At 38.5% G+C, this 72,089-nt stretch overlaps 3 protein-coding genes across 9 annotated transcripts; all 3 read left to right on the top strand.

Annotated features, from left to right (window-relative positions):
* The first annotated feature begins 21,039 nt into the window (after positions 1–21,039).
* LOC107817972 (uncharacterized) lies at positions 21,040–31,378 on the top strand. The gene is made up of 8 exons (XM_075228108.1): positions 21,040–21,725; positions 28,282–28,429; positions 28,525–28,675; positions 28,763–28,888; positions 28,981–29,061; positions 29,888–30,080; positions 30,155–30,425; positions 30,739–31,378. The coding sequence occupies exons 1-8, from the start codon at positions 21,528–21,530 to the stop codon at positions 31,011–31,013; spliced, it is 1,443 nt and encodes a 480-aa protein (XP_075084209.1). The 5' UTR covers positions 21,040–21,527; the 3' UTR covers positions 31,014–31,378.
* A 12,380-nt stretch (positions 31,379–43,758) lies between these two features.
* LOC107817973 (uncharacterized) lies at positions 43,759–50,566 on the top strand. Of its 7 annotated transcripts, none has more exons than XM_016643872.2 (11): positions 43,759–44,053; positions 44,541–44,638; positions 45,024–45,209; positions 45,308–45,419; positions 45,511–45,544; positions 45,890–45,927; positions 46,051–46,085; positions 46,161–46,313; positions 47,308–49,769; positions 49,972–50,049; positions 50,164–50,566. In XM_016643872.2, the coding sequence occupies exons 2-11, from the start codon at positions 44,568–44,570 to the stop codon at positions 50,229–50,231; spliced, it is 3,237 nt and encodes a 1,078-aa protein (XP_016499358.1). In that variant the 5' UTR covers positions 43,759–44,053; positions 44,541–44,567; the 3' UTR covers positions 50,232–50,566. The 7 variants fall into 7 exon arrangements, with proteins under 7 accessions (XP_016499358.1, XP_016499355.1, XP_075084207.1 ...); XM_016643869.2 differs by having other exon boundaries at positions 45,887–45,927; XM_016643870.2 differs by lacking the exon at positions 43,759–44,053 and adding an exon at positions 44,056–44,303 and having other exon boundaries at positions 45,887–45,927.
* An 889-nt stretch (positions 50,567–51,455) lies between these two features.
* LOC107817974 (ATP synthase subunit delta', mitochondrial-like) lies at positions 51,456–57,996 on the top strand. Its single transcript, XM_016643873.2, has 2 exons — positions 51,456–51,846; positions 57,409–57,996. The coding sequence occupies exons 1-2, from the start codon at positions 51,589–51,591 to the stop codon at positions 57,751–57,753; spliced, it is 603 nt and encodes a 200-aa protein (XP_016499359.1). The 5' UTR covers positions 51,456–51,588; the 3' UTR covers positions 57,754–57,996.
* Positions 57,997–72,089: the final 14,093 nt, after the last annotated feature.

Below are 72,089 nucleotides of genomic sequence, written 5' to 3'. Positions count from 1 at the left end.
GGTAGAGAGTGCATCGCGAACGCAGGATGGGGAACGTGTTCGCGAAGAAGAGAAGAAGCAATTGGGGACCCCGTGCACATAGCTACGCGTTCGCGGAGGTGCGGTCGCGTTCGCGATGAGAGGGGTCAGTAAAGGTTCGCGTTCGCGTATGAGGGATTTTTGGTCAGAGGAAATTTGTGCTTCGCGTACGCGAGGGTGCTTCCGCGTCCGCGAAGGAGGAGTACCTGGGCAGAATAAACGATTCAAAAACGAAGGTTTTAAGCTCATAACACAATTGATTTGGGAGCTCGGTAGAAGGCGATTTTTGGAGAGATTTTCACGTAGGTGTTTTGGGTAAGTAATTTCTATCTAGTTTTGGTTAATTTCCATGATTATTCCTTTGATTCTATCATTAAATTTGTGATTTGGGGTGGAAAATTGGGGAAATGAAGAAGAGTTCTTAGGCTAGATTTTTGAGGTTTTGAATGGGATTTTGATATCTGATTTGAGTAAATTTGGTATGGTTTGACTCGTGGTTGAATGGGCTTTCGGGTTTTGTGATTTTTGTTGGATTCCAAGACATGGTCTTGGGGGCCGGCTTTGAGCCGATTTTGGATATTTGATTAAAACTTCGTATTTTTCTTATGGAATTGATTCCTTAGCCCGTGTTGATTGTATTGTATTGTATTGTATTGTAATGTTTATGGCTAGATTCGAGATGTTCGGAGGCCGATTTGCGAGGCAAAGGTGTATTGGAGTAGGGATTTTGCTCAGATTGAGGTAAGTAACAATTCTAAATCTGGTTCTGAGGGTATGAAACCCCGGATTTGTGTTATGTGATTGGTTTGGAGGTGACGCATATGCTAGGTGACATGCGTGTGGGCGTGCACCATAGGAATTGGGACTTGGTCCATTCCATGGAAACTGTGAAGTTGAATAACTTGTTGCTAGCTAGATACTCTCCATGTGTTATAGAAATTTAACTAAAAATTATGTTAGAAATCATGTTTAGGCTATGTGTTGGTACTGTGGGACCCATAGGGGCCATGTACATGTTGAATTACCTGCTATTTGCTGTTAGCACTCAGTCTCAGATTCTACTTGCATATCATATCTTAGTCTCTATTATTCCTTGTTGATACATCATATTATTGTTGTTTGGGCTGATTTTCATGACTTCTGAGAGCCCAAGAGACTGGAGAGGTTGGTGACTGAGTTAGGGCTTGAGTGCCGAGCTATGAGCGATATGTATATATGTGGATTGAGTTGCACGCCTCAACGAGCCTCAGGGCTGTATATAGGTGGATTGGGTTGCACGGCCGGCCCAACGAGCCTTAGGGTTTACATATGTTGATCGGGCTGCACACCGCAACGAGCCTTATGGATATATATATATTGATGGGATCGGGCTGCACGCTACAGCAATATAGCGCTTGGGCTAAAGGATCCCCTCCGGAGTCTGTACACACCCCCAGTGAGCGCAGGTACCTATTGAGTACGAGTGATGAGTGTTGAGTGCCGAGTGCCGAGTGTTGAGCTATTGAGAAAGATTGAGTGACTGTTGCTCTGAGAGGATGCTTTTGATTTCCTTAGTGATGCACTTAACTGCAATATATCACTGCTTTGAAATTTTTGAGAGATATTACATCCGGTTTTACTTGAACTTGACACGAATAAACGGATTTGACTTAAATTGCCGGATTTGAAAGCATGCCTACTTTCTTTGTTGAGATTACTGAAAATGAACTATAACTGTGTAGCTCATCACTATCTTCAGTTCTTTATTTAGTCTTGTTACTTACTGAGTTGGTTGTACTCATGTTACACCCTGCACTTCGTGTGCAGATCCGGGTGTTTCTGGACATGGTGGGTGTTGATATTTCGCACAACTGATCATTGGAGATTTCGAGGTAGCAGCCCGGGGTTCGCAGTCCTTGTTTCTCCTTCCTTATCTTTTGTTTTTTATTGTATTTAGATCCAGACTTTCATAGACATTACTTTTCTAGACTGGTGATGTATAGATTCTCATGAGCTCAGTGACACCCCGATTTGGGAGTTTTTCCGTATTTGTGTTTTGGGTTTTACCCTGTTTATGATAATTTGTGTCATTTAAAAACTACTTTGGCTCATTTTTTTAACTGTTGGGAAATAATTTGGAAATATCGGCTTGCCTAGCACCACGTTAGGCGCCATCATGACATGTTAGGGTTTTGGGTCGTGACACTACTCTACTGACATGCCTCACCAATACTACTCAGAGCTACAAATCGTGAAATCCGTGCACTAATACGCAACAATCCAAACGTACTCAAACATAAAAAATGACTCAAATGAGAGAACCATCCTGCAAGCTCAACACGTACCACCACAACACAATGCTAAGAACCCATCACACACCGTAGAACCAAAATACACGAATCTTACACAAAGGATCATATCCCAACATAACATCGCTGCAATGCACGACCCCATCCAAACATTGGTCCACATGAAATACCTCAAGTCACAATGCTCAAAATCAACAATCACGCGCAATTTGACGTCTAGTACCAAAAGTGCATGACCATAACCACTGAGAAGCAAATAACTAAATATCATAGTCCGGATTGAACATAATCAATGCGCAATCAATCATTCAACACCTTAATACCCATCTCGCTCAAATTCTTCCATAAGGCCTAAATAGAACCGCACCATGCGTGTACATAACCAACGAATCACAGCCCCCCATAGAATAGAAGGGTGTCTCAAAGAGCATCTCGGAACATGAATAAGCTTAACTTTAACCGAATGCACATCCCTCAACAACAGCAGTACGAAGTCAACCAATCCGACCCGGTGTAGAACACACATCCTCATTGGGCCTACCAATGGACCCAAATCAACTCTGGTCACCCACAAATAGATACATAACCCTCCGAAAGTCTACAATGACTGAACCAAAAAGCATACTATCATCTGGCTAACTTTGGCCACATCTTCACAGTCCACAACCACAGAACAATCTGTTTCTAAGAACTCCCGGTCTCCAAATTCATAGAACACACGAATCACCATATCTGATCCCAACTCCACCGCCCGAATTTTTAACACATCTCTCACACGCGACCATCCCATGAGGAATACTTCCATAATTTTCTTCCGTGACACATATCAAAATCTGAATATCAGCAGTCGATCAACCAAGCGAGTATCGCAATACCAATGAAGCATTCAAAGTCAAAACACAGTGCACCTTTTGAAATACACACTCTCCTCAGGCAATACCAAATAGTTATAGCATTCATCTAAACATCGGAAACCGTCTATGCTTTCTAAGAATTCAAGACCTTCCCTTCAAAATTGAACTGTGACTTGCACATGCAAATCTCAATCCTACACAACATATCGCATCTATCATGCCATCATACGAAAGTACGAGAATCTCATAACCATTTCTGAGTCACAAGCAGAATACCTACCCGGTTAGTCGGAAATGTTCCATTTGATCTCACCTAGGAGAAAATCACACTATACGCAACATGCTCATCTCGCCAGTAGGAAATATCCATCTAAAATCGTGGTAGAAACCATCGAGAACTCTCTGAAACCCACTTGCACATAACCAAACCATCAGAACTGAATCTCTCTAACTCAACTAAGCCACGCAGACCACCAAAACCCAAGAGCATTGCCACGAAACACCTGTAGAGTCTCACCACATCATAAGTACCCAAAGAACCAATCATACCCATTATTGTGTTGATCCAACCTACTATCCAATTGTCCTATTTCTCTGAGTTCCTTCCGAATTACCCTCAAGTTGACACTTCTCCTTGCCAGAACACCACGATCCTTACCCAAAGTTCTCCACAAGAGATCCTAGCATAAAATCACATCGCCTTAAGGCCCATAGGCCGATGTATTCCCTCTTAAGCACCCCAAAGAAATAGCACAATCGAGATGCCCACTCTGAAGAGACGTTCTGAGGTCGTTTCCTTCACCATCCTGATACTGAAATGTAAACTCCATAATGATATAGAAATACCGCGAGTCTCGACACCATCCAATGTAACTCTTGAATCCATTAGCACATTCTTGAGAGTCCTCCACTCTGCTCAAATCTTAATTGCACCACCCAAACGGCCGAACGACCTGTGCCCCCATTAGCACAATAACACCCAAAGAAGTAATTCACACATCTAAGAAATCGAGTAAATTCCTACTCCAGGCACACTACATCTCTCACGAATAACAATTCAAATCATTCCATGATTCTAATATACCCATAAAGTGTAATACAACCCGTATCCAGAAATTCCCTTACTCGAGTCATCGTCGATCTCAACATCTGCAAGTCATAACTGATTCACAAGTATACCTCAAACCGAAACCAATACAATACATAACCGTACAATCAACTCGTCGATAGCAGACTCCGCCACTTGGCTCAAATCCATGGAATAAAACATCTGATAACTTACAATAACCATACCCCATTACTGCCATAATATTGCAGTGAGATTCAACTAAATCCTTCATAAGCTCATGTAACACAAACCATCTAATACCTCAAATCATCTACAAATCCCGCATTCATCCTTGTGACGGTTAGGTCAATTATTACAACCGTACCAAACTCAAATCACACAAATATAACCCACTGGTAGAAAAGAAAGCCTCCACATAACAGCATAAAAATCACACATCCGTAGATTACCTCGCAGGTTATAACCCACCCGTATAGCCTCAAACTGACATATCTTTATACCCTTTCACAGCCACAACTACTACGCAATCACTTAATCTTCCTGAGTCTGAACTCACCAACAAGGCATGAGAACCTAATTCATTCCACAGTTAAACAACATGAAAGATCCTCCAATACACTCATAACTCGAAACTATACGTCACATCAAAACAGAAATCAAGTACCCAATAGTCCTTTTTACATCTCAAGCAAACTCTTCTCGTCACATTCAATCCATCTGTACACATCTCGCAATCACATCATACTCATCATATAGACATCTAACCACTCATCTAGCCATAAATTCCATTAATATGGACACTACCGGACTTATAAGTCTAAAAGCACGTGCTCACATAATCAAAATCTCTGTGCTCAAGCTACAGTCAAAACCTGGCCTCAAGTCCTCCAGGCTGGCCCATCATCAGCACACCGAAATCACATCTCGCACCTCATCCATAGAATCACAAGCCGTTGATGCACAGCTGATACCAAGCGATCACATGCGCATACGAATGCGTGGAAGAAATTCAAAGAGTTACCCTTCAAGCTGAATCAATGTCGCGCGATAAGGAAAGAAAGATGGGAAGTTTATCCTAAATGCCCTGTAGCCTCTCGAAGATAGGTATGGACGTCATCATACCGATCCGCGAGACTCTACTGGATAGTTGCTCATGACTTGTAGAACCTATGAACCTAGAGCTCTGATACCAACTTGTCACGGCCCAAAATCCAACTAGTCGTGATGGCACCTAACCCAACCCGCTAGGTAAGCCAATTAACAATTATCCAATTCCAATGAAATTTAATAAGACAATTAAGAAAATATCTAAATTCTATACATTTCCCAAGAACTAATAGTACAAATCATGAGCTTCTAAGATTAGAATTTACAATGCTGGTGTGAAATAAAAATACATCATCTGTTCCGAATAATACATAAATAGATTTTTCATAAGTCTAGAGCTACCATGAACAAGAGGCAGCTATAACCGGAACACAGGTACATCTTCAAATCCAGCTCCCATCGATCACAACAACGTCAACAGGCAATATCTGCACGCAAGGTGCAGAAGTGTAGTATGATTACAACCGACCCTATATACTCAATAAGTAACAAACCAAACCTTAGGTTGGAAGTAGTGATGAGCTGGAACATAGGACAGAATCTAACACCAATATCCAACAACAGTTTATAACAACAAAATAAAAGTAATAAAATAAGTAACTCAGAGACAAAATGCTCAGTTCGTTCACAGTTCCAGAAAAATAGGCCTGGTTTCCAAGTATATTAGTGAAACCCAAATCCATTTCCAAAATTGCCAAAAATATTAGTAAGTTTGAAAACTATAATTTTCCCAAAAGCTTTCAACAAGTAAATGTTTCATTTTCAAATGGCATGAGGAAAATGCATCTTTATGCTTATATGTCAATATGTGTGAGAAGTCATGAATGACGTGATACCGTACTGCATGAGAAAAATGTATCTCTATGCCTGTATACCAAGTGTGCATGTCAAATGCAATGTATCTCAGAGATGAACTCGTGTACTCACACTCTCAGAGTACTCAATCTCACTATCTCACACTTTCCACCCATCATGCTCAATCACTCGACAAGCTTAGTCACTCAATACTGTATATGGCCAATCCAACCCAGGGAAGATCCATCCCTGGGTCTGTATAAGGCAGTCAGTCACTCTGAGAGTCTGTATATGTCAACTGATAGTCAGTCACTCGGTACTGTATAAGGCAATCTAGCCCGGGGAAGATCCATCCCCAAATGTAAATAATTCGGGCAAGATCCATGCCCAAGGAAGATCCATCCCTCAATATAAATCAACTGCGCTCATTGGGGGTGTGTACAGACTCCGGAGGGGCTCCTTCAGCCCAAGAGCTACCATAAGCCAGATCCAGGCATAAATAAATAAGAATATGCTGTGATGTGCAGCCCGATCCCATAATATCACTCACAATCAGGCCCTCGGCCTCATTCAGTCATCAATCTCTCCAATCTCTCTGGCTCATAATGCCATAAAACTAGCCCAAAAAAGATGATATGATGTGTCAATAAATAGCAACAGAGACTAAGATATGATATACAATGAATGAACATGACTGATTATGAAATTGCAATGTAAGTAAATAACTCAACAGCAGAAATGACCTCAGCGAGTCCCAACAGAATAAGCATGAAGCCTGGACATGGTTTCTAACATGGATCACAGTTCAATAGCTCTAGTACGTAAAGATTTCATTGTTACAGATAAGATCAGGTAACTATACAGTACCACAGAAATAACAAAGTCACAATTCACACGGTGCACGCCCATACACCCGTCACCTAGCATGTGTGTCACCTCAACACCAAACACATAATACGTAATCCGGGGTTTCATACCCTCAGCACCAAGTTTAGAAGTGTTACTTACCTCGAACAAGCCAAATCCAATACCTAGCGAGTCCAACAATGCTCCAAAAGTGTTATCCCGCGCCTACCGACCTACGAACGGCTCGAAACTAGCCAAAAGCAACTCAAATACATCAAATAATGCCAAAGGAAACAAACCCAATCGATAAAGGTCGAATCTTTAATAAACATTCCAAAATCAACCAAATTGTCAAACCCGGGCCCGCGCCTCAGAACCTGACAAAACTCACAAAATCCGTCAACCCATTCAATTACGAGTCCAACCATACTAGTTTCACTCAAATCTGACTCCGAATCGATGTTCAAAATTGAAAAATATCACTTTATGAAATTTTAGAGAAGAACCCCCAAGTTTCACCTTGAAATCATCAATCAAGTGCCAAACAAGAAGATGGATTCATGAAATATAACCAAAATCGAGTATAGAACACTTACCACAATCCAAATGGTAAAAATTGCCTCCAAATATTTTCCAAATCCGAGCTCCCCAACTCAAAATACCAAATGAACAAACCTTCGATATTAAGTATTTTTGCCCAGCTATTCTGCCTCGTTTTGTGTGCCAAACAATCCCAAAACTAGCTTTTGATGCCTCCAATGGATTTCTTGTGAAATTTCAGTTAATCTAGGCTTTTGATTCACTCCATTTGACCTTATAATGAAGGAGATATGTTGGTTTCAATATTTGGAAATAGTGCAGATTTTTAAATACGAAGTCAGTGACAATTTCGTAATTAATCTGAAAAATCTAGCAACCCAATTCCAAACATATCCTACCCATCCAGTAGGCTACATTACAACCAATTAAAGTCCTACTTGATCCTTGACTGAATGAGCTCGATTAGTAGAGTAGTACACTACGGGCAAGCCTATGGTACGTCTTTTGTGGCACATGAATGTTGTTTCTGAGAGTGAGCGAATTCTTACTATCTTGAGTTCCTAATTGTTCTTAAATTTTGTTGTGTGTGGAACTACTCTCTATTGTTATGTGTGGAACTACTCTCTATTGTTGTGTGAGGGCACTTGATTCACGAAGTAAAGGTAATGTCATTGACCTCTGTGTTAGAGTAAGTGAGAGGGTTGTGAAAAATGCATGGTGCTTTTGAGTCAAATCTTGAGGCGAGGATGTTACGTTATTGTGCTTAATCTGTTTTAAGTATTCTTGGTGTGATGAGTTAGGAGAGTTGCTTAAAAAGGTCGTGTCTAAGTGAAGTGTAATTTAATTGCTCGAGGACGAACAATGGTTTAAGTGTGGGGTATTGATGGTAGGCTATAATTACGTATTTTAGTCGCTTATTGCACTCTAATTCACTGCACTTTACTTGTGTTGAGCTTTAATTGGTAGTGTTTTGAACTTATTGTGTGTTATATAGCGTGTAGGATTGATTCCGAGCTATGTAGATGTTGTGGAGCTAATTCGAGCTATTTGGAGCTTTGAAGTCTAAGTAAAAGCCCAAGAAATTAAGCTGGGATTGTGTTCGGGGGTCGAGGACCAAGTCTGGACGTCAAAAAGCAAGATACATGAAAAGGGTTATTTCGTCTGGACCCGACCCTACAAGGTATAAATACATAAAAAAATATTATTTTCTGGACTTTTGACATACTTTAGACCTAAGTACGCTAAGGAGGAGTTGGAAGAGCACGAGCACAAGGATTTCATCATTCCTTCCTCACTCAAGACCCGAGTTTGGATGGAATTTATGCTTTCCTATACTTTAATTATATTTGTGATGAATTTCTCCATATTTATGGAGTAGTTCCCTTTAGGTTTGATGGATTTGGTGTATTGATGATTGTTTGTGGATTATAACTCTAGTTTTATGTATTGAATCGTTTTGGATGACTTAATTGTTGCATCTATATTCAATAGTGCATGTAATCGAGAGAGGCATAACTTGTGATTTCTTTGCATTATATTGTTGGTTGAGTTCATAGATTCTTCAAAGTAATCGAAATAGGCTAGTTGAATCATTGATTAAACCTAGTTAGGAGAATAATCGGAAGAGGTTTTCCTAAAGACTAATCCACTACGCATTCTTGCATATCTTCACGTGCTTAAAATTGGTTCATCTCGTGAGGTTAAGATTTAACCGAGAGAGGAGTTTTTGCTGAATGTTTGAACTAATAATTGAGTGAATTCGAGAGACTCACTTGAACATTAGAAGTGAATTATCTAGAGTTAGATCCCGAATAATTATCTTGCACATATCCTATCAAAACTCTATCTTCTCCCATTGGTAACCTTATTTGCTTATTTCTTGTCTCGATAGTCATTAGTCAATAGCTTTAGATTCTTAGTTAATTTTAGTTTTTAATCATATAAATCCCAATTATTGATCATCCTGGATAGCAATCAAGCTAGAAACTACGAGAATACTGTTTAACTCCAATCCATGTGAATACAATATTATACTATACTAACTTTGATTAGCGAGCACAATTTAAGTGTGTGTTTTGCACTCGTTAGGGTGGCGTGACAAAATTGTCACTATCATCAATATGAAGGTCGCCCTTATTACATGATGCTAAATATTTCTGATACTCGTCTTTAATTTCAACAAACAAAGTAAATTTTCTTAATTCTTCAGTCGTAGGAGAAATTATTTTAAATTGTAAATGCAAAAAAAACGGTACAGTCCTATATGTTTCAAGATGAATCAAAACTTTATATTTGATCTATCACAGTGAATCACAGTATATCCCATATGTATAATGTCACGACCCAAATTCCACCATAGGGATCATGATGGCACCTAGTCTCTAAACTAGGTAAGCCGATCACTTATCAATTTTTAAATTAACAAAGACAAGATATAATGAAGTAGAGTTCAATATAAATGCGTTAATAAAGGTGACACAGTCCAACACAGTGATAATCACAATATATTTCCAGAACTAGTTAGTACAAAGTCGCGAACTCTAACTGAATACATAGAAATATCTCAAAATACAATATTGTTCGGATAGAGAATTGACAGTATAAATGTAAGGAAAGGAATCCAAGGGATCGCGACAATCAAAGCAGCTCTACCTTGAATCCTCACGGTCGAAAAAACTCTCACACCTAGGTCTACTATCTCCAACACCTGGATCTGCACAAAATATGCAGAAACGTAATATGAGTATACCACGGTCGGTACCCAATAAGTATCAATACTAACCTCGATGGATTAGTGACGAGGTTCAAGTCAATACACTCACTAGTCAAATAACATGTGCAAAATATCAAAAAGCGGCCAGGAAAAATAACAGAAAGCAATAATTGTAGCCTCGTCAGAACAAGTGATAACCATTTAGAACAAATAAAGGTCATGTTTCGATATTAAGTCATCAAATAGAATCACGCACATATAGCACCTCGTGTTCACATTATCAATCTCCCTCACACGGTAAAGAACTCGTGCCACCACATAAGTCACACTTGCACGACAAAGACCTCGTGCCACAATATAAGTCACACTCACACGACAAAGACCTCGTGCCATAATATAAGTCACACTCGTATGGCAAAGACCTCGTGCCACAATATAAGTCACACTCGCACGACAAAGACCTCGTGCCTCACCATATACCACAACCGCACGGCAAAGACCTCGCGCAACCACGTATATTGTACCCGTGTTAGTTACCAATGACATGTTTAAGAGGAATTTATCAAGAATCAAATAAAGTAATGTATGATAACAACTTACTTTTTACTTCAATCCGCTATATTACCAACGACTCAACAGAATATGAGATAATGACTCCATGTAGGTAAATCTATCTTGGCAACCAAATCATCAAGTAATAATAGAGACACAGATTAGCATGTTGGAAACAACGGAACAAATCACGTAAAATGCATGACACACACAAAGAAGTCATAAGCACAAACAAGAATACCCCTTTTTTACCAACACACAAACATCATCAATAGAACGCCCCAGGCCATCACATAACATCCCCACATAGACACCTACATTTAACCGCGTGCGGAACAATAAATAAATGCCCGCTTTATCTCAACACACGCGTATTAAAACTCATCCCACCATGTCTTGCCACATGCGCAAACCCAATATATATAGCTCGTCTTGTCTCGCCGCATGTGCAATAATAACAATAATAATAGCACGGCAAAAACCTCGTGTAAACACCCGAATAATCCACTCAACAAGTCCACATGTGACATAATCACAATATTACAACATGCCAATAACTGTCATCAAGATATAATCTCATAATCTGCCAATACAGTGCACAAGGACAAACCAATAAAGGGAATACGGATGGGTGTTCAATATAATAACATGAATTCAGCTAACTCAATGTACCAACAATCTCACAAACGCCAAACTTGGCCAATTTAGGAAATGCAAATCCTAAAACATGATCTCTAGCATGGAACATGAACTCAAGTAATCATCCAAAGTAAATATACGTAGAGTAGAGACCTTTCAATCAAAACAAAGCAATAAGAGCAACCTCGGTCCAAAACCGGTCATAAATCACACATACGACCGTGTACACACCTCGTGTACATGTCGCTTCACACATATCACAAATAAGCAATTAAGCCAAATCCTAAGGGGTAATTTTTTTCACACAAGGTTAGGCAAGATACTTACCTTAAAAGCCCTCAATCAGTACTCTAATAATGCTTTTTCTGTAACTTCAACTCCGCTCCACTCAAATCTAGCAAAAATTGACTTAGTAACATCAAACAATGTAAGAGAATTCAATTTCAATTAACAAAGTTAAGATCTTTACACAATTCCTCAAAAGTCAACAAGAGTCAACCCTGGGCTCGGCCGGTTAAAACCGGAGTCGAAGGGTAGATCTCTACTATCCATAATCCCACGAGTCCATATATGTATTTGGTTTTCAAATCCAAGTCCAATTCAACTCTCATATCTCAATTTTCTATTTTTCAAAACATAGTCAAAAATTCCTAAAATTTCTCTTCAAATCTCATAATTTAGATGTTAAAATTCATAAACAATCATGTTATATAATCAAAATTGTTTCAAAATACTTACCCAATAGCTTTGTATGAACATTTCCTCTTAAAATCGCCTCCCGCCGAGTCCAGGGCTCCAAAATGTGATAAAATAAGACTAACTCCTATAATCATATCTTTTAAACCAGCTGCAGATGTTGCATTTGTGACCTGGAGTTCACAAATGCAGAAAACGCATCATAAAGGCGACACCTGAGCAGCTCTGAAAATGTCTCAAATGCGACATAATTTTGGCAAAAGCGAACACTGACTCTTTGCAAAAGCGACCGTTTGATCACAAATGCGGTCAGCCCCTCGCCCAGATACCCATCGTAAATGCAACCTAAAGATTGCAAAAGCGAACATTCCAGCCTCCCCCACCTCGCAAATGCGATAACCTCCTCGCAAATGCAAATATGGTCTCGCAAATGAAGCATCAGCCCAAAAATAGCAGAACAAAAACTTACTCAAACACTCCGAAATACTTCCGAAACTCATCCAAGCCCCTGGGGCTCCACACCAAATATCCACACAAGTACATAAACATCATACGGACTTGCTCGCGATCTTAAATCACCAAAATAGCATCCGAAATCATAAATCGAATACCAAAATACATGGAAAATAAACTCGGAATGATATCACACCAACTCGAAAATCACAAACTTTGTAGACAAGTCTGATTCCTACCAAACCAACTCGGAATGATATCAAACTTTGTAGACAAGTTTAAAATAAAAAAATGGACCTATTCTAAGTTACAAATCCAAAATCCGAACCCGATAGCTTGAAAGTCAACCCATGGTCAAACTTAAAAAAAATATAAACCTTCAAATTGCCAACTTTCGCCAGTTAGAGCCTAAACCTTCTAGAAACATCCAAATGCAAATCTAGGCATACACCTAAGTCCAAAATCATCATCTAGATCTAACGAAACTAACAAAATTTCGATCGAGGTCAAATACATAAAAGTTACACTCAGTCGACCCTTTCAACTTAAAACTTCTAAATTGAGCATCATTCTTCCAAATAAAATACCGAACCACTCAAAAACAAAAACCGACCATACACGCAAGTCATAATACATCATATGAAAGCTACTCAAGACCTTAACCCATCGAATGAAATACAAATGCTCAAAACGATCGGTCGGGTCGCTACATTCTCCCCCACTTAAATATATGTTCGTCCTCGAACATGCCAAAAGTCATTTCAAAGTCATCAAATTACTGTATAACTCACCATACCCATGCCCATGGTGACCCCACGTCACCCCAATCCTTATAAGTCTGACAACACCACCTAACTGAAGATCCTTACTTCAACCTTAGTTCACAACCCTTAGAATCCAATCTCTAACATCCAAAATTCATTATAAGACTCGAATCTCGTATCTCTACATTATATAAGTCTGAACAAGCTGTATCAAGCCATAACCATATTCCAAGTTATAATCACAAGATATACCACATAACTCACGTACTCATAATAATATCTTCCGACCACAATAGCTGCTTATTACTAAATCCAATACCGACGACATACCCCATCTTAAATGAAAACCATGTTCTGAACCTTCGTACACTGCCAAGGAGGAAAGAAACAGATAGAAACTCATAACCATTCATCAGATCAACAAGTCGTGGAGCTTTCTCGCCAGCCATGTTCTTAGACAATTCTAAGATGACTAAGATAATTATTCTTCCAAGTTACCTTAACCAAACCCGATAGCACTAATTTCAGGTCCGATAACCTCATCTCACCAATATAGCTGCTTGACCGACATAGCACACCAATACCACCAAGAGTAACATACCACGCAATTCGTCCACCAAACAAGCAACATGTCAAATATAACCAACGATGGAAAGAGGACCAAATGAGAGAATCGTACTGCAAGCTCAATAGATACCACCACAAAGCGCAATGCTATGAACCCATCTCACAGAGGAGGAACCGAGCATGCGAAATAAGCACAAAGGATCATATCCCAACATCGCTTCGTTGCATCACGTAACCCGGTCCAACATACTGGTCCGCATGGAATACCCATCGAGCCGTAATGCTCATAATCAACAAACACTTATGTACCGATAACAAACATATCAAGATCATAACCTTAACCATGAAGAAACGGATAGTACAATATACCAGAGATAGGAAGACCATAACCAAAACGCAATAAAACATTCAACACCCCAAGAGTCATCTCGCTCGAATTTGCCCTAAAGACCCAAACAAAACTGCATCATGTGTGTAAATAGTCATCAGTCTCACACTCCATCAAAGCATAGAAGCGTAGCACATGGAATATATCAGAACACAAATAAGATCAACTCTAACCGATGACACACCCCTCAACCATAGCTGTGCTGAGTGACAAATCCGACATGATGTAGAACATCTCATTAGGCCTACTAGTGGCTTCCAAATCAATCCTGATCACCTAAAAATAGGCAAATATCCTTCCAAACGTCCACAGTAACCTAGCCACAACATATACAATAGCCCTCAAACTCTTAACATACCTTCACCGTCTGCAACCAAGGAACAATCTTCCTTTGAGAACTCCCAGTCTCCTAATTCCACGAACATAAGAATCTCCATATTCGATCTCAACTCCACCACTCAAATAACTGACACTCTCTCGTACATAATCATCTCACGAGAAACACCCTCATGAGTCTTCCATGCTATGTAGCCAAAATCTGAACATCAGCAGCTCATAACCCAGCGATTACTGTAATACCAGTCAAGTATCCACAAGTCAAAACACAGTGCATCTTCTGAAATACGCACCCTTCCAAGGTGATATCAGATAGCGCCAACATCCTTCTAAACATCTGAAATGTCTATGATGTCTAGAACTCATTACCTTCCCTTCGAACGGAGCCACAATCCGGTACATACCAACCTCAATCCCACACATCGCACTGCATCTATCATGACATCATATGAAAATGCGAGGATCCCATTCGCAACTTCGAATCACAAGTAAGATAGATGTCCCGAAAACCCGAAACCTTCTACTAACTCAATCCCATAGAACGAAATTACAACATGCAACGAACTCTCCATGCCTGTAGAGTACATCAACCGCAAGTCGTGGCCGAACCATCGCAAACGTTCTGGAAGCCATTGGAACCTCCTCGAAAGTCATTCACCTTGTTCTAAATCACCTCGATGAAATCTTCTCAAATCGTAGCCAATCTGCAAACAAATCCTAGCTCAAGAGCTAATATAATGCATGATCACGCACTCCGATCGTCAATGGCAGATTCCCCCACTTGGCTTGAGGCCCTAAAACACATCGTCTGTAACCCATAGCACCCTTCCTTCGTAGCTGTCCCAGCCTCGCACTGTTAATCAGCTGAATACTTCATAAACTCATGTGACTCTTAGTTATAAAATACTCCAAAGACGCTGCCAAGTGCATGCTCACCCTGGATGATAATATATGTATTCTACTAAATAGAAGCCTCATACAAAACACATAAGCTCAAATACCATCGGCTAGCCTCAAATCAACATCCCTCATGACCCTACCACGATCACAACAACTAGGCAATCAATTAAATTCTCCCAAGTCTGTACTCACCAACTAGATACAAGAACTCGTGGCATCCCATATGTGAACAACTGAAAGATCTACCAACACATCTATATCCTCAGTCTGGACAACACATCGAGATAATAATCGAGCATTCATAGCCCCTCGTAGCCCATCTGTAGCATCACAAGACGCCAGTGCATAGTGGATACCGAGTGCACAACATCATATATGAGTGGACGGAAGGAAATCAAAGATATATGCTTCAAGCTAAATCAATGCCGCACGATAAGAAAGAAAGAAGTGGATTTCCTAATAGTTTTGTAGCCTATCGAAGATAAGTACAGATGTCTCTGTACCGATCCACAAGACTCTACTAAACTTGCTTGTGACTCGTAGAACCTATGAACCTAGTTCTTTGATACCAACTTGTCACGACCCAAATTTTACCATAAGGGTTGTGATGGCACTAGTCTCTAAACTAGGTAAGCCGATCACTTATTAATTTTTAAATCAATAAAGACAAGATATAATGATGTATAGTTTAATATAAATGTGTAAATAAAGGTGATATAAGCCAACATGGCGATAATCACAACATATTCCCAGAACTAGGTAGTACAGAGTCACGAACTCTAACTGAATACATAGAAATATCTCAAAATACAATACAGTTCGGATAGGGAATTGAAAGTATAAATATAACGAAAGGACTCCAAGGGAGTTCGATGATCAAAGCAGCTCTATCTTGAATCCTCACGGTCGAAAAAACTCTTACAGCATGAGTCTGCTATCTCCAACACCTGGATCTGCACAAAACGTATAGAAGCGTAGTATGAGTACACTGCGGTCGGTACCCAGTAAGTATCAAGACTAATCTCGGTAGAGTAGTGACGAGGTTCAAGTCAAGACACTTACTAATCAAATAACATGTGCAAAATAACAAAAAACGGCAACAAGAAGAATAATAGAAAGCAATAATTGTAACCTCATCAGGATAAGCGATAACCATTTGGAACAAATAAAGGTCCTATTTCGGCAATAAGTCATCAAATAGAATCACACATATATAGCACATCGTGCCCACATTATCAATCTCCCCCGCACGGCAAAGACCCTGTGCCACCACATAAGGCACACTCGCACAGAAAAGACATCGTGCTACAATATAAGTCAGACTCGTACAACAAAGAACTCATGCCACAATATAAGTCACACTCTCACAGCAAAGACCTCGTGCCATAATATAAGTCACACTCGCACGACAAAGATCCCGTGTCACAATATAATTCACACTCACACGACAAAGATCACATGCCTCAACATATACCACAATCGCACGACAAAGACCTCGTGCTACCACATATATCATACCCGTGTCAATTACCAATAACATGTTCAAGAGGAATTTATCAAGAATCAAATAAAGTAATGCATGACAATAACTTTCTTTTTACTTCAATCCGCTATGTTACCAATGACTCAACAACAATATGAGATAACGACTCCATGTAGGTAAATCCATCTTGGCAACCAAATCATCAAGTAATAACAGAGACACAGATTAGCACGTTGGAAACAATGCAACAAATCACGTAAAATGCATGACATACACAAATAAGTCATAAGCACAAACAAGAATACCCCTTTTTTACCAACACACAAACATCATCAATAGAACGTCCCCAGGCCATCACATAACATCCCCACATAGACACCTACATTTAACCGCGTGCGGAACAATAAATAAATGCCTGCTTTATCTCACCACACGCGTATTAAAACTCATCCCACCATGTCTTTCCACATGCGCAAACCCGATATATATAGCTCGTCTTGTCTCGCCGCATGTGCAATATCAACAATAACATTAGCTCGGCAGAGACCTCGTGCAAACACCTGAACAATCCGCTCAACAAGTCCACATATGCCATAATCACAACAATACAATATACCAACAATTGTTATCAAGACATAAACTCACAAACTAATAAAGGGAATACTGATGGGTGTTCAACATAATAATATGAATTCAGCTAACTCAATTTAACAATAATCTCACAACGCCCAACTTGGCCAATTTAGGAAATGCAAATCCTAAACACATGATCTCTATTATGGAACATGAACTCAAGTAATCATCCAAACTAAATACACGCAGAGCAGAGACCTCTTAATCAAAATAAGACAATAAGAGCAACCTCAAGTTAAATCCGGTCATAAATCACACATACGATCGTGTACACACTCATCACCTCGTGTATACATCGCTTCACATATATCACAAATAAGCAATTAAGCCAAATCCTAAGGGGTAATTTTTTCCACACAAGGTTAGACAAGATACTTACCTCAAAAGCCATCAATCAATACTCAAATGCTTTTCCTTTAAAATTCTCAGCTCAAATCTAGTTAAAATGACTTAATAACATAAAAATGCAAGAGAATTCAATTTCAATTAATAAAGTAAAGATCTTTACACAATTCTCCAAAAGTCAACAAAAGTCAACCCCATGCCCGTCCTTAAAACCCGAGCCGAAGGATAGATCTTGACTATACATAACCCCATGAGTCCATATATGTGTTTGATTTTCAAATCCGAGTCCAATTCGACTCTCAAATCACAAATTTTTATTTTTCAAAATATAGTAAAAAATTCTCAAAATTTCTCTTCAAATATCATGATTTAGATGCTAAAGTTTATAAACAATCTAGTTATATAACCAAAATTGAGTCACAATCACTTACCCAATAGCTTTTTATGAAAATCTCCTCCTAAAATCGCCTTCCACCGAGTCTAGGGCTCCAAAATGTGATAAAATAAGACTAAGTCCCGACATCCCATCCTTTAAACCAGCTGCGAACGTCGCATTTGTGACCATCGCAAATGCGGAAAAAAATCACAAAACGACCCTTGAGCAACTCTAAAAATGTCGCAAAAGCGTCATAATATTCGCAAAGGCGAACAATGACCCTTCGCAAAAGCGATCGTTTGATCGCAAATGCGGTCAGCCGCTCGCCCAGATACCCATCACAAATGCGACCTAAAGTTCGCAAAAGCAAACATTCAAGCCTCCAGCCCACCTTGAAAATGTGTACCCTCCTTGCAATTGCAAGGTCCGCAAATGCGAACATGGTCTCGCATTTGCGAGACCTGCAGCATCAGCCCAAAAACCAACAGAACTAAAACTTACTCAAACACTCCGAAATGCGTCCGAAACTCACTCGAGCCCCCGGGGCTCCACACCAAACATCCACACAAGTACATAAATATCATACAAACTTTCTCGCGAGTTCAAATCACCAAAATAACATCTGAAATTACGAATCAGACACCAAAACATATGAAAAATTATAATGGAACTCAAGAATCGCAAAAATTACAACCAGCAATCGGAGAAAAATATGTAAAATAATAAATTTTCTTTAACAAATTACCAAGAATCAGACACAAATTGCAGCAATATTGCTTGTTTTTACCATTAATTTCAGCAAATTTGGGTTCAGTTTTAGAAAAAAGTCGAAGAGAGAGAGAAGATGACTAGAGAGAGAAATAGCAGAAAATAAAATAACGGGCTTTTTTTTAGTATGTGATTAACAAAATAACATATGCTTTAAAATTGACATTAATTGAAATTATTTTGATTAAAATGATATTTGGGCCTTTTCAGGTAGATATTTTATTTAGAATAATTTTGGTTGAAATTATTTATAGACTGACAGTTTGGGCTTTTTCTCATCTATTTAGTTCATTGGGCATTTGAGTAATTTGACCATACACACCTTGATATCTCCATAGATTCTTGCATGGTAAGTTAAAATAAGGATAGATACACTAGACTATATAAAGATTTTGAACATCGTAATTAACTTATTTTATGATAATTTACTAAATTTGTTTTTAATCGTCTTACCACTTACTTGTTTGACATTGGGTTTAAGAAATTTGTTTCTAATCATAACATGCTTATTTTGAGGAGTATGAAAATTTAGTTTATTTTATGGCGATTGCATTATTGTTCTTAGATCTTTTCGAACTCTTATCAATAGTTATTCCTCGATGGAAGTGGAGTATTTCATGAAGGGCTTAGGTCACATATGTTATTTTCTTAGTATTGAGTCAGTTGCAAAATTTGATAATAATCGACTGTTGCACATCATATTTTTCTCTTTGATACTCTTCATAGATTTAACTTGTTTACCTCAAAATTTGTCTTTATCTCATCGACTGGACCTTCAAGAATGGAAAAGAAACTATTCTTGCTTACCATTCATGTTGTTTGTCTTTATCCCATTTATGAGATAGATATATCATTTTCTTTCAATCTTACCCCTCAATTTCAGTAGCAATCATGTTTTTGTTTATTGAATTGAGAATGTTGAGATTTTGTTTATTGAATTGAGAATGTTGAGATGAATTGTGCGGACATACCAGGATAGATAAGATTAGCAATGAAGATATTCAGAATAAAATAAGAGTGAACCCCGAGGTTAAAATGGTTTGGCCGTGTGAGGAGGAGACACACAAATCACTACTAAAAATCCGGTAATATCAAATCATAACGAAGCTTTTGCATAATTCTTAAAGATAATTTTGGTTATTTATTTTAAGAAGCGATAAATTTATTTATTCTTCTTTTGACAAGCAGCTCATATTACTACTTGCTCAAGTACTTGTAAGTTGTAACTGAAACTCTTGAAGCAACTTGGTTGATGTACCTTTACCATAATACTAAGTTTTATCTTTATTTTCTTTGTTCAAGTGTGGCGATAATATATTGGTGCAATTATTTCTGAAGCTACCAGTTTAATCGATAAAATATGATTTATTCTCAATCATTTGTTGAACTTTTTATAGAAGTTCCATAATCATTTTGTTCACTCAAATTCATTTCTAATCTTTGTGTTGGTTCTTCCTCCTCAGATTGAGCATATGTGAAAATAGCATGCGCTGGCCAGTTTTTGGATTGGTAATTGAAAAATAGCAGCGTTTGCAAAGTCATTCAAAAATAGTCACTATTTTGCTGCAACACGTAAAGTTCCAGCATAATATACTGGAGATTGGTGCACCTGTGTATGAACTTTCAGCATATTATGCAGGAATTCCAGCACATAGAAAGTTCCACCATAATATACTAGAGATTGAAGCACCTGTATATAAACTTCCGACATATTATGGTGGATCAATATATTATGTTGGAACTTCAGTATAATATTTACACTGATCGTGTGAAAAAGTTTTTATACTATTAGATCGTTTAAAAATATCTATCAGTATTTTGGATGGCCTTATGGGTAGAAGTTCTTTACATCAAATATTTTTTTTTCTTTTCTTTCCCTATAATATATTGAAAATCAAATGCACCGTCAGAAGCATTTCAAAATTTATTTTGAAATCAAGTCCCGTATCAACCTCTTTCAAAACTCCGACATATAATACTTCCCCCCCCCCCCCCCCCCCTTTCTCTCTCTAGCCCCTCCCTCTTCAAAAAAATCCAAACACTGTTTTGCCCCTCACTCTTCTATTTCCGGCTGAGATTTTAACTGTATGAACTGAGCTCATATACACTGTATAACGCTGAGGATTATTCATTCATACACGGTTTTCAAAAAACAGTGAGCAACAAAGTTCCCTCTCTTAATTTGATGTTAAAGGAGTCTCTCTATCCGTACAAGTGCTGTAAAAATCTTACCTTTTTCATGGGTATTTGAAACTTAGGGTTTTAAACACTTGGGTTAACATGTACTTTAAACCCCAGAAGACAATATATTGAACCTGGTTATCTTCTGTACATATGTTGCAATTTCCGTGTTAGGGTTTCGGATTTTGTAGAGCTGTTTTTAGGGATTTATTAGAGATGGATGGGAGGAGAATAAGTGCCAGTCCTCGGCCATGTAGTGGGAGGAGGGTGGTGGCAAAGAAGAGGCCACGGGGTGGCATGGATGGGTTCCTGAACAGTGTTAAGAAGCTTCAACGGAGAGAGATTGGTTCCAAGCGTGGCCGTTCATTCAGTATGAACGATGCCCAAGAGCGTTTTTGGAATATACAATTACAGGTTTGTTTGGATCTTCCGTTCATTTTTTTTTTTTGAATTATTTCTTAATTGAGCTTATATGCTTATGAGTTGAGGTACAAACCCATAGTTAAAGTAGATATGGGTTTGTTTTGTTTGGGGGGTGGGGGGGAATCCAATAGATAAATAATGAGACAAAGGCAAGAACTTTAGACGATTCTGGTTGAGTACGTAGACCAAATTTTCGTTAATCCATGAACAGGGTAATACATTATTATTGGAAGAGGATTAAGAGAAAAAGCAAGAATCAGGATTGATCAAAATAAGAGAGGAAGTGAGAGTACTGATGCGTTATTTCTTGAGTTTATGACCTAAAAAAATGTTGCTTTGGTGCTAGATAAGGTGGCCTAGGAAACACATAGATGGGTTCCTAGTTTAGTTTTCTTTTTTGGATGCTATATCACTATTAAAGATTCTTATGGAATAGGAAATTTGGAGAAAATCTAATACTTCATTTTCGTTCCTATTTTTTGTTATGTTTTCCTGAGATGATTTTATATGGTGAAACATGGTCAGTGAAGGTTCATATAGCCTACCCCGACTTGTTTGGGACTGAGGCGTTGTGTTGTTTGGATGCTATATATTAAAAATAACTCTTTATTTTTACATGAGTAAAGAATAGATTTTTGCGTATTAGCTTGGTGGTTGTAGTATGCAATTGTTGTTAGAGGTCTGCACATTGAACTGTATCAGAAGTTTGTTGTTGAAGCTTTATAGTGAAAACTGAGAAAAGAAGTAGAGAAGCTGTATATTATCTTTGTTGAAAAAGTTTGATATACAATTAACCTTTTTGTGGGTGTAAAAGGGAAAAGTGCTTGCAGTTAATGATGTTCAGGCTTTGCTTTGGTATATTAGAAGCACAATGGTGATATACAATGTTGAATTGTATATGTTGACAGATCCAATTTTTTTAATTAGATTACTTTTTAGTGTCTTTTCTATATCTCATCTTCGTGAACGGAGTTGGGTTGCATATTAGTCCTTTATTATATTTTTGGTAACTCATATTAGTCTTTTATTGTAAAACAGAATAAGCTATTCTTTCTTTGGTGTATATGAGAGGTGCTCAGTTCTCAACTATGGAAAATTTATGCTAAAACTAAATACTATATTAAAAGGATGAGCTGAAGATTTAATATGAGAATAGTCTCAGACTGTCAGACATTGAGGTATTGGGTGTTCTTTCTCGATTTCAATATTTGAGTATGTCAATATGCATATTGTCAAGTTTTAAAGAATGCAAATTTCCCTATGGGGTTTTGGGGAAAAGGAATGAAGTTATTTTTACTGTTGATAAGTTGTTTTTAATGATAGTGATTTCAGAGAACTGGAATTTTGCGTGTAAAATTGTAAATATGTACCAAGTTGATTTAGAATTTATTCAAGTGAGTAGTTCAGCAATCTTGATCAAAATGAAAGTAAGAGGGTACAAGTGTGGGATTTAAATTGAGGATAGGCAATGATTATTCATTTTGTTTCATTAGTGAATAAAGAAGAAGTAGAGTTTACCCAAGCTAATTGAAGTTGGATGGGGAGGAAAAAGTATCTCTCTTTCGCTTACTATCCAGTCATACGAACTGGTTGTAGGGGGAAGATGAGTAGTTACCATAAGCTAGGTAAATGAGCAAGCTCCCTTACGCCCCCCCTTATGCTCTCTTGGACAAGCATAGTGTTGAAGAAAAAGAGGCGGACCACAGTGTAAGAAAGCTCCCGCTCAGGCTGGCTTGGGGCAGGCGAATGTAGACAACCACTTATTGAGGAGAATAAGCATAGTGTTAGCTGCAATACTAATTGTACAGCTTTTGTGAACTATGCTGCAACATGTAAATGTTGAATGTGAGTGCAGATTATCGTTTTCCTTATTGAAATAGAATATAAATGTGAAGCCTTGTGTATTAACAGTCAATGTTTTTCTTTTAAAATTTAAATAAGCATAGTAGTACGGAAATGTAATATTATGTAATGCAAATGGTAACCCAAGAAGGTTTAGGAAGTATTATAAGGGGAAATGAAATTTGAATTCAAAGACAGATATAAATACAAACTCTACCCTTGAAGTTGCTAAGTTTATTTACTAAAATTCATTTGCTGGACAGTATAGTTATATAGGATTTGAATTATCATTAGGATCACCGCTTCTTGATGAGTCAATGAAATGGCCTAATTGCCCCCTAAACATGCACCATTTTTTCAAGCTTTCTACTAAACTTACCAGTTTTTCATTTTAAAACCTCAACTTGACGGTATGAGTACTGATAAGCACCTCCAAGATAGTGTGTATATCAATTGCGCTGACATGTGTAACACGTCATGCTAAACTGGTTATTGCTTGACATGTAATTTGTGGGTCCCACAATTTTTAACCAATTTATCAAAATATTAATTTTATATTTTTCTTTTCTTCATGTCTACACCAGCTAGGCCACCCCAACTAGTTTCATCCATCAATAACACCACCCCTTTCCACTTTAAAACCCCCAATTCAGTAAAGAAATAAGTTGTCGCCGGAAAAGTCCCTCTTACGAAACCCCCAAATCCAAGAATCAATGATGTTGCAGCAACCACAACAACAACAAGCAAAATTCAGCTGAGATAGTCTCAACAAGTGGCACCACACTACATTACACCACACCACATCAACTCCTCACTCCACCACGCTTTCCGCCAGCACCACCACAAATAAGCCGAGATCAGGGGGAGTCATTGCTTTTGAGACTCAAAAAACTCATCATTGTTGACTCCTTTTGAAACCATAATGTTCCGGAACCTCCTCCAAAAAACCAAGATCGGTGGTCTGAAAAAAAACGGAGAGCCATCGTCCCCGTCATCGTAATATTCATCTTTGCACCACCACTAAAAAAAAAAAGCCGATGTTTGAACTGGTATTCGGCGGCGGCCACTGTTTCGAATCCATTGGATCCCGATTGCTTTTTACTGAATTTCCGAGATTGAAATTTTTTGTTCTTATCTAATCTTTTGGGTTTGTTTTGGATTTAAAAGGGAGAAAGGACAAGGAAGAAGAAGAGAAATGAGATGGGGGAGGTGGGTGGACGGAAGGGGAGTAAGGGGAAGGAAAATGACTAACTATTAAATCTAATTTCTTTCATGTCGAGGTTGTTCGTTGGGGAAAAAAGGGGATAGGGTTACTAGGGGAGAACTGACGGGGTCCTTTTTCTTTTTCTTTCTTCACTTGTAATTTATTTTTTCCTGATTTAGTATTTGTTTAAATCAAAATTGTTGTATTGACACGCGTTAACGGCGTGGTTCGCACGCAGGTTATCCACATCACCTATGTCATTGGCACATAAGCATGATCAACGGCCAGAGACGTTTATTAATACGCATCCTATCAAGTATATGTATTAAAATGAAAAATTCGTAGGTTTGGTAGCCTGCCTGAAAAACCGATGCATGTTTAGGGGGCCGTTAGGCCATTTTGCAATCCTGAAAACCACCCACCAAATCTTGACTAACTATTAAATCTAATTTCTTTCATGTCGAGGTTGTTCGTTGGGGAAAAAAGGGGATAGGGTTACTAGGGGAGAACTGACGGGGTCCTTTTTCTTTTTCTTTCTTCACTTGTAATTTATTTTTTCCTGATTTAGTATTTGTTTAAATCAAAATTGTTGTATTGACACGCGTTAACGGCGTGGTTCGCACGCAGGTTATCCACATCACCTATGTCATTGGCACATAAGCATGATCAACGGCCAGAGACGTTTATTAATACGCTTCCTATCAAGTATATGTATTAAAATGAAAAACTCGTAGGTTTGGTAGCCTGCTTAAAAAACCGATGCATGTTTAGGGGGCCGTTAGGCCATTTTGCAATCCTGAAAACCACCCACCAAATCTTGACTAACTATTAAATCTGATTTCTTTCATGTCTCTTCAACTTTTTCCTATAAAAGTATATACACCTTTGATTTTAGGCAAAGTAATATGAATAACAATTCAGAATCCTATGTAATTCTTCTCTTCCTTTCTTCTTCTCCTTTTGTTTCTCGTTTCTTTAACTGTATGCTCAATTGCTCATTCTTCTATGACCCTGTACTTCTCTCATTTCGTCCAGCATTTTCCCTTGCAATTCAACCTCATATTAGTCAGCTTTCGTCCCCTTATTTCATGTGTTTAAGTTCAATTATTGTTTCCTTTGTTGAACTCTTGTTTGTTAGAGTTTTGGTGTTGAAGTTTAACATTTTGCATCAATTTGACTAACATATAGGGTGTGTTTTGTATGAAGGAAAACATTTTCGGGAAAATATTTTTCCATTTTCCTATGTTTGGTTGGTTTAGATGTTTTGGAAAATATTTTCCTCATGAACTTATTTTTTTGATAGAGAAAACTTTTTTCAAAACTCTTTTTCAACCTTCCCCATCCTCGCTTCCCCCCCCCCCCCAAAAAAAAAAAACCACCCTATCCCCGACCTCCACCCTAAATAGAATAGTACTTTCTTTTTATGTTATAGATAGAGTACTTTTATTTTCATTTCAACAAATGAGTATTTTCTTTTTATGACATAAAAAAGTATTTTTTTTATTTTAACAAAAAATTACTTTCTTTTCATGATGTAGAAAAAGTATTTTCTTTCGTTTCAACAAAATGATGTAGTAAAAAGTATTTTCTTTCTTTCAACAAAATGATGTAGTAAAAAGTATTTCCTTTTATTTCAACAAAAAGAGTATTTTCTTTTCATGATGTAGAAAAAGTATTTTCTTTCATTTCAACAAAATGAATATTTTCTTTTTCATGATGTTAAAAAAGTATTTTCTTTTATTTCAACAAAATGAGTACTTTATTTTCATGTTGTAGAAAGAGTACTTTCTTTTTCAACCAAAAAAAGAGCATTTTCTTTTTAGTTATGGAGCATGAATTTCAACGTTATTTTTGCGTAAAAAAGTAAAATAGCACATTAGTTCCTTTGGGTTTGTGTGAATTTTTAGCAGAATAATTAAATTCTTGAAGAAAATAGAGTCCTGAAAACGTTTGGGGGGGGGGGGGGGAGAGCGCCCGAAACATGGGAACTTGGGGGAAGGGAGGGGGTGAGGAAAGTAGCATAAAAAATTATTTTCTACTCTCTAACCAAACACTAGAAAATATTTTTCAGAAAAAGTTTTTCACTCACCAACCAAACAAGGTAAAATAAGTGATAAAATCACTCATTTTCCATGAAAACATTTTTTAGGAAAATATTTTCTATGAAAAACGTTTTCCTTCGTACGGGAGGGGAGGGGGATGAGGAGAGTAGCATAAAAAATTATTTTCCTAAAAAGTATTTTCTACTCTCTAACCAAACACTAGAAAATATTTTGCAGAAAAGTTTTTCACTCATCAACCAAACAAGGTAAAATAAGTGATAAAACCACTCATTTTCCATGAAAATATTTTCTAGGAAAACATTTTCCTTCATACCAAACACATTCATAATGTAAATTATTTTTGCTGCTCCCTCCATTTCATTTTTTTATTGTGGTGTTTGAAGGTGCACAGAGTTTAGAAAAAAAAAAGGTTTTGGAACATACCAAAAGTATCCGTAGAACTTGTGGTTCTAAAACTTATTAAAAAAAGAAAAGAAAAAAGAACTTGTGATTTTAAACATGTCATGATAATATTTATCACTATGAGCGTGCCATTAAGGGTAAACTGAGAAGTTTAAAGTTAAAGAATTTTCAAATAAAGAAAACGTCAAGTCTTTTTGGAACAAACTAAAAAGAAAATAATGCCATATAAAAGGAAAAATAGGAGTATTTATTAGGCAAAAGATATGTTTACGGGATAGGTAAGCGATGTTAATCGAGATGTGTTGCATCAGAATTGTGATGTCTTTCGTCTCCAATTTATTGGTACTTAATATTACGTGATCTAATTATATCTTATAAATTGTGCAACACATCTAGTTTCAAGTTTTCTTCACGCTTCCAATTTCGAATAATTATGTTGACAAGCAGCTCCGCAGTTGCTTACTAGCGGATTAAAAACAAAGGGGAAAGAGATGCCTTTTGCATCCTTTTTAACCGACTTGTTTTCCTAGGATGAGGCAGCTTCTTATATGTCTTATGGTGCATTTCCAGGCAGCAGCCTTCTATTGTGATTTGCAGTCTGTCTAATCTTCATGGCCTGAGCAATTTGTAGGGTTTTTTATAGAAATTTTATCTTTTATTTTGCCTAATTAAGTTTGGTGGTCAGATTTCTGTCAATACTGGACAAATGTTTGTTGGAATCGTGTCTTTCATGTTGCTAGAAACTTGTGAAGGATATAAAGCTGTGGAAAAAAGTATTTTGTATATTGGATTAGTTGGGGGATTTTTTATATGGTTTGTTTTTTATGAGTCCTTATTTGTTATAATCTGGACTCTTGCAAGTGGACATTCACATCCTTAGTTGCTTAAGATGTGCGTCCTATCTTTCTATGATCTTTCATGTAATAATTGTTGGTTGTCTGAAATAAAAAACTAAAATATCCTGAATTAGTTGTTCATTATTTTAGAATGCTGCTCTCACTTATTAGTAATGACAGTTTTTATATGTGATCTGTAGGAGGAATATGATACCCATGATCCAAAAGGTCATAGTGCCATGGTACTTCCATTTCTTAAGAAAAGGTCAAAGATAATTGAGATAGTTGCTGCACGTGATATTGTTTTTGCCCTTGCACAATCTGGTGTCTGTGCAGCATTTAGCCGAGGTAAAGAACGAAGATTGGTAATTCTCAATGTTAATTTCCTTCTATGAGCACCTTTGTGATTGAAAGGTAATTGATATACATTACTGGTGGTGCAGAAACAAACCGGAGGATATGCTTTTTGAATGTCAGTCCAGACGAAGTCATACGGAGCTTGTTTTACAATAAAAACAATGACTCCTTAATCACTGTTTCGGTCTATGCTTCAGATAATTTCAGTTCCTTAAAATGCAGAACGACAAGGATTGAGTATGAAATTTTAATATTATTGTTTGATCAGATTCTGTTAAATGTTTTTATTTAGTAGTAATACAATATATTTATCAATGAAATTAGATACATAAGGAGGGGTAAACCAGATGCGGGATTTGCTCTATTTGAGTCGGAATCATTAAAATGGCCTGGTTTTGTGGAGTTTGATGATGTAAATGGGAAAGTACTTACTTACTCTGCCCAGGATAGGTAAAATTTCCTGTGCTGAAGTCATTTCTGGATGATGTGATTAATTTTGGTAAACTTTATTCAATGTTACAATTCCGTTTCTTTTTTGACAGCATATACAAGGTGTTTGACCTGAAGAATTATACGATGTTATACTCGATCCCGGACAAAAATGTCGAAGAGATTAAAATCAGGTAATTTCATTTCTTTTGCAAGTATGCATTAGCATGCTCATTATTGCCGTGATGAGTTGTGTTATAACTTATGTGCGTGGAAATGCTCTACAGAATCTTGCCCGACAGACGCCTTCAGTATATGGAAATGTGTTATTATACGTTTGCTAGAGTTGCCAACTCCATTTCTTTCTAAGTTTTTGATTGTATTCTAGATGGTTTTTGTTCTACTGTTTTGCTTGTCTCTGTCTTTTTGTTTATCTTTTAGTTTGTTTTATTTTCTCCGCATCTCTGTATATGTGTTTGTTTGTGTCTGGTGACAGTTTTTGTTTGTTTGTATCAGCTGCTATTATTATTCTTATGATTCTTTTGAGATTCCTGTTGTTTCTGGGATTAACAATGCTCTCTAAAGTTTCAAGAGCTGAAAGATTGTGATGAAGTGCAGAAAAGGATGCTTTTAGTAGATAGAATAATGTACTAAATGGAAGTATGGTCTGTTGTGTTTTTTATATGTACTTCTCATAAACTTGTAGCAGTTCTGCTCTGCAAGTTTATGAGAAGTACATATAAAAAACACAACAGACCATACTTCCATTTAGTACTCAACTTTTTATTCTTATGATTTTTTTGAGATTCCTGTTGTTTCTGGATTAACGATTCAAGAGCTGAAGGATTGTGATGAAGTGCAGAAAAGGGTGCTTTTAGTAGATAGAATAATGTACTAAATGGAAGTCTGGTCTGTTGTGTTTTTCGTATGTACTTCTCATAAACTTGCAGCAGTTCGATTGTCAAGAACTGGTTTTCTTGATTCATAACTTTTGTTCTCTTTTCGTTTCCCTTCTAGCAGTCCAGGAATCATGTTGCTAATATTTACCAAAGCTAGCGGCCATGTTCCTTTAAAGATTCTCTCGATTGAGGATGGTACTGTTCTTAAATCTTTCAACCATCTGCTCCACCGAAATAAGAAGGTGGATTTCATTGAACAGTTCAATGAAAAGCTTCTTGTCAAACAAGAGAATGAAAATCTTCAGATTCTTGATGTGAGTTTCTCTCGCCTTCTCTGCAATGTCTTTTATCTTCGTTTATCATCAAATCTAATAGCTGTTGAATATAGGTACGCAATTTCGAGTTGACAGAAGTTAGCAGAGCTGAATTCATGACCCCATCAGCATTCATATTTCTGTACGAGAATCAATTATTCTTGACATTCAGAAACAGAACAGTAGCTGTTTGGAATTTCCGCGGGGAGCTTGTGACTTCATTTGAGGATCACCTATTATGGCATCCTGACTGCAATACAAACAACATTTACATTACTAGTGATCAGGACCTTATTATTTCATATTGCAAAGCTGATTCTGATGAATCCTTATCAGAAGGAACAGGTATGTCTGTATGAGAATTTCATAACATTCTTTCTTGATGTTTGAAAAGCATAATAGGCCTTTGGATGTGAGACTATATCATCATAAATACGATTAGAGCTGATATACCTGTATGTCAGTTTATTCTCACAAAAGTATTGCTGTACCCGCATTGTTAATTAAGCTTAGAGATATGAAGTAAATGATGTAGTTATGACCTGGATGGTTGGAAGTAAGGGTGATTTAGTATATCTTGATGCTTGTCTCTTTGTTTTATTTTTGATATTCTGTGCTTGTTTATAGATATCTGAAAATGACTGATCTGGTTTTACAGCTGGATCGATCAATATCAGCAACATTTTGACAGGCAAATGCCTTGCTAAAATAAAAGCAACTGACAGCCTTAGCTCAGATGATTGTAGTTGCAGTCCCAGTTGCAATGAGCATGGTGGTAGAAGTTGCAACTCTAAGAAGCGTATCCGAGCTTCCAGAATTGGTAGCACGGTTGCAGAAGCCCTGGAAGATATCACTGCCCTTTTCTATGATGAAGAGCATAATGAAATCTATACTGGAAACAGTCTTGGGCTGGTCCATGTATGGTCTAACTGAAGGTTGACTGATCCTCTTGCTCTCCGACATGTTTAGGAAACGCAAACACGCCACGGGGAGAATTGTACAATTAGAATGCCATCTATTTTTCTTTTTCTTGTTTTGAAAAAATGTCTCATCTTGTTACCCCCAAATATAGGGAGATAGTTTGATTTGTGACATCGATTTACTTTATAGTGCATGTCTGTTAATAATTTGGTTTCCAGGATGATATTCCTTTTCAACTAGAGAGTTGATAATTCCTAGTGTTCTAGTGCTTCTTTAACTACTGAGTTGTACGCATTAACAAGCTTAGTCAATGGGTGAGAGCATATTATACTGTTAAACTGATTTTGCTTGTGGCACCTTTAAATGAATAATTCAGCTATTTGTCCTTGCCATTATGCATGTGATTTTTCTTAACGGCTTGTTTGGATGGTTGTTATCATTCGTTTTATAATGTATTGTATTGTACTGTATTGTTTTAATGTATATAACATTAGGATCGATTGTATTATTTGTTGTCGTTTCGTGATATCATGCACTAACAATATAAACAATAAACTTGTAATATTAATGCAAAGAAAAAGTAAGGCACATAGTAGAATTATTATATAAAAAGGAAGGAAAAATGATAAAATATGATTGCTTAATAAAAGAAAGGGTAAGATGAGAGAAAAAATAAGATAATGATGTAACCACATCAAATTGGTTGTTACATAAAGTGATATTTTTCGTCGTTATATAAGATTTAAGTAACAATTAAAACAAATATTGTATTTAAAATAACGAAATAATACGATAAAATAGGTAATAACCATAATCAAGTTCTAACTCGACTTGGTGGGCGATTGACATAGACCGCGCTATGCAATCGAGGACAGTGACAAACATTGTGCATGAACTTAGATTGGTAGCAAAACCGTAAATCTGCCGTTTACGTGCATGAAGAAACCCAAGCAAGCAAAACCTCGTACTATTCGATTAATTTTGAGTCCTTGAAGAAAGATGAAAAATATAATGTGTAACGATCTAACCGGTCGTTTTACTTTTTAGATTCCCGTTCCCTTATTTAAGACTTTCCGTATGTGCTTTTACTGTTTTATGACTTGCGAGAATGGTTGGTTTGTTTTTGGAAGGGCTCTGGTTGAATTCGGAACACTTAGTTCCATAATAGTGGCTTAAGGTGGCTAAGTTTGACTTGAGTCAACATTTTTAGGTAAACGACTTCGGAATCGGGATTTGAAGGTGTTCCAGTAGGTTTGTATGATGATTTTGGACTTGGGCGTATGTTCGGATTGAGTTTCGGGTGGACCGGGAGCGTTTCGGCGCTTAATGTTGAAAGTTGACATTTTGAAGGTTTTAGAATTTCTTAAGTTTGAGTTGAAGTGGATTTTGGTGTTATTAGTGTCCGTTCGGGATTCCGAGCCTTGGAATAGGTTTGTATTGTGATTCGTGACTTGTATATAGAATTTGGCGTCGTTCCGAGTTGTCTAAGTATGTTTCGTCGCATTCGAAGTTAGTTGAAATGAGTTTGAAGCTTAGAAGTTGATTAATTTGGTTTTGAGGTGCGATTCTTGGTTCCGGTATTATTTTATATGTTCCGAGGCTTCGAGTAGGTCCGTAGTATGTTATGGACTTATTGGTACATTTGGACGGGATCCTGGGTGGCTCGGTATGTTTCGGACCACCCGGAGCAAAGTTAAATTGGCTGAAATTTGTTGGTGTGCTGGTGTGCTTCGCGAAGGTTGTCCTGTGATCGCGAAGAAGCCTGGAGAGAGGACTGGGTTTTACTCTTCGTGAACGCGAGGGAGGATCTAGTCCTTCTTCGTGAACGCGTAGACAGCTTCGCGAACGCGAAGAAGGGGGAAACGGAGTGGGCTAAAAGGCATTTGGCCTTCGCAAACGCGACTAGGTGATAGCGAATGCGGAAGGCTGGGAGATGGTTTATCGCGAACGTGACCGGGAGATCGTGAAGGCGAAGGGTAAATTTAGTCAGTTGGGCAGTTGGTCTTCGCGATCGCGAAGGACCTTCCGTGATCGCGAAGAAGGGAGACCTGGACATACTTGATTTTTAATACGGGACTTAACTCTCTTTTCTCTCATTTTCACTTGGTCTTGGACGAAATTGAGAGCATTCTTGTGGGGGATTTTCATCAACATCACAAGTTAAGCAATTTCTACCAACTATGAGTTCAATACATGGATTATGGGTAGATTTTAACATGAAAATTAGTAGGATTTTGTTGGAAACATAAGGTTTGGTAAAAATAGAATTTGACCATGAAATTGATCATGGAATTGGGAATAAATCATATATTTGAGTTCGTAACGTCATGGATAATGTTTATCTTCAAAAATTTCTAGACTCCGGGCACGTGAGCCTGGGGGTAACTTTTATGAACTTTCCAAATTGGGTTAAAAATTACTCTAATAGATGAATTATGAACTTTTGAGCATATATTGATTAGTTTGTACGACTTTTTACTAGCTTCGGATTGCTCGGCATCGTTTGGGGACTTCTAGTGAGGTTTAAGAGCCGAATAGTGAGCTTGGGAGCTAGGTGAGTCTCTTGCCTAATCTTTTAAGAGGGAATTATCTCCTTAAGAGTATTAATTATTGTGTGCTACTTGTTTTGGGAGCTACGTACACACGAGGTGACGAGAGTCTGTACGTAGCTAGATTCATGCTTATGTCCGGGTAGACTTAGATTCAAATCATGCTTTAAATGTGCTATTTGGATTAATCTTGTTTGTTTGATTTATTTAATTTATGACTGAGATTGAGACTTGAATAAAAGTAATGATCGAGCCTCATACCTTGGAAATTGTGAAATATTAATGATCGGTAGTTCCTTGTCTTCTCGACTCGCATGTATTTTCGCGAGTGAGAGTGTTTCTCTACTTTTATGGGATCAGGCTATTCGCCTTGGCAGTGTTGTAAGTTATTATTGTGGGATCGGGTCGTTCGCCTCGGCAGGATTATGTAACACCATACTTATGGGATCGAGTCGTTCACCTCGGCGGTATTGTGTAACACTATTCTTATAGGATCGGACCGTTCGCATCGAGAGACTCGTGCGTGACACTTTGGATTTGATTTGGTATTGATATCAGTTGAATTTTGTGCCTTCGGGGCCGGTTATGACATCTTATGATTTTGTAATGATCCATGTTGAAAATTTATTATTAAAGCTTATTTGTTTCGTTGTTACTTGTTATGTTTCATACCTGTCTACTTTATATATTTGATTATTTTGACCACTAGTAAGTGTGAAGTCGACCCCTCGTCACTACTTTTTCGAGGTTAGACTAGATATTTATTGGGTGCGCATTGATTTACGTACTCATGCTATAATTCTGCACTGATTGTGCAGGTATTGAGACAGATACTTCGAGTGGTCACACGGGCGCGTAGACGCATCGCGGAGACTTAGTGGTGAGGTGCCTTCCATACTTCGATCTGCAGCACCCGGAGTCACCCTCTATCTTATTTACTGTTTCTGTCTATTTCATTTCAGACAGTAGCTGTAGTAGTTTTATATATTCCCCAGATTGCTCATGCATTTGTCACACTGGGTTTTGGGGTTCCTCGTGGAATTTCACAGTTATACTTATCGTTACTATCACATTATTTTATGTACTATTCATACCCGTTGTTTTGATAAAGTAGTGCGTATGTTTCCATGAGTTTTATGTTTAATTCCTGTTTATTAAATAAATATTTCTAAGTTTAAAGGCTAAATTGGATAATTAAATTTGAGGTTCATCGTTGGATTGCCTAACCACATCGTTGGGCGCCATTGCGATCTATTATGAAATTTGGGTCGTGACAGTTTGGTATCAGAGCACTAGGTTCACATAGGTCTCACGAGTCATGAGCAGGCCTAGTAGAGTCTTACGGATCGATGCGGAGACGTCCGTACTTATCTTCGAGAGGCTATAGGGTATTAGGAAACTTCTCTTTCTTAATCTCTTGTCGTGTAGCTGATGTTGTGCTAAGTATCTTTCTCTTATTCTCTCACAGATGGTGAGACGGCGTGCTACGGCTGTTTCCAGCGGTAGTGGGTTGCTCCCCCAGTTGTTAGAGGCAGAGGCCGAGGGAGGGCCACAACTCCTGTTAGAGGACGAGGACGTCCTAGAGTTGCTCCAGTCAGTAGATCCCATGGAGGATCCTGTTATTGAGAAGCAGGATGAGGTACCTGCAACTGAGCCAGCCCCAGCGGGTTTCATGACCGCACCGGGCTTTCAGGAGGTCATGGGCCGTATGATGCGGTTCATGGATTCTATAACCTATGCTGGGCTATTTCTAGCAGATCCAGCCACATCTCAGACGGGAGAGGGAGCACAGACCCCTACCGCTCATGCTCCAGGGCATGTCGCTGTCGTTTATCAGACTCCAGGTGCACTTCTTGCGGGCAAGGCTTAGCCGGTTGCAGCAGTTAGACCAGAGACCGGACCGACCACGACCATTGAGGAGCAGAAGCGGTTGGACAGGTGGACTAGACTTCATCCTCCTGTCTTTGGAGATGAGCAGATAGAGGACCCACATGATTTCATTGACCGTGTAAGGAGAGGCTGTGTAATATGGGAGTGTTGGAGTCCAACAGGGTGGACTTCACCACTTTTCATCTAGAGGACAAGGCCCGAAGATGTGGTAGGCTTACCTCCTCAGCAAGCCAGCAAGCTTACCTCCCTTGACTTGGGATCAGTTCACACATCTTTTCTTGGAGAAGTATATTTCGCCTTCAGAGAGAGAGGAGCTTCGAGGTCAGTTTGAGCGGCTCCGACAGGGTCATATGTCTGTGACCGATTATGAGGCAATATTCACTGACTTGTCTCGTCATGCAACTATTATACTCCCCACGGATGCATAGAGGGTGTGAAGGTTTATTTTAGGTTTGCACCCTGAGATTCAGGGTTTTATGGCCCACGAGGTGGAGATAGGGACTCCATTCCTATATGTTGAGGATATAGCTTGGAGGATCGAGCGTATTCGCAACCACATCAAAGAGGTTGCGCCGAGGGATAAGCGGCCTCAGCATTTTGGTGGATTCAGTGGAGACCCGTCTAGGGGTAGGGGTCGGTTCATGAGGGGCTAGCCTAGCAGGCCCATGCATTCAGCACCACCACCTGCTTGGAGTGCTCTGGCACGACCCTACTTCAGCGTTATTCCAGAGAGTGCTTACCGTCCTCCGGCTATTTAGGGTACCTCCAGTGGGTATTCAGGCTATCAGGGTCAGACTCTGAGCCAGCAGTTCACCACTCAGAGAGGTTGTTTTGAGTGCGAGGAGTTGGGCCACGTGAAGAGGTTTTGTCCCAAGCTTCGGAGCAAGGCAGTACAGCAGGACCATCGGCCCATGATTACTGCACCAGCTACCATACCGCCCGACCGGCCGACCAGAGGTAGAGGGCAGGTGGGTAGGGGTCACCCTAGAGGTGAAGGCCAGTTAGGTGGCACTCCAGCTAGATTCTATGCTTTCCCAGCCAGCCAGAGGCAGTCGCCTCCGATGCAGTGATCACATGTACTATTTCTGTCTGCCGTAGAGATGCTTTGATACTATTTGATCCAGGGTCTACTTATTCCTATGTCTCTTCTCTACTTGCTCTTTATCTGTATGTATCTCGTGAGTCCTTGGGTGTTCCTGTATATGTGTCCACGCCAGCGGGGTAATTCTGTTATTGTTGATCGAGTTTACCGGTCCTGTGTAGTGACTTTGAGTAGTTATGAGACCAGGGCAGATCTGCTATTGCTCGATATGATTGATTTTGAGATTCTCCTGAGCATGGACTGGTTGTCTCTGTACCATGCCATTCTCGATTTCCATGCCAAGACTGTTACCCTGGCGATGCCTGAGTTGCCTAGATTGGAGTGTAGGGGTTCATATATTGGTAGTTTTAGTCGGGTTATTTCCTTCTCGAAGGATCGATATATGGTCGAGAAGGATTGTCTGGCCTATCTGGCCTTTGTTCGGGATACCATTGTAAAGACTCTCACGATAGATTCAGTGCCGGTGGTATGGGAGTTTTCCGGCGTATTTCCTGTTGATCTACCATGTATGCCACCGGATCGGGATATTAATTTCGGCATTGATTTGGTTCTAGGAACCCAACCTATCTCTACTTCGCATTACCGCATGGCTCCAAAGGAGCTGAGGGATTTGAAGGAACAACTATAAGAGTTGCTTGAGAAGGGGTTCATCAGGCTGAGTGTGTTGCCTTAGGGTGCACCTGTATTATTTGTGAAGAAGAAGGATGGGATTATGCGAATATGCATTAATTACCGCCAGCTGAACAAAGTCACCATCAAGAATAAGTACTTGTTGCCGTGCATTGATGATTCTTTTGATCAGCTATAGGGTGCTAGAGTATTTTTGAAGATCGACTTGAGATCTGGGTATCATTAGATGAAGATTCGTGCTTCGGGTACGGCTTTACGGACTAGATATGGACACTATAAGTTTCTAATGATGTCCTTTGGCTTGACTAATACCCCGACGACGTTTATGGAATTGATGAATCGGGTGTTCAGGCCATATCTTGACTCATTTGTCATTGTCTTCATTGATGACATATTGATCTACTCGCGTAGTATGGAAGAGCACGAGCAGCATTTGAGGATAATACTTCAGACCTTGCGGGAACAAAAGCTATATATTAAGTTCTCTAAGTGCGAGTTCTAGTTAGATTCTGTGGCTTTTTTGGGGCATGTCGTATCAGGTGAGTATATATTAAGATGGATCCCAGGAAGATCGAGGCAGTTCATAGTTGGCCTTATCCTACCATAACGACCGAGATCAGGAGTTTCTTGGGACTTGCAGGTTATTATCGCCGGTTTGTGGATGGTTTCTCGTCTATTGCAGCTCCTTTGACTAGATTGACCTAGAAGGGTGCTCGGTTTAGATGGTTCGATGATTGCGAGGCGAACTTTCAGAAGCTCAAGACCGCATTTACTACAACATCGATGTTGGTTTTGCCCTCCGGTTCGGGGATGTATCAAGATATAGAGCCAATATCTTTATGGGATGTCGTGCGAGGTCTACACTGATCACTGCAGTTTGCAGCGTTTGTTTAAGTAGAGGGATCTTAATCTGTGGCAGCGTATGTGGCTTGAGTTACTGAAGGATTATGATATTATCATCCTCTATCATCCGGGCAAGGCGAATGTGGTCGCGGATACCTTGAGCAGAAAGGCCGAGAGTATGGGTAGTTTGATATTCATTTCAGCGGAGCAGTGACCATTGGCTTTGGACATCTAGTCCTTAGCTAACCGACTTGTGAGGTTGGATATTTTGGAGCCCAGTCGAGTTCTTGCATGTGTTGTGGCTCAGTCTTCCTTATTCGAGCGGATCAAGGCTCGTTAGTATGATAATCCGCACTTGCTAGTCCTTAGAGAGACGGCGCTACGGGGTGATGCAAAGGAGGTTAATATCGGTGATGATGGTGTTCTGTGGCTCCAGGGTCACTTATTTGTTCCTAGTATTGATGGCCTGAGGGAGGCGATTCTAGAGGAGGGCCAGGGGGAACACAATTCATGTTATTCTATTCATCTAGGTGCCATGAAGATGTATCGTGACCTGAGACAGCATTACTGGTGGCAGCGGATGAAGAATGACATAGTTGAGTATGTGGCTAGATATCTGAATGGCAGGTTAAATACGAGCACCAGAGGTCAGGTGGCCTACTTTAGCAGATGGTTATACTAGAAGTGGAAATGAGAGCGCTTTACTATGAATTTCGTAGTTGGATTTCCGCGAACGTTGAGGAAATTCGATGTCGTTTGGGTCATTGTCGACAGACTGACCAAGTATGCACACTTTATTCCAGTGGTGACTACTTACAATTCAGAGAGGTTGGCTTATATTTATATTAAGAAAATCGTCTGGTTGCATGGCGTGCCTATTTCCATCATTTCAGCTAAAGGCACTCAGTTCACTTCACATTTTTGGAGGCTGTACAGAGTGAGTTGGATACCCGGGTAGAGCTCAGCATGCCCTTACATCTACAGACTGACGGGCAGTCGAAGTGGACAGTTCAGATTCTAGAGGATATGCTCAGAGTATGTGTGGTTGACTTCGAAGGGCAGAAGGACTGATTCTTACCATTGGCTGAGTTTTCTTATAACAACAGCTATCAGTCCAGCAATGAGATGTCTCATTTGAGGCCTTGTATGGTCGGCGGTATCGTCCCCCCATTGATTGGTTTGAGCCCAGCGATGTTAGGTTATATGGTACTGATTTGGTAAAGGATGCCTTAGATAAGGTAAAGTTGATTCAAGAGCGACTTCGCACAGCTCAGTCCAGACAGAAGATTTACGCGGATCAGAAGGCACGTGATTTATCATTTATGGAGGTTGTGAGTTAGAGTCACCCCAAGAGCAAGGTGGGGAGTTCTTGGAGGGAGGGAGCCGAGGGTCTATCAGAAACAGCCTCTCTACCCGAGGGTAGATGTAAGGTTTGCGTACACACTACCCTCCCCAGACCCCACTAATGGGATTATACTAGGTTGTTGTTGTTGTTGGTGGTGGTGGTGGTGGTGGTGGTGGTGGGTGAGAAGGTTCTCTTGAAAGTCTCGCCGATAAAAGGTATTATGAGGTTTCTAAGTCCAAGGTTCATCGGTCTATTTGAGGTGTTTGAGCGAATTGGAGAGGTTTCATACAGGCTTGCTTTGCCTCCTAGCCTATCGGAGTTCATCCGGTATTTTACGTGTCTATGCTGCGGAGGTACCATGATTTAGCGGCTTCAATGGTATCCTCTATGAATCCCCTCTGCGCTGAATTTATAGGTGAGGGTGATAAGATGTTGATACAGTCGAAAAATTAATTTGGGGAAAGAATCAAAACTCTAGAAAATTTTGAAAAAAAATCTGGGGTTAAAAATGATTTTGCTTGGTTATTTTGGTGGGATTCAGTATCCCGTGAAAAGGGCTGCAAATTTTAAGGGGTGCGAGAAATTAAAAGGGAAAGAAAGAGAAAGGTCAAAGGTTAAAGGAAAAGAATAAGGAAAGGAAGACATAAATGAGAAGGAAAAACAATTGCAGAAGATTCGAATTGCAAATCACTTATGATCGCTTTTTTTTTTCCCCTCTTCTTTAATTTCTGTATTGATACAAAATAAAGAACAAATAATTAAAAGTCAAGTAAATATTTATAAAAAGGGAAGTTATTATTAAAACTCAATATATTTAAAGATGTCTAATAATTATGTGAAGAGAATAATTTTAAACTTGAGTCCGAGCTTTTTCTGTTTACCTTTTTTTTATTTATTTTTTACAAGTGTATAATTTATTTATTTATTTATTTTCATTTTACAAGTTCACAAACATATGCATTCATGAGCTCTTTGATAGATTCTGGATGTTTAAAACATACACTCGAGTACAATATTCTAATGCTTACGGGCAATATCAAACATCATTTTGGTCAATATAACTTTCGTCTCACTTCTCACTTATTTGGAGAAAAGAGATATATTTCACCAAATTAGGAAGAAAAAAGAGGCATTTTGTATTGTGACTTGAGACTGGTTGGATATGCAGTTATGAGCCCAGGAGAAATAAGAAAATAAGAAGAAGAAATGTGTAGAAAAAAGAAGTAAAAGGAAATAAAGAATAAACGAAACAAAAAGGTAACGTAATAGTCAGTTTGGCATGTTTGAAGGAGCAGCAAAGCAGTCTTTTGGGGATACGTTAATACTTGAAGTTCCTCCTATGTTTCCCTAGGGAGCAATTAGGCTAGACATTAAAAATTACTTTTCATAAAAATTGTGTAAATATATCTAATGATCTAAGTTACTGCATTGGTAAAGACTTCATGGTATATAATTATTTTATTGATAATAAACACTTTAATGTTTGAGTATAGTATTCAAAAGAATATGATTCGAGGAAGCTGTTATTTGAGCAGTGATTCTGAAAAAATAAAAAAATAAAAATAGATATGTTTGAGATTATACAATGTTTTAATGCCCCGTCATCTTTTGTTAATGTAATATAATACTTTTGAGCCTCTTAAATACTTTCTCCTTATATGTTCAATTTTATTTTATGCATTTGATTTTGTAAATCATCATTCATATTTCATCTTTTTTCTTAAAGTATTTATAAAGCATTTGCTGAAGTGATGCGGTGGAGTGGATGTATATTATTTATGCTACTGATCAAGGAACAATTTGGATACCCCTCTCTTGTAAGTTGTAACATGTATAGTGCTTGAATTAAGGAAATTGCAAGCTTGGTTTGTAATTAAAGCTAATTTATATTTATAGTATAATCAATTCATAGGATTAAATTATGTATGCATATAAATAAAATTTGTATCTCTTTTATCTCAACTAAATTTAGACAAAAACAATTATATACTTCATCTACTATACTATTGTTTCTTATAACCGTGCGAAGCGGGGACAAATTAACTAGTTTATAAAAAAGAATAAATTAAATGGGAAGAGTGGATGAGTACTAGAGACCAATATTTTAAAAGGCGTGTGCGTAAGGCGAGACGTTTTACATATGCCTCAGCGAGGCGTAAGCCCCATAGGTATTTAGTTTTTAATATTTTTATAAAATAATATAATGACATTAAATATTTATAAACAGATAAAATTGCATAAAAATTGAAGAAAATTATAAATATATATATATATATATATATATATATATATATATATATATGTGTGTGTGTGTGTGTGTGTGTGTGTGTGTGTGTGTGTGTACAAAAAACTAGTCAAAACAATCTATTATACGCTACTTACAAGCAATGTTTTAAAAGGCGGGGGCGTGAGACAGGGCGTTTTACTTGATATGGGGCGGGGCGTAAGCCTGGAGGCAGGAAGAGGGGGGGGGGGGATAAGCCCCATGGATCTTTAAAAGTTTTAATTTATAAATTAATAAAATAACATAATAACACAAAAAAATATAAAATATAAATTAAAAGTTAAAAATTAAAAGAAAATTAAAGGAACCCATAGAAAAAAAATCTAGCATGATTCTTAAGTATAAGTAATGCATAAATCACGTATAATGTCTTAACTTTCAAATAATTAAAAACTTACATTTCTTTAAATTTTTTTATCAAACTCTACATTTTACCTTCCTAAAAATAAATAATTAATAAATCTTATTAGTACGATAATTAAAATATTACTCCTTCATGAATAAATACAAATTAGTTTAAGATATCAAATTAATAAAAATGTATAACAATAGGGACAAATGAATTAAGACACGACCAATAACAAGTGAAGATATAAATTCGCAATACTATGTCTCATTATTAGAGTTATGCTCAATCTTCATATTTCTATCGATGAATATAACTTTTATCATTAATTTGTTAAAGAATTTTGAAGGCCAACGATATTAATTAGGAAATTCGACAAGTGATTTGCATTAGAACTATTAGGCGAGCCCCGAGCATTGGGCGTTAGGCGTGTTTAGGGCACACGGTCGAGCGCTTGGGATGTAAGCTTCACAAAACTAAGCCCCATACATGAGCCCCATGGCGTTTTGCAAGTGCCCCGTCCAGGGGCGAGCCCCGGGCGAGTCCCAGAAATACCTTTTAAAACACTGCTAGAGACAAGATGGGAAGAAGATATTATTATGCTGTCGCTGGCCTGTAATTGTCGCCATAATTCACACGGAGGAAAACATCCAAAAAATAGAAAATGAGTAAGAATTAATGTTGCCTCAAGATTTGGATAAAAATCAAAAGGCACACAAGAGTAAAGTGGTGGTTTTGAGAGCCTGTTACGTTAATCTTCCAAGTCAAGAAATATAAAGTATATATGTCCGACGTTCCCATGTATATTTTTATATCAAGAAAATTCGAGGTCCCAAACTAAATCTTTGATAGACAACAGTAACTTTGTTTTTGATGGAATTTTATGTTCTTTAAAAAATTTGAAGTATCTTTTCAACTTTATGAGAGAGAGTAAATTTAAAAATTTGAAGTACATTCCCAATACAAACAAATAACAATTCACAAAATTCGATTTTCGAATTCAAACTTTTGAAATATTTTAATATTTGTCAATGAGTTTTTAATGGATTAATATCGACACATTTAATTAGTAATAAGTATGTCAATTTGATTTTCAGTAGTGTAATTGATTACATGCTTTGCTCTACCGAAGGACCAGAAATTGACTTCAAGAATCCTATGAACTTTATCGACAAAGATACTACCTTTGTCAAGTCCAAGGGACCTTTGAAGTTCAATAATTCTCCCGGCAGGATAGGGAATTTGAGTGAGGAAGAAGAGGGAGAGAAAAATAGGGAAAATTAGATTTTAATACATTATTTTGTATATGACTGATAAATTGTGTATCAACTTCTAAATAAGTTAAAACTTTAATATTAAGGGTAAATAAATTTTAAAAATAGGGTAGATAAGTAAAATTTTACGGGAAGAAGTAATGTAATGGGATTGCTTTGTTTCTTTCTTTTTTAACACAGCACATTAAGGATTACACTTGCAACTAATACAAAAATTACTAAACCACAAGCAGAAGGGAAGGAAAAGGTAATAACAACACAATCACAAAAACAATATGAAGACGAGAGGACCACTCAGTAATTTAATAATCAAACTAAGCTTGAAAAAAATCATAAAGAAATAGGAGGAGTAGTAGTAGAGAAACGTGACATCACGAGCCTATAGTTCGGTGCAATAATAAACACATCATCATACATTCACTGATTGTCCCCACTGCTTTCGTTGTCTTTCATTGTACTAATAAATTACTATCCTTTTTGCACTTTCAATCCCCAGAAAACGTTTGGTATTTTAAAAACAATGATATGCGTTTTGATTTGGTGCAAATGTTAATATTTTCAAATCAACACACACTGTACTGTTCCTCAGCTTTACCCTTTTTATCTTCTCCCTCACACTCAAAGTTGTGTCCTTTTTGTGCTTTTAGCTCCCACATTTACTCCACTGTATATCTGTCCCATAAGTTTAAAGTCAAAGAAAAGATAAACAAAGACTGTAACTTTTACACCTGAGAATTGAGATGTTCATCAAATTTATAAAATCTTTCTTCTGTCCTCTGCTCATTTTCTGTAAGTTACTTTCTTTCAATTCACCTGCATTTACATTTTACACACACACACACACACACAAGAATATTATATGAGTTCATGCATATAGAACAATGTTTGACATTTGACTTCTTATAAGATGGTCCTTTTGCTGTACAATTGCCAAGATTGGATTTTTATTTTAATTGGTAGATCTGATTTTGAATGTGGGTTGGTGGGGTCTTCATTGTGTTAGCTCAATTCCGGTTTACTATGTTTTATCAAGTTGTTGGTACGTATGGTGGAATTTAATTTTGCTCTGCTTGTTTGGTTGTTTAAGAAATAGTTTAGGCAATCTTGCTTAAATTTTAGTTCCCTTAAACAATATTATCTTCTCTTCTGAAAATCTTGATCAGGTTATGTGTTGATTCGACAGCTATTTTTTTGTTGTTGTTCTTGATAATTAAATGAATTCTTGATAGAAGTCAATGTATGTTAGATAAGTTTCTATTTAGTTTTGTATCACCAGGTTGAGTACTACTTTTGAGAAATCAAAATGGAGGGAGGTGTAGATGCTGATGTTTTGCTTGAGTATGTTGAATTTCAGATTTTTCCAAGCCGGGGCAGGTTAGACTTCTGTTTTCTATTAAACTATTTTCAATCATGTTACAATATAGTAGTTCTTTATCTCACCAAAATGTCATAGGGTCCTTCATTGACCTTTGTTTCCTTCCTTTCATCTTGTTGTTCTTGCAATTACATCTTTAAGTGGTTTGATCAATCTTTCACTCAATGTATTCTTTGGTCAAAATAAAGTGTGGATAAGATCTTAAGACTGACAATTCATTGGCCAAGTGCAACTAACTAAAATGACCTGTTGTGTCGTATATAGAGTTACTTAGGATCACAAATGAGCTTGTTCAACTAACAAAATAATTAGTGAACTCGGCATTGACGCTACTTTGGATCACAAATGAGCTTGTTCAACAATTTTTTGAGAATGTTGACGCAGGTATGAGGCACATATGTGCTATGGCAAAAAGGTAGAGGCAGCATCCTCTGGGCTTCTGGAGCAATTAGTGCTGCATTCTCCCAAAATCAAATCTTTGTACTACAAAGGATCAGATTCCAGTTTCAAATTTAAACCTCTGGGAAATCTTAGCGATGCTAAATGGTTTACGAATTCCACGTTAATCAGGTTTTAGTCAGACAGCATCATTTGCTTCAAACTATTTCTTTATTAGTTCTAAGGGTTCATATTCTCACACTGCAATTCCCTCTTCTTTTTTTCCCAAGATTTCTTCGTATTATCAATTCATTAGATATAATTGATGTGGCCAAGGCGATGGTAAATGAAATATCACAGCTTGAAGATGCTCGGAAGTTTCATGTTTCTTTATATTCAAAGGTGCTTTATTCTTTTTAACATCCTTTTGCCCCTTCAGTTATTTCATAGAAACATGTGACAAGCAGAATACTAAGCTCCTTTACTCTTTTAGGGTCACGAAGATCATGTTGGGAGTAGGGAAACAGGTTGGTTTTACTATAATTATTATTATTATTATTTTTTATTTATTTATTTATTTATTTATTTATTATTATTATTATTATTATTATTATTATTATTATTATTATTTTGTTTTGTAAACTTGAGATGAGTTTATATGAAGTAACATGGTGAGTAAGGAATCATATAGCCCACCTCAACTTGTTTGGGACTGAGGTTTAGTTGTTGTTGTTGCTGTCCTTTTCTGCTTTGAATTATGTCTAGACTAGTTGGACTATGTTGGCTATGCAACCTACCCTTCATAGAACGTCCCTCAAAAGAAAAAAGAACCGCAGAGCACGTTACATCCTTCTTTCTCTTATTTTCAGCAGGCAGCAGCTACTCAAATAGTGCGGCATCAACAGTTGATGTAATTTGATCTCTCCCTGTTCCTGAGTCATCCTTTTTTACTTTTTCTTTTTATTTCTCAGAGATTATTGCTTATATATGATTATACGATGTGAAGCTAACATGATTACTGATTTCTACCCAGGCTGATGATCACCCTTCTTCATCAGATGCCTCCAAGTATGTCCTTGAGACTCTTGAAATTTTAAATTCTGTAATTATTCTAGCATCTCCTAAAATCCTCACGGTAAACAGGAATGAATTGTTGCGCGCAATGGACTTGAGGCTCGCTGCACTAACAGGGGAATTGGCTGCTGTTTTTGACAAAGCTGTTGGCACCAAATGCTCTTTTGAGGATATCACTAACATAGAAAAGTTCTCTTACTATTTTGGAGCTGTTGACTTAAGGTAAGCTAATGGACAGGATAGGCGCCTGAAGCCAGAAAGGTTTTGTTTTTACCTATAACAAAATTGTGTAGTAATTTCTATGTTCTATCACCATTTCTTTTCATTTCTATAAACTTTTTAGTTTGCTATTCTACTTTGAGTGATCATATTATAAGGGAAGAAACTATTACCCTTCGATTCAATGGTCAACTACCAGAACTTAATAGTAAGAGGAAATTTGGAAGTGAAGTACTCCAATTGTGAAGGGGTATTTTTGAATTGTCAATGTGTTGATCGGAGGTCTTCCAACCTGTTCTAGTGACATAGACTCATTTGGTTGAGAGGAGAGATTTGATTTCGGATTTTGACAATATTATGACTGTTCCCTTTTTCTTACCAAAATTGTTAGTAGTATTCTTGTATTTCTTATTTTTAGATCTTTGTTATTACATAGTGTCTTTGTTTTTTTTTCTTGTGTTGTTATTGTTGGTTGCTTCCTGTTTAGTGTTTCTTAAGCCAAGGGTCTATCGGAAGCAACCTTTCTACCTTCACAAGGTAGGGGTACGGCCTGCGTACACACTACCCTCCCCAGACCCCACTCATGGGATTACACTGGGTTTTTTGTTGTTGTTGTTGTATGACTGTTCCCTTTGTAGAATTAAGGTGACTTAGCTACCCTTGCTCATACAAGGAAATTCCATCTTGAAGACCTTTAGTGCTTCTTAGTTTGACCAGTTTAAATTGGAGATTGTTTCTGCACAAATGTTCGTTAAGGAGAGATTGCAAAATTCTTCATCCAAACTCTTCTGAAAAAATGTGGAGAGGGGGAAGCGTTCACTTTCTTGGGGCAATAGGACTTTGGAAACTGAAAAATTGAAGCAATGAATGTATTTCTTTTTATATGTAGTTTAATTTGTAAATAGGCTCCTTCCACCTATCAATGAGCTGAAATTGAATATTCTAGAACCGAAATATGTGCAACTGGTAATGACCGATAATGTGCTGTCTATTTTAGGTACTGTCTGCAGAAGATTGTTGCATTGCAGCAGGAAAACGTAACTGGCGCTTTTCCTGCTAAAGAACCATCTCTGTCTAACAACGATGTCAGGACTGAGAAAATTGGTCCAGAAGGGAGGAATTGTAAGACATCGAGAGCATCACAGTCAGATACAGCTGTGAAGTATAGAGCCTCGCCTGCAAAAGCTGCTCAGCTTGAGAGGCAAATCTCATCAGCAAGTGAGGAATCATCTTCGACAAGTGAGGAGGAACAACCAGCGGTGGCAAGGAGTCGGACTCTTATGAGATCTGCATCACCAAGGAGGTCTGCATCTCCAATGCGAAGAGTCCAAATTGGGCGCTCTGGATCACGAAGATCCACTGCTTTAACAATAAAGAGTCTGAATTTCTTTCCTGCCAGGGAAAGGTCATTCTCTCATAAAGATGAATCTGCAAGCGATAATGATGATGGGGAAGAATGTGAGAAAACCTCAAAAAAATCTGAGAACAATGTACAAAGAATAAGCGTGCAAGATGCAATTAATCTTTTTGAAAGCAAACAGAGAGGTCAAACAGTAGATTTTCAGAAGACAAAGCCATTATTGAATGTCTCAGTTGCTAATAAAGCGGTATTGAGAAGATGGAGTTCAGGGGTGTGTGAACGTGCTAACCCTGTAAATGTTGCTTCTCGTGATCCAGCAGCTTCCTTAGCTTCCAATAAATTGGAAGATCATGAAATCGAGAGTGCTTCAGAAATGAATCCAGAGTCTCATCCAACTCCAGAAAGCTATGATGCTGAGGCTGCTGACAATGATTGCAAACCAAACTTACCTCAAGAAAGAGCATCTAGTCCCGAGGAAAAGAGAAAGGAGTCTCTCCCTAACCAGTATGAAGAAACAAGTGAGAAATTAAATGCCTCAGTTGAATGGACTCGAAAAAAGGAAGCAGAACTAAACCAATTGCTGATGAAAATGATGGAAACCAAGCCTACCAAATATCAGAACCTGGCACCTAGTGATAGCAAACTCCAACGTCTTTCCAACGAGTGTAGAGGTGGTTTCTATGATCATTACAAAGAAAAGAGGGATGAGAAACTTCGTGGTGAAACTACCAGGAAGCAAGGAGAGAAGGAAAAGCAAATTAAAGCACTGCAGCAAAAGCTTGATGAGAGAAAAGCGGAGATGGTCTCAAGAAATGCAAGTAGTGATAATAAAAAATCAAGTATAAAGAGAACACAGAAAGCAGTGAAGAACTTATTTGAATCTGCCAATCCCAGAAGTGGAACTCCTAAACCTGCAGTTGTAAAGAAAGTTCCATTGAAACCATCAACGTTGCCAGCAACCCGCAAGTCATGGTCATCTGCACCTTCACCAAGAGCTGCAGGGATATCACCTGCTATTCCTGCAGGTCCTACACCTACCCGCAGAATATCACAGCCGGTGCCAACCGCTACAAAGGTTGAGATATTACAACGAAAGACCGGGAGAGCAACACAGCATGATACCAAAAAGAGCGTTAAAGGTGTAAGTGAAAAGAAGCTAGAAACTGTGACAAAAACTAGCAAACCTAGAAGATCCAAAGTTCAGCCTGCTTCTGAAGATTCTGCTTTCTCAGTGAAACCTAAGCTCAGCAAGGTAACAAAGAGAAGTAGCGTGGTGCCTCTGGAATCAAAGGAGCCAAAGCCTTTTCTTCGTAAGGGCTCAGGTATTGGATCTGGTCTTAGTCCAGTGAGAAAGGTTAAAGTTTCATCTCAGCCTGAAGAGTGTGTGGCAGACACTGTAGATTTAGTTCAAATGGAAGAGGAAGAGATGGCTTCTGTTTCATTTGATCCTGTTAATCAACTGCAGGATAGGGGTCTTGAAGATTTAGAAGTCCATGAAGATAAAGACTCTGAAACTCAGTCAAAGAACCCCCAGATATGTGAAAACACAGAAAGGTTTGATAAGGTTACTCCAAATGACACAGATGATTTTGGACAGATCGAAGATTCTACAACAAAAACAAAGGTTGAAGGAGAACCAAACATCTCACCTAGTGCCTGGGTGGAAATAGAGGAACATGAGGATCAGTCCATTCCAAGTAATGGTGATTTCTGTAATAATGAATCTCTGGATGATGTTGCACCTGTAAGAGTCTCAAGTCCACGAGTTCGTCATTCTCTTTCTCAAATGCTGCTCGAAGACAACAGTGAAACTGACGTTATTGACTGGGGTAATGCTGAGAATCCTCCAACCATGGTCTATCAGAAGGATGCGCCTAAAGGTTTAAAGCGGCTTCTGAAGTTTACCCGGAAGAGTAAGAACGATGCAAACTCAACTGGTTTTTCAAGCCTCTCTATATTTTCTGAAGGAGAGGATGATTTAGAGGATTCTAAAATTCTCACTAAGAGAAGTTCTGACAACCTACTTAAGAAGGCTACACTTCATGCAAAAAATGTTGGGCGACAGAAGTCGTCATCATCTGAAGTCTACGAGCTATCTGGTATATTGTTCTTGTGCTTCACATCAACTGGTTTTTCAAGCCCCTCTGTCTTTTCTAATTGACTGTTTAAGTTGTTTGTTAATTTTAATCATTGCACATATGCAAGTATTAAAATGCTTTCAGATGGACTATGGTTCATTTGTTATGGATTTTTGTGCATTATCCTAATTTGATAAACCTAAAGGAACATTCTTGTTTGCAGCACCAAATGGTATAGGCAGATTTTCTGCTCAGAAATTGCAAGAAAGCCATATCTCAGTTTCAGTGACTACAACAAAAGGTTACAACTTTTTTCTTTTCCACTTTGACTTACTTTCTTGCCATAACTTGTAACATTACATGATAATGATGCGTATGTTCTTTGTCCTTAATTTTGTGGTGCTTTATGTTTCAGCAACAAGATCATTCTTCTCTCTTTCAGCATTCAAGGGGAGCAAACAGAATGATGCCAAACTTCGATGACAAACCTGCCATGTAATGTGTTGCTTCTGACCATGGATCGGGGCACTAGTTTCTTTAGCTTTTTCTATATTAACAATAATTTTTTTTATATAAAAAAATTACCTTTCTGGATCCTCAGCACACCTAGAGATACTTCAGTTACTTGGCCCCGGTGAGGAGAGGGGTTAAGGGGACAAGACCTAATAGAATGTATTGTCACGTGCACATTGTAGATTCGCTGTTACAAACATATTTTCTTTTGTAGTTTAAGTTCCACATTTGGTTTGTGATTTGAACACAGAAGAGTCTCTTGTTTATATTACTTAAAATTTCCAGATTACTTTTTTTCATTTAAATTACACTTGGTTGTAGCTTACAACAGAATACAGATTCAGCAAGCTCATTGTCTTGGTTCAACGTAATATTAGGCGTGGCTTTTGGAAAATTGAGATTTTTGATCTTATTGCTATGGTAATCTAATCGAGTAGCCAAAATAAGTTGCAATTAAGCCTGTTACAAGTCCAAGTGAAGTCAAAACTAAATTCAACTCGATTTGATTAAGATTTAACTAGAACGAAGAGTTAACCTAATCTATTCTAGTTTTGAAAATTGGTCAGGTTGATAATTAATAAGACAAGTATCAAATAAGTTGGAGCAAGAAGAACACTTGTATTAAGCATCTCATTTCAGTTACGCACGATACACTGAGTTCAGCTCGGTTGAAATTTTGCTGGCTTGAGGCTTCTATAACAAGTTTGTTTGAACTCGACACCCAGATTTACCCACATCTACTTACTATGATGCCAGTCCAAGGACTTTTATAACAGGTGGCTACTTTTGTGGCTTATATTTAAAAGTATTGCACACCTAGCCACTGTTGGCACAAAACTTGCGTCTTCTTGTGCGTGCATCTTCTTCTTCTCAAACTGAAGTTCAGTTCAGTATTTGTACCGAACTTAAAAACGTGATTAAAGTTGCACTTATACATAATTTTTGGGTGTAATTATATCTGATTGACGGTCAAATATGTAAAAAGCCCCTTTATTTTTGGGTAAAATTCACAACTGACCTTGGAATAAGCTGGTCTTGAACTTTTAACCTTCACTTCAAGGTCAAAAGTTTTGCCCATGGAACAAAACTTGTTAAACTTGAAAGTTTGCTTATTGGTCAAATACATGCTCCAAAGTCAAAAGTTCAAGATCAGCTCCCATTTGTGAACTTAACCTGTCTAAATGGCCCATCCAGATTTCAGACCCGTAGCCCTTTACACTTCTCCATTTTATACAAACTACCAACTAAAACCGGTAAATTCCACTACCAGGTTCCGACCGGGTTCTGCAATCGCGGCCAATCTTCATCTCCGCTTCCTAATCTGGCGATGCTTCGACACGGTTCACGATTCCTATCTCGGGCCACCACGATGAAGTGGCGCCGCCCATTTTCGATCGGCCTGCCGGCGGAAGCCCCTGTAGATTCCAACTTCCTGGAGGCATGGAGGAAAGCAATTCCCAACGTGGAACCACCAAAGACTCCATCTGCGTTCATGGCCACTAGGCCCGCAACTCCATCATCCATTCCCTCAAAGCTTACAGTCAACTTCGTCCTTCCTTACTCTTCTGAACTCTCCGGTAAAGAGGTTGACTCCTAATTCCCTTTTAAAAATTTCCAATTTTTCGTTGGAAGTTGACTCCTAATTTGAGAATTAATTATTTATATAGCTGACTAATTTAGGATTGAGGTTTAGTTGATTGATAAATGGATTAGTGTTGGTTCTTCCTACGGAAATGTGAAACGCTAATACTGATATCAGGAGATTTTTATTTGGATTTGACTTTTTTATGGTCTCTAGACTGTACCTGGACATATTTAACTTTTAGCTTTTTCTTACGAACGTTTTGGATTATTTTCTCTGTTTGCTTGATTATTTGGACAACGACAGAGCTTATATCTGACTTATCAATAGTCCTTTTCTATTTTTTCCTCTGATCAAAATCTATTCTTTCATCCCTACCATGTCTTGAAATAGAAATATGGATTGATAGTCTTTACTATTTTGGAGCTAAAGATATGATAATAGCTTAAAGTTACGTAATGAGAAATAAGATTCTTTGGATAGGTTGGCTTAGCTACTGATGCAGTAATAACATAGACAGCAGTCATAGCATTTTTTTTGAAATGTAATTTCCATAGTTTCTAACATTTTTAGGTCTCTTTGCATGCTAGATTCGATCGTTCCTTTTGTCCTGTCTTTTGTGTTTTTCTTTCTTTTTGCCTACCCCTTGATCTCCTTCCTTTATTCGGGTATGGGGTTATATTCTAGACTGCTGTTCACGCTTAGGGAGCTGAGTGAGGTAGCAAAGAGAGAATTGATTAGATGACAGATACGTATAACCTTTAGTGCGATCGATATTGATGATGTGTTATCGATTATTTTATATACTTTTAAGCAATTCTTTTTAGGCTGATGGCTGAGTTTCATTGTTATTGCTGTCTTAAATTCAATGCTCAGCACTAAATGTAAACTATTTTTGCATCTCAGTACATAACTTTTAAGTCATAAAACTTGTATGCCGTCGCACTAAATGTGCCTTTTTTTTTGGACGTCTCAAAATGTTTACAATGTGACAATAATTGATATTTTATACAATTTTTGAAGAATTCAAGCTCATTAAGGTATACAAGTTTTAAGCTTTGTTGTAATGCATCTCTATCAAACTAAATTTTCAAGTGCTACTTCAATACTTTTTTTTTTTAGAAGGTAACATATACCCGTATATTGATAAATCTTCAGCACAAAGCTTGTGCTGGGAGCCAGAAAGGATGTTTACTGGAAAGACTTGTAGAGTCGATTCTAAATCATCACTGTAGTCTGCTTTACACCAAAAACAAAAAGAAGAATTGTGTTCTTCTTGATCTTCTGAAATATTATGTCTACTATCACTAATATAATACATTAAGTCAAATTAATATCTTAATGTTGTGCTTATTCAAAGCTTTTCACTTAAAATGGAATGAAGTACTAAGCATCTACCTTGAAGATCAAGTAGCTCATGATTTAGGGATGTCACATTAATTCAATTTTCTTTAGAAAAGCATAACATGGTTGTAATTATGAAGATCCTTGACTTCGTTTGAGGATTCTTGGGATAGATAAGTTCTGTTACCATTTCACCATACTGAGTTGTTTCTTACTTCACATTTGGTGAATTGGCTGTGAAAGAAATACACGCTATATATCGACTAAGATAGATCACTAACACAGACGATAAGATCACGAGCTTATCTATTAAAGGCGAACAAATAAGTATCATGGAGTCAATGCTTAATATAGAGAGCATACCTCTTGTTTTTCAGCTGGGCACTTGCTCACGAGTTTTTAGCAATATTTCTCCCTTCCCCTTTCACTCTGTCCATACTTTCACCAACCATAGCTTGGCGTGGTGACAAAATTTAGGGAAGCTTAGAGTATGAGTTCTGTTCCGTAATGTTGTTGACTGCTTTTTGGTCACTAAAAACATCTAATTATACTTTTCATCTATCATTACTATTTAATACCTTCAAATTTCAAGCTCATGGTATATTAAGGTTTGTCATGCGTGTCTACATCTTACTGCTAAAAATAATGGAGTTTCAGCAAACATTTTACAGATTTGGCCCGAAAATAGACAGTTGAAACAAACAGTCATTGAGTCTAAAGAAGAAATATAAAGAAATTCTTAGTTGGAACTCCATTATTCTGGCTTGCATTAGTAGTATAGATTGCCATCTTGAAAAATCAAATGGGGTGACAAAGCTGTGGTACAGAATTAATTCGTGATAGGTAAGCTAAAGTAGGGAGGTTTTGAGGGACTAAGAGAGTTATAGATCCAGTCAGTCACTGCCATAGTTGCACTCTTCCAAATCCCCACTATTATGAGCCAAATTACTCTTCTCCGTAGTCCGTAGTTCTCTCATTGACTGCAGGCTCCTCAGTTTTGTTACCAAACATTTATCCTGAACAATCTCTAGTTCAATTGTGTCTAAGAACGGGTTGGGGGTCTAGGCATTCAGAGATTAGCTATGGTTAATTGAGCTCTTTTTGCGAGATGGATGTGTGATCTGCATGCGAGGAGGATTCTCTTTGGAGGAAGGTGCTTACTATGAAGTATGATAGTAGTCTAGAATTGTGGCGGAGATGTTGGCAAGATGGATGCTAGAAAAAACAGATAATGCGAGACTGTCCGTCTATCGGTCTATGTATCTTTTGGTTAATATGGAGAGATGAATAAGAAAACTTTTGATGAAATTGAGGGTTAATACTAAAAGTTCAAAATTCTCTCTTTCTCCATTTGTTTTTTTTATGTTTTTTCGTGTAAAGAGGAAAGTCCATGTTGTATAAATAGTGGTTTAGATTCCTAGGGTGCATAAGGCCTGCTTGTAGTCAATATCTTTTATTATAACCATCTTGGCGTACATAAAAAAAGAAAAGAAAAGGAAAAATAGAAAGAAAAGAAAAGAAGCTAAAGGAAGGAGCTTTCTTTCTCAATACTCCCTCTATTCCAATTTAGTTGGTCTCACTTGACCAATTTGGAGTTTCAAGAAAAGAATTTAAATCCAGTCTCACATAGGAGTTAGTTTGAAACAGTTTTAAAATATCTGTAATTGACATGTGAGAACATTAGGGAAGTAAAGTAAGTTGGGGATGCTGAAATGGGAAGTGGGTCGAGAGAACTGGCGCTCAGAACAACTATCGGGGCATCAAGTTACTAAATCATACTATGAAAGTCTGGGAGAGAGTAATGGAGCTGAGGAGGATCGTGACTATTTCTGAGAATCAGTTCGGATTTATGCCGGGACGTTCGACTACGGAAGCTATCCACCTTCTTAAGAGGTTGATGGAGCAGTATAGAGAGAGGAAGAGGGATTTACATATGGTGTTCATCGACTTAGAGAAGGCTTACGATAAAGTACAGAGGGAGGTTCTGTGGAGATGTTTGGAGGCTAGAGGTATTCCTGTTGCATATATTAGGGCTATTAAGGACATGTATGATGGAGCTAACACTCGAGTGAGGACCGTGGGAGGGGACTCGGAACACTTTCCAGTTATGATGGGGTTGCACCAGGGGTCAACCCTCAGCCCATTTCTATTTGCCTTGGCGATCGACACTCTGGCACGCCACATTTAAGGGGAGGTGCCGTGGTGCATGTTATTTGCAGATGACATTGTACTGATTGAGGAGACGCGAGGCGGTGTTAACGAGAGGTTAGAGGTTTGGAGGCGGACCCTAGAGTCTAAAGGTTTCAAGTTGAGCAGGACTAAGACGGAATACTTGTAGTGCAAGTTCAGTGGTGCGACTCAGGTAGTGGATGAAGACGTGAGGCTTGATTCTCAAGTCATCCCTAAGAGAGAGTTTTAAATACCTTGGGTCAGTTATTCAAGGGAATGGGGAGATCGACGAGGATGTTACACATCGTATTGGGGCGGGGTGAACGAAATGGAGGCTCGCTTATGGTGTTTTGTGTGATAAGAATGTGCCACAAACACTTAAGGTTAAGTTCTATAGAGCGGTGGTCAGACCAGCTATGTTGTATGGGGCGGAGTGTTAGCCAGTCAAGAACTCCCATGTCCAGAAGATGAAGGTAGCTGAAATGAGGATGTTGAGATGGATGTGCGGGCATACCAGGATAGATAAAATTAGAAATGAAGTTATTCGGGACAAGGTGGGCATGGCCCCTGTGGAGGAGAAGATGCAGGAGGCAAGACTTAGATGGTTCAGACATGTGTTGGGGAGAGACACAGATGCTCCGGTGAGGAGGTGCGAGAGGAGGGTCTGAGGAAAGGTAGAGGCAGGCCGAAGAAGTATTGGGGAGAGGTGATTAGACAGGATATGGCGTTGCTCCAACTTACTGAGGACATGACCATGGATAGGAAGGTATGGAGGTTGAGAATAAAGGTTAAGGGTTAGGATAGGTAGCCGAGTGTTGTCCTATATGTGTATTGTCGTATCCCTTGATTTCTGTTATTACTTGTTGTTGCTTTCGTTTCGGCTTTCTGATTACAGTACTTACTGTTAGTTTTGTATTTTTTCTCTGGTTTTTCGATTGATATACTTGTTGTTGTCTTTATCTTTTTCGAACCGAGTGTCTACCGGAAATAACCTCTCTGCCTTCTTGGAGATAGAGGTAAGGTCTGCGTACTCTCTACCCTCCCCAGACCTCACTAGTGAGATTATACTGGGTTGTTGTTGTAATTTGATTCAAGGAAAATCTTTAGTAAATAAATTTAAGGCCCATGAAAGTTGTATGCTTGAAGCTTTTTATATTTTATCTTGTATAATAATTGCTTCAAGCAGAAATCACGGAGAAGTGTCCTTTTGAGGGGATGATTAGGTTGCTGACAATCATCTATTTTTGGATAAAGCGACTGACAATCTACATTTTCATTCGTATAATTTGGATTTTCTGTTGTGTCTTTTTAATTCCTTGGAGTGTTAGCATTCTACTCGAGAAATAGACTTTCTGTAAGAGTGGCCTTTCAAAAGAAAAACAGATTTGGTGACTTCTTCTACTTATTGTTATGCTACGAAGAATCACCTAATCAGTCTCTAAATTTAAGTTCATTTGTGACTTTAGAGGAACATCAGTTTTTTTTTCCCATCAAAAGCATCTCTTTCATAGGTCTTGTAATGAACTCCACAACATTCCTCAGATCGGAAATTTGGTGCTGTTATTTTCTTTGTTTTCAATTACGCAGATTTTACTAGGGTGGTTATTTTCACAGATTAGTTAACATATTGGAGGATCTGACTTTAGCCCCCATTAAGTTTTAGATTAAATACTGGAACCAACCTGAATCAGAGTAAATTTGTGGTTCAATGTCTCAACATGTGTCAAGAATGTGAGAAGGCTTGTGTCAGATTTAATGTATGCTTATGTGCATAGACCTCAACAACAACAACAACCCAGTATAGTCCCACTAGTGAGGTCTGGGGAGGGTAGTGTGTACGCAGACCTTACCCCTACCCTAGGGTAGAGAAGCTGTTTCCGATAGACCCTCGGCTCCCTCCCTCCAAGAGAACTCCCCACCTTGCTCTTGGGATGACTCGAACTCACAACCTTTTGGTTGGAAGTGGAGGGTGCTTACCACTAGAGCAACCCACTCTTGTCTATGTGCATAGACCTCAAGCTTGGTAATTCATCCGTTCGCATTACATTCTAGGTTGACATGGTTATAATCCCCGCAACTACGGGACAGATGGGTGTCTTGCCTGGGCATGTGGCAACAATTGCTGAGCTGAAGCCTGGTGTCTTATCAGTTCATGAAGGCAACGACATCTCCAAGTACTTTGTGAGTGGTGGGTTTGCATTTGTTCATGCAAATTCTTTTGCAGATATAATTGCTATTGAAGCTGTACCACTTGACCGCATCGATTCCAATTTGGTTCAAAAGGGCCTGACTGAGTTTACACAAAAGTTAAGTACAGCATCAACTGATGTAGAGAAAGCTGAAGCCCAGATAGGCGTTGATGTACATAGTGCGCTTAATGCTGCACTTACTGGTTAAACAAGCTGAGGTTTATGTTTGTCCTTGTTCAGCATACTTTCCCCTTCTTTCTGCCTACTTGATTGTACTTGCGACCCTTTTGTATAAGCTTCTCGAAGAGGTATGGTGGTACCTGTTTTATGCCTTGCATCACTAGAATAAATATGCCCGAGACAAGATACCTTTTCATAGACGTGGTTTGTCGCCCTGTTGGCTGTAATTCTGAACTGCAGTTACGAGAATAGGTTTAGTCGAAATTGTTCAGAGGCACGTTTCAGCTTGGGAGGTCTTCTTTGCATTGCTTCCCAGTTCTCTTGCCGTCTTAATTATGTTAATTCATTTTTGTGTAGATGAAAAATGGGTTACTTCCTCACAGATCGAAGACCTTAATACCTCAAAAGAGCCTTCGGAAACATAATATTGTACTACCTAATAAATGTCGGAGTAATAAATGTTCTCTTAACTTTATCTACCCAAGTCTCAGTTTGGTCATTCATGGGGCTTTCTTTTGCCAAGAATTAAGAGTAGATATTTCACTTACTCAAAACACACTGCCTTTGGACCTACATAACACTTCCACTATCACCCACTATTACTGACTCCAAGTCCGACCTAACGAATTCACGAGGCTTGAATTAGATAAGTTCTTCATCGACCATCTACTCACATATCTTTGGGGAAGTGATTTCTCTCATAAATGATTCTTGGTATGTAATATTCCAACACTGAAAATATAGTAGATATTGACCAATAAACCAGCCCATATATATGGGCTTAAAATAAACACTAGGAAAAGCTGAGGACAAAAGTATGGGTTACCTATATTTAATTAAACCAGTCTTAGGGTACGCGCATTGCGCGTATACCCCCTCTTAATAAATACAATTTTTTTTTAGAAATTACATCAATATTACATTAAAAGTTATGTTTCTGAAAATGATGATTGTTGATCATATTTAGTTAACACAACAGAAGGAAGAAACTTTGCCCCATAGAAGTCCTCAATCAATATAGTCAACTTAAAATTCAATCCAAATTTCATTTAAAAATAATTGTCACGACCCAATTCCCACTATAGGCCGCGATGACGCCCAACGTTGCCGCTAGGCAAGCCAACGGTAAACTGTCCATGCAATTGTTCATTTTAATATTTTTTTAAAGTAATTGATTTTATTTAATGAGAGAACTATTAATAGGAAATTATAGTAAAACCAAAGCACCAAATAACGAAAAGAGTAAAGTAGTGAATTTAATACCCAAAACTATAAAATGTCTACTAGAATACTCCCAAAACCCGATGTCACACCTGCATGAACAAACTAGTAGAATATACAAAACCTCCTATACTACTGTCTGGAATAAGATAGACAGAAAATAAATACAATAAGCATAGACTCTGGGCGCTGCAGAACGGACATAGAGAACAGCTCACCACTAAGCCTCTGGGTAACGGGGGTACACGCCTGAAGGACCTCTAGATGCACCTGCCTCAGATCCTGCACGATTAGTGCAGAAGTGTAGCGTGAGTACATAAACAACATATACCAGTAAGTATCTATTCTAACCTCGAAGAAGTAGTGACGAGGGGTCGACATCGACACTTATTAAGGGCCAATAAATAAAGTACTTAAATTCTAAATAGGCATGGAATACATAAATAAGGATAGCGCAATAATGAACAATACATAAGTGATTCTTTAACTAGTTGTCAATTAAGATCACCAACTAACACATACTAACTTCATCAAATAAGAGCCATCAAGTAAATTATAATTTCTCAAGTCATGGAAGAAATATTAAGTATAATCGGACTCCGAGCAATATCACGCATGATTTATGCCGAGGTCGTACGACCCGATCCATAATAATATGTACACTGCCGAGTGTCGACCGGCGCGAATCATAAATGCATCTATTATAGTGCCGAGGCGTTCGGCCCGATCCACAAGAAGAGAGAATACTTTACGAACTCTGATTTAACGGCTACTACAAGAATAATACACAAGGAGGTAAAATTTCTACTAACGATCAAGTAACCCGCCAAAACCCCAAGTAATAAAGTTCGGTCTCACGTGCCCGGATTCCAAAAATTTTCGAAGATAAATGTTACCCATAACCTCACGAACCCAAATATATAATTTCTACTCAGTTCCATAATCATTTTCGTGGTCTAATCCTATATTTATCAAAATCTAGGGGTTTCAACAAAATCCTAAAATTTTCACAATTTCTATGTTTAAATCTATCCATAATGTATGTATTAAACTCATGTTATGTAGAAAATACTTACCTTCAATATCTAGGTGAAAAAGCCTCCTCAAAGAGCTCTAAAATCGTCCAACAAGTGAGAGAAATGAGCAAAATAGCCAAAATCCTGACTTTTAAAAAGTGTCTGACCAGGTCTGCCTTCATCGCGATCGCGGACAAGCCCTCGCGATTGCGAAGGCAAAACCCAAGAACCCTGGAAAATTCCTCTTCGCGATCGCGATGCTCTAAGTCGCCCTCTCATCACGAACGCGTGCCTCCACTCGCGAATGCATAAGGAAACTGGGTTGCCCGGGCCCATGCACACGTACTCTACGGGAACGCGCCAAGTCAATCGCGAACGAGAAGGCTACTGAACCCAAGCCTTCGCGAACGTGACCAAGCCTTCGCAAACGCGAAGAACAAACCCACCTAGTCCCCAATTCCTTATTCGCGATCGCGAGGTTCCTTACGCGTTCGCGAAGAAGGAAACCAGAACAACAGTGACATCTTTTTGGACTTAGCTCCGGGTGGTCCGAAACGTACCCGAGCCCCCCGTCCAAAAGCACCAACAAATCTGTAAACATAATGCAGAGCTGATCGAACTCTCGAAACATGTAAAACAACATCAAAACTAGGAATCGCACCCCAAAACCAAATTGAATCAAGTTATGAACTTTAAGCTTTTCAACTTACTCCGAACGCACCGAATCATACTACTCGGAATGACACCAAATTTAGTGTACAGGTCATAAATTACCATACAAAACTATTCCCAGGCTCGGAATCCCAAACAGACCTCGATAACACCAAAATCTACTCCAAACCAAATTTTAAAGAACTAGAAAACCTTCAATGTGCTAACTTTCAACATTAAGCGCTGAAACGCTCTCGGGTCATTTGAAACCCGATCCGAACATACGCCCAGGTCAAAAATTATCATACGAACCTATTGAAATCATCAAATCCCGGTTCCGAGGTCGTTTACTAAAAAAGTTGACTCAAGTCAAACTTGGCCATCTTAGGCCACTATTAAGGAACCAAGTGTTCCGATTTTAACCCGAACCCTTCCAAACCCAAGTCAACTATCCCCGCAAGTCATAAAATAGTAAAAACACATACGGGGAGTCTTAATTAGGGGAACGAAGACCTAAAAAGCAAAAAAGATCGATCGAGTCAATACATTCTCCACCTCTTAAACAAATGTTCGTCCTCGAACGGGTCTAGAATCATACATGGAGTGCTGAATAGGTGTGGATATCTGCTCCGCATGTCCTCCTTGGTCTCCCAAGTCGCCTCCTCGACTGGTTGACTCCTCCACTGGACCTTTACCGTAGAAATCTCCTTAGACCTCAACTAGTGAACCTGCCTATCAACAATGGCAACTGACTCCTCCTCATAACCCATGCTCTCATCTAGCTGAACCATGCTGTAGTCTAACACATGCGACCTGTCAGCATGATACTTCCGGAGCATAGACACGTGGAAAACTGGATGAACTCCCGATACACTGGGAGGCAAAACAAGCTCATAAGCAACCTCCCCAACTTGCCTCAATACCTCAAATGGACCAATAAACCTTGGGCTCAACTTGCCCTTCGTCCCGAACCTCATGATTCCCTTTATCAGCGAGAATTTCAAGAGAACATTCTCGCCCACCATAGATGATAAATCACGCGCCTTCTGATCTGTGTAACTCTTCTGTCTGGACTGTGCTGTGCGAAGTCGCTCCTAAATCAACTTCACCTTTTCCAAGGCATCCTTCACTAAATCAGTGCCATATAACCTAGCCTCGCCGGGCTCAAACCATCTGATGGACGAACGACATTGCTGACCATACACAGCCTCAAATGGAGCCATCTCAATGCTAGACTGATAACTGTTGTTATAAGCAAACTTGGCCAAAGGCAAGAATCGACCCCATTGCCCTCCGAAGTCAATCATACATGCTCTGAGCATATCCTCTAGGATCTGAACTGTCAGCTCCGACTGCTCATTGGTCTGCGCATGAAAGGCTTTGCTAAGCTCTACCTGGGTACCCAACTCGCTCTATACTGCTCTCCAGAAGTGCGAAGTGAACTGAGGGCCTCGATCTGAAATGATGGAAACAGGCACACCATGCAACCGGACAATCTCCTGAATGTAAATCTGGACCAACTCTCTGACGAGTATGTAGTCATCACTGGGATAAAGTGTGCCGACTTGGTCAGCCTGTCGACAATGACCCAAATGGCATCAAACTTCCTCAACATCCGAGGCAACCCAACCACGAAGCCCATGGTGATGCGCTCCCATTTCCACTCAGGTATAACCATCTGCTGAAGTAGGCCACCTGGCCTCTAGTGCTCACACTTAACGTGCTGGCAATTTAGGTATCTCGCTACATACTCAACTATGTCCTTCTTCATCCTCCGCCACCAATAATGCTGCCTCAGGTCACGATACTTCTTCGTAGCACCTGGATGAATAGAATACCGAGAACTACATGCCTCATCTAGAATCTTTTCCCTCAATCCATCAACATTAGGAACACATAGACGACCCTAGAGTCGTAGAACACCATCCTCACCGATAGTAACCTCCTTGGCACCACCTTGTAGTACCGTCTCCCTAAGAACCAAGAGCCACAACGCATGTAAGAACTCAACTGGGCTCTGAAATATCCAACCTCACAAGTCTGTTAGCCAAGGACTGAATGTCCAAAGCCAATGGCCTCTCCTCTGTTGAATGAATGCCAAACTACCCATACTCTCAGCCTTTCTGCTCAAGGTATCCACAACCATATTCGCCTTGCCCGGATGATAAAGGATATTAATATCATAGTCCTTTAGTAATTCAAGCCACCTGTGCCGCCTTAAATTGATATCCCTCTGCTTGAACAAATGCTGCAAGCTGCGATGATCGGTGTAAACCTCACAGGACACCCCATAAAGATAATGCCTCCAGATCTTGAGGGCATGAACTATCGCGGCCAACTCCAAATCATGTACGAGGTAATTCTTCTCGTGGGGCTTCAGCTGATGTGAAGCGTATGCAATAACTTGCCCCTCCTACATCGATACACAACCCAAGCCAATGCGTGAAGCATCGCAATACACAATATATATCCCTGAACCGTAAGGCAACACTAACACCGGTGCTGTAGTCAATGCGGTCTTGAGCTTCTGAAAGCTCGCCTCGCAATCATCGGATCATTAGAACGGAACACCCCTTTGGGTCAATCTAGTCAAAGGTGCTATAATAGATGAGAATCCCTCCACAAAACCGACGATAATAACCTGCTAACCCCAAGAAACTCCAGATCTCGGTCGCTGAGGTAGGACGAGGCCAACTCTGGACTGCCTCGATCTTCCTGGGATATACCTTAATACCCTCTCTTGATACAACATGCCTCAAGAATGACACAGAATCTAACCAGAACTCGCACTTGGAGAACTTAGCATATAGCTTCTGTTCCTGCAAGGTCTGGAGCACAACTCTCAAATGATGCTCGTGCTCCTCCATGCTGCGCGAGTAGATCAATATGTCATCAATGAAGATAATGACAAATGAGTCAATATATGGCCTGAACACCCGGTTCATCAAATCCATAAACGCCACCGGGGTGTTGGTCAAGCCGAAGGACATCACTTGAAACTCATAGTGGCCATATGTAGTCCGGGAAGACATCTTCGGAACATCCGAAGCACGAATCTTCAGCTGATGATACCCCGATCTCAAGTCGATCTTAGAGAACACCCTAGCACCCTGCAACTGATCAAACAAATTATTAATACGCGGCAACGAGTACTTGTTCTTAATGGTAACTTTGTTCAACTGGCGGTAATTAATGCATACCCGCATAGTCCCATCCTTCTTTTTCACGTACAACACCGGTGCACCCCAATGTGACATACTCGATCTGACGAACCTCTTTGCTAGCAACTCCTTAAGCTGTTCTTTCAACTCCTTCAACTCTTTTGGAGCCATGCGGTATGGTGGAATAGAGATAGGCTAGGTACCTGGAGCCAAATCAATACAAAAATCAATATCACGATTTGGTGGCATGCCTGGTAGATCAGAAGGAAACATATCGGAGAACTCCCGCACCATGGGCACTGAATCAATCATGGGATTCTCTACAGCAGTATCCCAAACATAAGCCAGATAAGCCAAATAACCCTTCTTGACCATTTGTCGAGCCTTCAAGAAAGAGATAACCCGGCTAGATGAAATGATAGATGAACCCTTCCATTCCAATCTAGGCAACTCTGGCATCGCCAAGGTAACAGTCTTGGCGTGGCAATCAAGGATGACATGGTACGGAGACAACCAGTCCATGCCCAGGATGACCTCAAAGTCGGTCATGTCGAGCAACAGAAGATCCGCTTTGGTCTCATAACCACAGAAAGTCACGATACAAGATCGGTAAATTCGATCCACCACAACAGAATCGCCCACTGGCGTGGACATATATACAGGAGTACCCAAGGACTCACGAGGAACACCTAAAAAATGAGCAAACAGAGATGAAACATATGAATACGTAGATCCCAGATCAAATAGTACCGAAGCATCCCTACCGCAGACAGAAATAATACCTGTGATCATGGTGTCTGAGGCTACTGCATCTGGTCTAGTTGGAAAGGCATAGAACCTAGCTGGTGCGCCACCTGACTGGCCTCCACCTCTAGGGCGGACCCTACCCACCTGCCCTTTACCTCTGGGTGGCCATACGGCTGGTGCGACAATCACGGGCTGATAACCCTGCTGTATTGCCTTGCCCTAAAGCGTGGGGCAGAATCTCCTCATATGATCAAGCTCCCCGCACTCAAACCAACCTCTCGGTGCGGAAGATAACTGACCCTGAGTCTGACTCTGAGGACTTGAACACCCACCGGAAGAACCCTGAATAACCGGTGGACGGTAGGAGCTCTCTGGAATGGCACTGAAATAGGGCCGCACTGGAGCACTCCGAGAAGGCGGCCGTGCTAGATACGTGGGCCTGCTAGGCTGGCCCCTCACAAGCTGACCTCTGCCCCCAGATGGAGCATCACTGAACCCTCCAGAATATCAAGACCGCTTGTCCCTTAGCGCCTGCTCTTGGCCCTACTGACGAATACCCTCGATCCTCCGAGCTATCTCTACAACCTGCTCGTAAGAAGTCCCCATCTCAATCTCTCGGGCCATAGTGACCTGGATATCATAGTGCAAGCCTGCAATAAACATCCGTACTCTCTTTGCATTGGTAGGGAGTATCATAAGAGCCTATCGATACAACTCAGAGAATCTCGCCACATAATCGGTCACTGACATCTAACCCTTCTGGAGTCGCTCGAACTGATCCCGTAACTCTTCCCTCTGATATGGTGAGATATCTCTCTCTAGAAAGAGATGTGTGAACTGGTCCCAAGTCAAGGGAAGAGAACCTGCTAGTCTGCTGAGAAGATATGACTGACACCATCTACGGGCCCTGCCCTCCAGTTGAAAGGTGCTAAAGTCCACCCCGTGGGACTCCAATACTCTCATGTTGTGCAGTCTGTCCCTGCAACGATCAATAAAGTCCTGATGGTCCTCATGTCACTCACCGCCAAAGGCAGGAGGATATAGCCTGGTCCATCTATCCAATAGCTTCTGCGACTCGCCGCTCGCGGCCGGTCTAGGCTCTGGAATAGCCGTTGCAACTGGCTGAGCCCCGCCCTCGGGTAGTGCACCCGGAGTCTGATATACGGCAGCAGCATGCCCTAGAGCCTGAGCGGTAGGGGTCTGTGCTCCCCCTCCCGCCTGAGATGTGGTTGGGTCCGTTGGAAATTTCCAGCTTGCGTCATAGAGTCCATAAACTGCAACATACAACCCATGACCTCCTGGAATCTTGGAGCGGACATGTAGTTCGCTGGGGCTGGATCAACTGCAGGTACCTCGCCCTGCTCCTCAATAACAGGATCCTCCACTAGATCCACTGGTGGCACAACTGGAGCAACTCTAGGATACCCTCATCCTCTGGCAGGAGCTGGAGCCCTCCCTCGGCCCCTGCCTCTAGCAACGGTGGGAGCAGCTCCTCCAAGGTCGGGTAGATCTGCCACGCGTGTTCTCACCATCTATAAGAGAATAAGAGAAAGATAGTTAGCACAACATCAACTGCACGATAGGAGATGAAGAAAGAGAAGTTTCCTAACACCCTATAGCCTCTCGAAGATAAGTACGTACGTCTCCACACCGATCCACAACTCTATTAGGCCTGCTCATGACTTATGAGACCTATGTGAACCTAGAGCTCTGATACCAAGATGTCACGACCCAATTCCCACTATAGACCGTGATGGCGCCCAACGTCACCGCTAGGCAAGCCAACAGTGAACTGTCCATGCAATTGTTCATTTAAATATTTTTTAGAGTAATTAATTTTATTTAATAAGAGAACTATTAATAGGAAATTATAGTAAAACCAAAGCACCAAATAATGAAAAGAGTAAAGTAGTGAATTTAATACCCAAAACTATAAAATGTCTACTAGAATACTCCCAAAATCCGGTGTCACAAGTGCATGAGCAAACTAGTAGAATATGCAAAACCTCCTATAATATTGTCTGAAATAAGATAGACAGAAAATAAATACAATAAGGATAGACTCCGAGCGCTGCAGAACGGGCATAGAGAGCAGCTCACCACTAAGCCTCTAGGTAACGGGAGTACACGCCTGAAGGACCGCCAGATGCACCTGCCTCAAATCCTGCACGATTAGTACAGAAGTATAGCGTGAGTATATAAACAACATATACCCGGTAAGTATCTAGTCTAACCTCGAAGAAGTAGTGATGATGGGCTGACATCGACACTTAATAAGGGCCAATAAATAAAGTACTAAAATTCTAAATAGGCATGGAATACATCAATAAGAATAGCGTAATAATGAATAATAAATAAGTGATTCTTTAACTAGATGTCAATTAAGATCTCCAACTAACACATACTAACTTCAACAAATAAGAGCCAACAAGTAAATTGTAATTTCTCAAGTCATGGAAGAAATATCAAGTATAATCGGACTCCGAGCAATATCACGCACGATTTGTGCCGAGGTCGTACAATCCGATCCAGAATAATGTGTACACTGCCGAGGGTCGACCGGTGCGAACCATAGATGCATCTATTATACTGCCGAGGTGTTCGGCCCAATCTACAAGAAGAGAGAATACTCTACGAACTCTGATTTAACGGCTACTACAAAAATAATACTCAAAGAGGTACAATATTTACTAATGTTCAAGTAACCAGCCAAAACTCCAAGTAATGAAGTTCGGTCTTTACTAGTTCTTTATCAAGTATCAATATAATTTAAGTACATAAACTAATAAGTAGAGTACAAATAATACATGTATTACATGGTAGAGTCCTAAAACTATCCGGACATAAGTATGATTTTTAGCTAGGTACAGACTCTCGTTACTTCACGCGTACGTAACACCCACAATTGGTAATAAATGGCAGTTAAACACCTATGGGGTAAATTTCCTCTTACAAGGTTAGGCAAGAGACTTACCTCGTTCCCAAGTTTATTTTCCGGTTCACAAACCACCCTAAATGCCTCAAGTCGGTACTGAACAATCCGAAACTAGCCAAATATTGTATAAATTAATCAATATATACTCAAAAGTTCATAATTTAGCTTTTAGAGTAATTACCCAACCCAAATTGGAAGATTCCTAAAATTTACCCCTAGGCTCACGTGCCCGGATTCCGAAAATCTTTGAAGATAAATATTACCCATAACCTCACAAACCCAAATATATAATTTCTACTCAATTCCATAATTATTTTGGTGGTCTAATCCCATTTTTATCAAAACCTAGATTTTTCAATAAAATCCTAATTGTTTCACAATTTCTATGTTTAAATCTACCCATAATGTATGTATTAAACTCATGTTATGTAGAAAATACTTACCTTCAATAGTTAGGTGAAAAGCCCTCCTCAAAAAGCTCTAAAATCGTCCAACAAGTGAGAGAAATGAGCAAAATAGCCAAAATCCCGACTTTTAAAAAGTCTCTGTCTAGGTCTGCCTTCATGGCAATCGCGAAGGCAAAACTGAAGAGCCCAGGAAAATTCCTCTTCATGATCGCGAAAGGACACTCGCGAACGTGATGCATTGAGTCGCCCTCTCATCTCGAACGCGTACTCCCACTCGCGAATGTGTAAGGCAACTGGGTTGCCCAGGCTCAAACCCACGTACTCTACACAAACGCGACAAGTCACCCGCGAATGCGAAGGCCACTAGACCCAAGCCTTCGCGAACACGGCCAAGACTTCACGAACTCGAAGAACAAACTAACCCAGTCCCCAATTCCCTCCCGATCACGAGGTTCTCTACGCGTTCGCGAAGAAGGAAACCAGAACAACAGTGACAACTTTTTGGACTTAGCTCCGGGTGATTCGAAAAGCACCACCCGAACCCGCCGGGACCCCGTCCAAAAGCAGCAACAAGTCTGTAAATATAATGTGGACTTGCTCGAACTCTCGAAACAGGTAAAACAACATCAAAACTAGAAATCACACCCCAAAACCAAATTGAATCAAGTTATGAAATTCAAGCTTTTCAACTTACTCCGAACCATACTTAGACTACTCGGATGATACCAAATTTTGCGTACAAGTCATAAATCACCATACGAAACTATTCCCAGGCTCGAAATCCCAAACGGACCTCGATAACACCTAAGTCTACTCCAAACCAAAATTTAAAGAATTAGAAAACCTTTGATGTGCCAACTTTCAACATTAAGCGTCGAAATGCTCCTGGGTCATCTAAAACCCGATCCGAACTTACGCACAAGTTCAAAATCATCATACGAATCTATTGGAACCGTCAAATCTTGGTTCCGAGGCCATTCACAAAAAACGTTGACTCAAGTCAAACTTGGCCTTCTTAGGCCACTATTAAGGAACCAAATGTTCCGATTTCAACCCGAACCCTTCCAAACCCAAGTCAACCATCCCTGCAAGTCATAAAATAGTAAAAGCACATACGGGGAATCTTAATTAGGGGAACGGGGACTTAGAAAGCAAAACGATCGGTCAGGTCGTTACAAAAATAATCCAAATTTCACAAGTTATCATGCAAGAATATACAAATCGATCAACATGGTGAAGTTATTTTATTTGAAAAAGTAAATACATTAATAATTTCTTTGAAAACTATCAATGACTATTTATTTAAGAAACTTAGAAAGGTTAATGGAAAAAAAATGAAACAATGAGTTAAATACAAGCTTATGTCACTGTAGTAATTATATTAACACATCTACTATTCTAACGGTACAAATTCTCCAATAAGATTAAGCTTGCCAATATTTGAAATATAAAATAAAATAATTGACAATATCATGTGCAAAATGAAGTAGATGACTTTCAATTTGTAAGATGATTCTTCACAATATAATGTATGCGGCTAAAAGTTTTTAATGATTTTAGAAATTATTTAATTTAACCTAAAATTTTGAAATATTCTCTTAAGCCATTTAAAAAATAATTTACTTAATTTTTAGTTTAATATATTATGTTTTACTTGCATTTATTATAAAAAATATATTTTGAGTTATAAAATTAAATTAAGAAAAATAATTTAAGTTCCTAAAAATAATGATATTGATCCTGTTTAACTAACTCGGTAAAGAATTGATAAAAATATCAACGAAGTACTTGAAAATCATACTAAATTCTACAAAGACATACCACCTCAATTGTGCTCTCAATTTCTTTCTTCTTTTTTTCTCCCAAGATTTGTTTTATTTTCTATAATATAAAAGGAGAAGAACAAGTAGTTGTAAGGAAAAACAAAATTAAAGATTCCACCAAACTGATCCATTGTTGACACCATATAAGGACATATTAATTCGAATAGATAAAGAGTTGGCATTTTTTTGGTAAGGTTTTCATTAATTTTTACTTTTAATTAATTTTCACTTAATTCAATAAGAAATTATTTAATAACTAAAGTTTCTTTGATTTCAAAATCCTAAATATTAGGATACTAAATTAAATTATAATTTTGTCCAATTTTGTTTTTTTAATTTAAAGGGTAAAAAAGCTGAACGACATTTCATTAAGGGGATTCGTATTTTTAATATATTATAGATTTAATTGAATTGAATTTAATTAATCTACGACTAAACTTGAATCACTCGAGAATGTCCTATCCCACAAGTAGCTCATATCTCTCAACATTTTCACCTAATTCACTATGTTAATGATTGAAATGTATCAAATAGCAAAGGAGAAAATTGTACTAGCAGTCAGGCCTTTCTTTAAATATGTTCCTATTCCTAATTACTGTTTTCCGCAAAATACTGATAGATAAGGAATTAAATATTTTTGTGGATGTATTTTTGACTTCCTACAGCTTTGGTAGATGGTAGCTTCGTTCCTGATTGTCGTTTTCCAAACATTTCTAGAAAGTATGGACAAAATGTTCTTGCAGATGTATTTTCGCTACACTCCTTATCTCCTTTATTAGTGACCGCTTATTTAGAAGCCTTAGATGATGATCAACGCTCAGATTATATGTGACTAATTTTTTTTGTAAACCTTAATTATCTCGACTTTGGCAAAGTTTTCTCTACATATATAATACATGTCATTAATTGAATCAATGCCTTGGACAAGCTCTCTTTTCATGTTATGCAACTTGGAAAAGTAAAAATATGATGGCATGACTTTGATACAAGGGTAATTCGATAAAATTAGTGGCCTAAAGCCGTATTTTAATAAGAGACCTTATACTTTTTTAATATTAGAATTCAAATATGTATACACATACATATACAAAAAAGTTATTGTTGCCATTTTTCGTACTTGTTGCTTATAATATAACTAGTTTTAGTGTACGCGCGTTGCGCGTGTTCTCCATCTCAATAAGTAATTTTTTCGTAAATAAATTATATATTTTTGTTTTTAAAATTGTATTTGAGTTATAGAATAAAGTGTAAGCTTATAAAATTGATGAACACTGATCATAAACTCAATAAAGGAAAAACTTTGTTCACAAAAGTCTTCTGTTATTCACCTTAAATGATGTCCCATTTATAATTTTATCAGTTTAATTTCACAAGTTCTTGTGTTTCTTTTTTAGTTTCTTAAAAAAACACATAGGCCTTAAAGATTTTAGATTTTTTTTGAAATTTTCTTCAACATATATTCTCAAGTTCATTCGAAAAGACATAATAAGGTATAGACTTTTATTACAATTCTTTAAAGATTCGTCAAATAACATAAATTAAAAATTTGAGTCTTATGTTTTCTCAATTTATCTCTCTTCAAAGGTTTTAATATTATTTATTTAATGAGATTTTATCTGTTGAAATAAAAAGATTTTTTTAAATAATTTCGTAACTTTGTCGAAATGTGCATCGGCAAAGAAATCATTACTAAAACATGAAAATAAATAGGACGTACAAGTTACTCTGAAAAACCATTGAATTCATTGAGTGTGTGCGTACATATTAAGTTAGACATTTTTGATATGTTATTCATTTTAAAGTCTTAACTATTTAGACTTTTTACATAGTTCAAAAAAGAAATAATTTAGTAAATAAAAATTTAATTATTTTTAAAATCCTAAATATTAGTAAAATATTTATATTATATTTTTATTCAATATCAAATTTACTTTTCAAGGTAAAAAATTCAATCAATATTTCGTACAGAGATTTCGTGCTTTTATAACATTGATTTAGGCTTATATGATTTTGTATGATTAAATATGGTATCAAAATAATATTTTTGGGTGCTTAATCGAATTGGATTAATTATTTTGCATGACTAAAACGAGAATTTTACAAATAAATATTTAATTATTTTGCATTGAAATAATTTTAGTTTAGATATTATTGTATTAAATAATTTTAATTTAATATGCAGTTTTATGTCCCCATATTACAATTTTATTAGAAATCATTGAAGCCACCGTATTAGTTCTTATCTTATCTTGATTCTATAAGACTGCACAAAGAAGTTATTTTAGATTAGTACAAATTATAAAAGGTAAAAGATTTATTAGTTTTAAATTCCTAAATATTAGAATTCTTACCTAGTTTGATAAGGAAAGATTTAATATGTAAAATTTAATTGATTTTAAAGTA

Source organism: Nicotiana tabacum, chromosome 13, assembly GCF_000715075.1.
Source record: "Nicotiana tabacum cultivar K326 chromosome 13, ASM71507v2, whole genome shotgun sequence".
NCBI lineage: Eukaryota > Viridiplantae > Streptophyta > Magnoliopsida > Solanales > Solanaceae > Nicotiana > Nicotiana tabacum.
The sequence above is the reverse complement of the archived record's forward strand: the minus strand, read 5'-3'. Positions and strand labels throughout refer to the sequence as shown.

Coding starts and splice junctions, on each gene's coding strand:
- LOC107817972 (XM_075228108.1), top strand. CDS start 21,528: ATGGATGGGAGGAGAATAAGTGCCAGTCCTCGGCCATGTAGTGGGAGG. Junction 28,676..28,762: donor TGCAGAACGACAAGGATTGA/GTATGAAATTTT, acceptor CAATGAAATTAG/ATACATAAGGAGGGGTAAAC. Junction 30,081..30,154: donor AAAATCTTCAGATTCTTGAT/GTGAGTTTCTCT, acceptor TGTTGAATATAG/GTACGCAATTTCGAGTTGAC.
- LOC107817973 (XM_016643869.2), top strand. CDS start 44,568: ATGGAGGGAGGTGTAGATGCTGATGTTTTGCTTGAGTATGTTGAATTT. Junction 44,639..45,023: donor ATTTTTCCAAGCCGGGGCAG/GTTAGACTTCTG, acceptor ATGTTGACGCAG/GTATGAGGCACATATGTGCT. Junction 45,928..46,050: donor GTGCGGCATCAACAGTTGAT/GTAATTTGATCT, acceptor ATTTCTACCCAG/GCTGATGATCACCCTTCTTC.
- LOC107817974 (XM_016643873.2), top strand. CDS start 51,589: ATGCTTCGACACGGTTCACGATTCCTATCTCGGGCCACCACGATGAAG. Junction 51,847..57,408: donor CTGAACTCTCCGGTAAAGAG/GTTGACTCCTAA, acceptor ATTACATTCTAG/GTTGACATGGTTATAATCCC.